This window comes from Sus scrofa, chromosome 7, assembly GCF_000003025.6.
Source record: "Sus scrofa isolate TJ Tabasco breed Duroc chromosome 7, Sscrofa11.1, whole genome shotgun sequence".
Lineage (NCBI taxonomy): Eukaryota > Metazoa > Chordata > Mammalia > Artiodactyla > Suidae > Sus > Sus scrofa.
In genome coordinates, this window is record NC_010449.5 from 34,478,274 (window position 1) to 34,548,691 (window position 70,418).

General features: G+C 52.3%; 2 protein-coding genes and 1 long non-coding RNA gene across 3 annotated transcripts in view; all 3 read left to right on the forward strand.

Annotated features, from left to right (window-relative positions):
* DNAH8 (dynein axonemal heavy chain 8) overlaps nt 1-1,367 on the forward strand; it is a 282,456-nt gene extending 281,089 nt beyond the window's left edge. Inside the window, 1 exon segment of the mRNA XM_021098657.1 lies at nt 932-1,367. Coding sequence (XP_020954316.1) covers nt 932-1,219 — 288 coding nt within the window. The 3' untranslated portion in view covers nt 1,220-1,367.
* Nucleotides 5,216-14,811, forward strand: LOC110261514. The gene is made up of 3 exons (XR_002345701.1): nt 5,216-5,306; nt 11,639-11,710; nt 13,859-14,811. It is a non-coding gene; the product is annotated as an uncharacterized LOC110261514 (long non-coding RNA).
* Nucleotides 19,506-56,083, forward strand: GLP1R (glucagon like peptide 1 receptor). The gene is given in 13 exon segments (NM_001256594.1): nt 19,506-19,601; nt 27,343-27,439; nt 28,105-28,212; nt 36,538-36,656; nt 36,973-37,079; nt 42,133-42,286; nt 42,801-42,960; nt 48,929-48,989; nt 49,533-49,602; nt 49,712-49,800; nt 50,138-50,276; nt 51,109-51,150; nt 55,914-56,083. Coding segments are annotated over 13 exon segments (1,392 nt in total). The 5' UTR covers nt 19,506-19,523; the 3' UTR covers nt 56,082-56,083.

Below are 70,418 nucleotides of genomic sequence, written 5' to 3' on the forward strand. Positions count from 1 at the left end.
GCTTCCCTGCCCACCCTGCCTTTCTTTGCAGCATTACTCCCCCTGGGATACTCACCCTCTCCTCTGCCTTTCCAAACGCAGCCCACCCTTCAAGGCCATCTCTTCTGCAGTGTCCCTGAACGCTCCAGGGACCTTCACCTCGAGTCACTGCATTTAGCCTCAGTCAGTGTGGTTCATCAGGCAGCCCCTCTAACCAGTATGTGCTGGTAGTCAAGCCATCTCTTACATTTTGGGGTGTGTGTGTGTGTGTGTGTGTGTGTGTGTGTGTGTGTGTGTCTGTCTGTCTGTCTTCTGATTTAATGATTTAAATTAGGATCTGGAGCAGGTCCTACTGTGAGAGAGACAGATACAGGACGAGGTCAGCCTCTGTTGGGCCAGTTCTCCCCCTCCCTGCCCATCACCTGCTGTTGCTCTGTCACACCCGGCCTCTGGGGGCACTCGAACCCCTGCTCACCAAACCTGGCTGCACACATCTCACTGGACCCTACAATGGAGATGAAGTTGGAGCCACATGTTGGCTTGGCCAGTGCAGGCTGAGACCCCGCATGGCACCCAGCTCCAAATCCTGTTCCGTGCTCCCCCCTCTTCACTGACTTAGACCACCCCTGTTGCTCTTTTATCTCCCAGCAGAGACAGTTTGGTGCTGCTGGCTAAGGCTGCGGTCCGAGGCAGGCCACCCCCAGGCTCAAATCACCAGTAATAGGAGCAGCTCTGCTGCGCTCAGGGCCTCAAGCTGTGCCTCCGGGGAGCACCGGGCTAGTGTTTGGCTAAAGGAATGTGTCCAGTGGTGTCTTCTTCCTTTGAGATTTTTCAGATTGGTGTGTGTACAGTTTCTTTCCAAACTGACCAACTTCATTACAGTAACAGATGCCCCTCTCACAGCACTAATTTTTTTTGTTTAATCCTGTTACCTTACCGCTGACTCTTCCAGGAAGGCGTGTATATTTACGGGCTGTACATGGACGGAGCAGCCTGGGACCGACGGAACGGGAAGCTCACAGAATCCACCCCCAAGGTGCTCTTCACGCAGCTGCCTGTGCTGCACATCTTTGCCATTAACTCCACGGCGCCCAAGGACCCCAAGCTGTATGTGTGTCCTATTTACAAGAAACCGAGGCGAACTGATTTGACCTTCATCACTGTGGTATATCTGCGAACAGTCTTGTCCCCAGATCACTGGATCCTGAGAGGTGTGGCCCTTTTGTGTGACATCAAGTAAGTTCATTTCCACTTGCTGAGGGCACCAGGAGCCACTTGGGCAGCCAGTGCTATTGAGAGACTCGGTGACATATGTCTTTTCTTCCTGATAATTGCTTGATTACTCTTTCTAAATTAAAAAGTTGATATCTTACAATCACTTTGTGTGTGTGTGTGTGTGCGTGCACACACGTGTGTGTTTTCCATCATATCAGTGTTTAAAAAGATAATTCTAAAATAAAATTTTTTCAGAGTTCCCTTTGTGGTTCAGCAGGTTAAGAACCCAACTAGTACCCATGAGGATGCAGGTTCTATCCCTGGCCTTGCTCAGTGGGTTAAGGATCTAGCGTTGCTGTGAGCTGGAGCGTAGGTCAAAGATGCAGCTCGGATCTGGCATTGCTGTGGCTGTGGTGAGGCTGGCAGTTGCAGCTCTGGTTTGACATCTAGCCTGGGAACTTCCATATGCTGCGGTTGCGGCCCTTAAAAGCAAAACAAACAAACAAAACAAAAAACTAAAAAACTGAAAGCATTAATTTATTGCAACATAAAAGTAGTCTAGTAGATGTCAATTTCTCTCTCAAACAAATCCCACTTTTCCCTTGAATAACTGATCCTTGTCTGTGAGTTTACACTGACGAGTTATCCATTGCTTGTTTGAGTTTGATCTTCTCTGCGTGGTTATGACATGGAGACTGAGGGGTCCCCTCAGGAGTTAGCGCTGTGTGGTGTGAAGTATTTGAGACAGCCAATCCACTGGGATGGCTGCTCTTGCACATTCTTGTCATGTTACTTAATAGTGCTTTATTTTCTTCAGCTTTTTTTGAGACCCAGAGAGCTGTGAGTCTCTAGCTCGCCCCTCCCATCCCCAACTCTGCAGGAGATAATGAAGCACACATTTCTAGGCAGCAAATGGAGAAGGAAAAACAAACTTCATCAAATGAAATTAGGTTACATGCTGAATGCCTTAAAAAGCAAAGTCTTTAAAAAGTGAAGCGATTTCTTATTCTGTAGCTAGTCTGAAACTCAGTATGAACCTTTATTTCCTGCTCAAGGAAATTGTCAATTGAACAAAACAGATGGGGTCTTGTATTGAATGTTCATGCAGCTTCTGGATAGTGAAGTGTCTCTCCTGGTCTTCCCATCTAGAATCCTCTGGCTTGCCCCCAGCTAAATCCACAAGCTTCATTCTCACTGTTGGGAAGGTGGGGAAGCGGGGGATGTTTCAAGGTGCCTTGCTTCCCTCTCATGATAGACCAGGTGAGGTGTCCAGGGAAGAAACCAAGAATTCCGCCTTCGTCTGGTGTGCTTTCCAACAGTAGACGGTATATAATAGGATGCAAATTGTGGCAGTGGCCTCTGGTGCGCTCCTGATACCGATTCAGTGTCAAAGCCGTAGAACTGTCCAGGGCAGTTTACAAAATAGAAGAGCCGAGCCTCTGGCCCATGTGTTTTGGCCCTTCCCTCAGCCTGTAGGCACATTAAAGGAAAAAGCGTCTTCCGGAAAGAATATCCTCCTGACAGAAGCTAGAATCTGGAAGCAACTGTCTGGGTGTGCATCAAGGACACGGACCCCATGGGAGCAGACCAAACGGCAGGTCCCCAAAGAAGACACATGCATTTCGTTCATATTCCCATCCAGCTGCTAAAACTACTGAAGGCAAACTGCATAGCCACAGCCCTGGATGCCATGGTAGGTTTTCAGAGAATAACAGTTAGGTTCAATGTTTTCTTTTTTTCTTTTTTTGTCTTTTTTGCCTTTTCTAGGGCCGCTCCTACGGCATATGAAGGTTCCCAGGCTAGGGGTTGAATTGGAACTGTAGCCACCAGCCAACGCCAGAGCCACAGCAGCGAGATCCAAGCTGAATCTGCGACCCACACCACAGCTCACGGCAATGCCAGATCCTTAACCCACTGAGCAAGGCCAGGGATCGAACCCGCAACCTCATGGTTCCTAGTCGGATTCGTTAACCAGTGCACCACGATGGGAACTCCAAGGTTCAATGGAGTTGAATGTCCCATGGAAAACTGGGGAAAGAGATGGGAAGGATGTGAATCGAGCAAAAACCATGAATCAGACCATTTAAAGCCACTCACATACCATTTCCTGGGAACTCTCCACTCTTGCTGATTGTTTTCTGGTGTTGACACTGAGGGGAGAGAGATGGGTGCTGAGGCTCCCTGGGGGATGGGCACCTGGCAACCAAGCAGTGCCTCAAAAAAATGGTCTTCCTCCTGGTGCACCTCTCAATGCTCCCCGAGTTTTGCAGAGCTGGCTGGAGCCCAATTCTGCCTTTCTCTAGGCTTGCTAAATGGTTTCCTTAGATGTTCTGAGCCACTGAACTTGCATAAGCACAAAACCATTTTCTCAGAAAAAAATTGTTGCTGTTTTACTAATTACATAATTTGCTGCACTTGAGTGAGGGAGACCTGGTGAGCATGAAAGAGCAAAGGATCAGGGACTAGATGGTTAAGCCAACTGAAGCTGGGAGAGAGAACAAGTAATTTTTTTTTCCTCCTTGGAATCAGTCCACATATTCTCATTTTTGGTCTTGGCAAAATGAGCAATGAGATTTATACCTTTGTTGATTTAAAATGTTATTTTAGTTTGGACTTTGCATAAAAATAAGACTGAACGAGAAGTGTCTCAAGCTATATCGTGTGGAAGGGACAGGTCTTGAGGGTGATGTTGCATGAACAAACCCCACTCTCTTCTGTCAAAGAGGCCTCAGGCGAACAGGGACTCACCTGTAATGTGAGTGTGAAGTACAAAGGGAGGGTTAAAACTCAGGGGTGAGGGGCGAACTTGAAGACAAGGTAGCATTTCTGTTGGGTCCTGGTCTTTCCATACATGGTGCCAAGATAGTACTAAGACAGTGGATGGATATGTGCTAAGGAAGGGAACAGTGTGAGGAAGGGAACAGTATAAAGATGGGAAGCTAAATGGAACATCCAGAGACAGAGACCAGACCATGTCAAGTCCTCCTCAAGAGCCTTCTTCAATCAATTTCCATCTCCTGGAATATATACTCCAAACACCAAAGCCCTCCAGGTTTTGGCTTAAAATAAAACTTGTGCCTGTCACCTGCCCCAGCACTCAACTTGCTCAGTTCCTTCTGCCCTTAGGACTCTTTGATGCTCCCTGTACATCACACAGTTTCATCCTCACATTGTTCCCTTCTCCAGGAAAATTCTGCCATATGGAACAACTGGAACTTTCACCTTCTGCTGGAGGCAACGTAAAATGGTACAGCTGTTTTGGAAAACAGCTGGACATTTTCTTAAAATTTGAACATAGATCTACTGTGTGATCCAGGCATTCCACTCCTTGACGATTGCCTAAGAGAAATGAAAGTGCTGTTCCTTCAAAGACTTACCCACGAATGTTCCCAGAATCTTTATTTGGAATAGCCAACAACTGGGAACAACTCCTGTGTCCATACACAGCTGGATGGATAAGCAAACCACGGTATACTCATTCTATAGATGACTGCTCAGCAGTAAAACAGCACAACCATGGATGAATCTCAAAATTGCTATGCAGAGTGAAAAAAGCCAGACAAAAAAAGGGTACATAAAGTATAGTTCCATTTACATACGGAATTCTAGAAAATGCAAACTAGTCTGTCGAGAGAACAGGTCGGTGGCAGCCTGGGATGGGGGAGGGGGCAGGCAGGAGAAAGAGACTGCAGAGGAGCAAGAGGAAGCTTCAGGGGTGAGAGATGCATTCTTTCTCTTGAGGGTGGTGGTGGTTTCACACGTGTCAAACTGTGCCAGGTTCTACCCTCTGAGCATGCATTTTACATTTTACTGTGCTTCAGTTATACCTCAATGAAACTGTAAAGAAAAGTTCTCCCTACAGCATGTGGTCCTTTCTTCGACCTCTGTGAGGACTCCTGTGGCCTCTCACCCCACCCCCAGGTAGGCATTGCTGCTCCTTCTGTATCTTGGTCGAAACTGAATGTAGCGATTTTCATCCTAGGAGTTACTAACAGGTGTCAGTCTCCTCATTCTAGAGCCAGCTCATTGAGAGCAGAGTCCGGCTTTGGGGCACCCCACAAATGTTGGCTGAGCGAAAGCATGAATGAACAGCAACTAACCCAGTTTGACCGGTAAGTATAGGCAGATGCTGGGGAAGGAGGGCGTGTCAGGCGGAAGCCGTGTTGGAAACTCGACGTAAGGACAGTGGGGAGCCCCTGGTGGTTCTGGACGATCTGGAGAGGAAGTGAGCAGGTCAGTGAGGAGGCTGTGCTCTGCACCCAACATGGTGAAGTGAGCATCAGGACGAGAGGGACCATGAGAATGGAAGAAAAGCAAGTCGTGAACGATGCGATGGAGGCAAAATCGGGGGATTCAGAACCTAAGTGGATGAGATGAGCAGTAGCAGGCTTAAAGATTCAGCAGTGAATAGCCTGGAGTGTCTAGTTGGATGTTTCTTCTGTTAGTACAATTTGACGAAAAGAGCTGTCTTCCTAGCCAAGTGTTTCTAAATAACTGACAGGACTCTGAAGGAAGATGAAGATCTGTGTGCTCACTCTTGGTCTCGACGAGGCCTGTGACTTAATAACACGTGTGCCAGGCACTGGTCCGAGCACCTGACATGAATTAACTCAGGTAGCCTCTATACCAACCCATGAGGTCTGATGTTATCATCTCCGTTTCACAGGCGAGGAAGCTGGGGCCCAGAGAAGTTAATAACGTGTTTCCAGGTTCTCCTGGCTGGTTGGGACCAAGCTGGGATTTGAACCCAGGCTGAATGGTTCCAGTCTGGGCTCTGATGAACTCTGCAGGGCAGTATTGTTTTTTCCTTGTCTTTTTTTTTTTTTCTTCTTTTTTTTAAAGCCGGAGTTGGAGTTCCCATTGTGGCTCAGCTCCGCACTAGCATCCATGAGGAGGCAGGTTCGATCCCTCGCTTCACTCAGTGGGCTAAGTATCCGGGTCACAGAGGTAGCTTGGATCTGGTGTTGCTGTGGCTGTGGCATATGCCTGCAGCTACAGCTCTGATTCGACCCTAGCCTGGGAACTTCCACATGCCATGAGTGCAGCCCTAAAATGCAAAAAAAAATACCAGAGTCTAATGGCATTGACCTCTAAAATTCATAATTGTGCATAGAGAATATTACATCTATGTTTCTCTGACTGGTTGATTTGAGCAGCTTTCATTATCTGGATGGAAAGGAAAACGTGCCTAGAAGAGAGACTGTCGGGCAAACATCAGCATTTGTATAGTGTGTAAGCAATTGTATGTGTCAAATTCAGAAATCTTGAAGGGAATTAGCAGGTTCATTTAACATGCTCTTTCTGGGCTTTCGTGCACATTCTAGATCAGCAGGTGCATTGTTAACAGGAAGGAGCAGGAGGAATTAGCTCTAGAATTAGAATTAGTCAAATGAGAGGACCTGAGGTCTGGTCCTGTGACACAGGCCCCGTTTGTAGGCTTCCTTGTCTCCATGCAAAAGAAGAAAGAGAAACTACTTTTAAAGAACACACTTAGCAGAGTTCCCATTATGGCTCAATGATAATGAACCTGACTAGTATCCATGAGGATGAGGGTCCGATCCCTGGCCTCATTCAATGGGTTTAGGATCCTGCATTGCCCTGAACTGTGGTTTAGGTCACAGACACGACTCAGACCCGAGTTGCTGTGGCTGTGGTGTAGGCCAGTGGTTGCAGTTCTGATTCAGCCTCTAGACTGGGAACCTCCATGTGCCACAGGTGTGGCCCTAAAAAGCAAAAATAAAGTAAAAATAAAATAAAGAACGCCCTTAGCAAAGGGCAAAAGAGAGCAGAAGTATGAAAAATAATTCCCTATCCTAAATGAAAAACAACAACAACTAGGGAACTCTGGGGAGATCCTTTCCGTTTTAGCCAAAAAAAGCCACTCACGGTTAAAGGAACTCAGTGACTTAATCCTAGATGTCTAACAGAATCTCCAGTGTTTTTAAAAGTTTTTAAAAATGGCTCTGCATTCCACATCCAAATAAGTCATAGGACAACACAGAGGGGAAAAGTTAGGACCTATAGCTTACATCCAAAAACGTGCCTCATCTTAACAAGGACTCCATCCAGGATTATCCAGGGTTGTGTAGATATTGACTGATGATCCTTTTCTATATTTGATAGAAATTGTCCACCCATTAAAAATACTAAACTTGTTGTGCCCTCTTTGTCTTGTCTTAGGTCAGGTTCTCTGGAAACAGACTCTGAGCTCAAGGTCTGAGTGTGGGGTTCCTGGAAACAGCCTCTGTGGGGGAGGGGAGGAGGCAGGATGGGGCAGAGGGAGAAGCTGGGCCACGATGTGGTCAGAGCAAAGGCCTCAGCCGCCCCTCAGAGGCACGGAGCAGGGATGGCCCTGCAGGCGGCCCCCCGGGAGCCGAGGGGTTGAGGGGGCCAGGCAGATGGAAGCATTTGCAGCCAACGCTGGACTAAGCCTTCTTCCCCTGCACTCCTACTCCTCTCCCCTCATCCTTTTCTCCACCTCCTTTGATCGGAACACAAATCATGAACATGTTTTCTCTTGGCTCCTTTTTATGGTCTCTTCTGAAGATCGCGACAACTTTGGCTAGAGTGTTTCTGACATCTGTAGGCAAGCCCACACCCCAAAGCGGTGGGAAAGAGACCTGAGGGGCAACTCCCGTCCCTTCCGAGTGGCTGCGGAAGCAGGGGTGCCTGCCTGAGGGCGCCCCCCACCCCCGCCACTGGGGCTGAGCGGAGCCTCTGGACAGATACTGAAAAGTCCTCCAAACACTCAAACACCTGAAATCTGAAAGCATCCATTCTTTTTTTATTTTTAATGATTTTTATTTTTTCCATTACAGCTGGTTTACCATGTTCTGTCAGTTTTCTTCTGTATAGCAAAGTGACCCAGTCACGCGTACACATATACATTCTTTTTCTCACATTGTCTTCCACCATGAAAGCATCTGTTCTTCATGGCTCTTTTTCTCACAGCCCTAAATTCCTAAGACTTTTTGAAAGGGACAGCTATATTCGGTCTTAGAAAAAAAAAAAAAAAAAAAAAAAAAGACTTCTGTACCTAAAGCATGTGGAAAAAAAGTTAGCGCACCCCATTGCTTCTCTCTTGCAGCCTCTGGCTTCGACTGCAAAAAGGAACCAGAGTCTTTGAACACTCAAGTCTTGATTCACAGTCTTCTGAGATAAATATAAATACTCTGCTCAAGAAATGAGATTGTTCTTCATCTACCCTGAATCAATACCAGTTCCTCAGAATCCGTAGTTATAGCAAGTTCTCCTAACCGCTTCCATTCTCCCCAAAAGGATCCGGGCTCTGTCCCCGGAGCTGGGCTTGCATAACCGTCCTCCTTGGGAGAGAGGGATGTGGCAAGCTGACAGGGTTCCAGTTGTTTCTTTATAAGCAATTTTAATTGAGCAGGTGTCCTCGGGGAGCAGGGAGGTTCCTCCTCGCCGCTTCGCACATGTGTTGCGCTGGCAGCTCCCTGCCTTTCCCGACAGAAGCCACCTCTCTTGACTCTGATTTCGACTCAGGCCGGGGCTGATTAATTAAAGCTCCTTCTCTCCATTTCCAGGCAAAAACCTCCTGTGACCGGGTGCAGATATTCAATGCTTAAGCTTCTAATTTCCTGGCACCTTCACAGCCTCTTCTAGATGGTGTTTATGAATGTGGGGCTCTTACTGACCAGATTCAGACTGTTTCTGTCCCCAGGAGCCCAGCTTCCCAGACATGGGCTTGGGGACTTCAACCTGTGTCTAAGGGGGAAGGACGCCCATCTGTCCTTTGTGGGTTTCCCGTATTCCTTCCTGGTCATGCAAACCCTTCCCCTTTCTGTTGTCGCTCTGCTACTGTCCCCGCAAAGGACAGCCAGTGTCCATGATGCTAAAAACCTGAATGAGAGGTTGCCAGAGAGATAGGAAATACTCTAGTCCATCTCTCTCTCTCTCTCTCTCTCTCTCTCCCTCCCCCTCCCCCCCACTCCCTCCCTCTCTCTCCTGAGCTAAGAACCAACTGTTTGGCATTTAGCTGGACCACGTCAGAAGCTTCGCCTGTTATGTGTCATCCTCTCTCCTGGGGAAAGCAGTCACTTTTAGTTTTTTTCCATGTGTGTGGAATTTTTTTAGAGCATAGACTCACTCTCTCTGCCTGGTCTGCTTTCTCCAGAAGCCCCAGCCAGTCCTTGGCAGCCTGCAGTCAGCTGTGGTGTTCCCTGGTGGGTCCCTGATCCCACGCTCCCCCCAGGTCCCTCCCTTGCTTGCAGAACCCCTTGGGACGGCTGGCCCCAGAGATGAGCAGATGCATTTCCTCATCTGGCCCTGCCCTTGCCTGTCAGGCTCCTTGGAGGGAGGGCCGGGCCTGGTGCCCGCATGAGGAAGGTCTGCTCACACTTCATTTGCTCACATTACCTGCTGTGGGGGCCATACCAGGGGAACAGCAGGTGGTCCCTTGGGACAGGCAGGCCCCTGCCAGCCCTAGAGGGTACAACTGCCAGCATCGGTCTGCAGTGCTGACAGTTCTTGTTCTGAGGAGGGCATGGGTGCAAAGAGGCCAGGGTGCTGCCAAGCCTTTCTCCTGACATCCTCTAATAGCGCCGGAAAGACTCCGGAGCCAATGGCCAGGTGGCACCAGCCTTCCACGGCGTGTGTCCCCCGACACAAAGGGTGTGAGCATTTCCTCTCTTCCGGGGAACAGGCTGGGTCCTTTTAAAGGTTGTCTTGGTTAGCATCATCTTTGCTTCCGGCATCTTCTTAGAAAACTCCGACTTGACTGACGCACAACATTTGCCACGTGCAGCCACGAGGAGGTCCTGCAGGTCCTCACTTCATTCTTGTCCAGGGTTCCTGGAGTAAGTGTCTCTAGGTCAATTTATATATTAATTTGTCACTTGGTGCATAATATTTAGCACTGCGATAAAAAAACAAATAAGCCTATCCTGTGAGGAATTGATTTTCCCTTCCACATCTGTTCACAGGGACGTAAATCTAAAGTTTTGCTATTTTAAAAGCCTCTCATGCAAACATAATCTAAAATTGCTAGGCTTTGACATTGGGCTTTTCTGTCAGAAGATGTTTATGAACCGGCTCCCCGAGGCCTGGCCACTCATCTTCTGCTTCCAGGCCCCAAAGACATTGATTCCCTCTTGAAGTCCTTTCCAACTCCATGCAAATCAATAGATGGTTTTGAGCACCTTTTGCGCACAAGCTCCACGCTAATCCTCAGGCGAGAGGCCCGAGGGCCCTGCCCTGAGGCGTGGACTCTAGCAGAGAACACAAGAGCCACAGGGCAGGCCAGAGGGTGGTCACCGTTGGAGATGAGGTGGGCATGGGAGTGCAGAGGGGAGAGCGTTGGCTTTCTTTGAGAGGATCAGGCAAGGCCCCGGGAGGAAGTGGAATTTAGGCTGAGCCATCAAAGATGGATGGGATTTGACCATAGGAAGTAGAGGCAACAAGCGCTTCGGAGCGGGGAGGGCACCGCCGGAGCCAAGGCAGGCTGACCACAAGACAACAACCACCATGACAACCAATCCGTTTGGCTGCAGCATGGGACACTCGAGAAGCAGAGCTGGGAGGACCAGGGAGAGTCAAGGCCACTTCGGGAATGACCGTGACGTTCCCTCATGTCTAGGTTTTGCAGTTGCCAAAGCTCTTCCACACACATCCTCTCTTTTGATTTTGACAAGCATCCCTCAGGGAGGCAATAGCAGGCTCCTCATACAGAAGAGGAAACGGACACTCAGAAAGTTGAGACAGTCTGCTTTAGGGGACAAAACAGAACAGCAAAAGCACCAGGGTGAGAGCCCAGGTCTCCCCACAGCTGACCAGGGTCTTTGTCCTGACCAGCTAATAGGAGGGAGCCTGCAAGAGAACTTGCTTTTGCAAAAGTCCCTGCCCGTACTGTCTGTCTGTGGAATTTCTGTTAGTTGGTTTGCTTTCAAGTTTAAACCTCTGATTTTTCTTCTTTATGGCCGTACTGCAGCATAGGGAAGTTCCCAGGCCAGGGATTGAATCCGAGCCACAGCTGCAGCCTATGCTGCAGTTGAGGCAGTGTTAGATCCTTTAACCCATTGTGCTAGGCCAGGGATCAAACCAAATCTCCAAAGCAACCCAAGCTGATGCAGTCAGATTCTTAACCCACTGCACCACAGTGGAAACTCCACGATTTGTCTCTTGTAAAAGCACCATGGGGTGGCCACCCCCATGCTCTGGTGTGGGTCAGTGAGTTTCTAATTAGGAGACATGGGGAACAGTCTCTTTCCAAAGGTCAGAGCTATGGGTCTTGGATGTGATATTGAAGGGGCCTTAGCAAAGCTGGCAGGGCTGGCAAAGACTTGCCATCATCAGCAGTTTCCTGAGCACAGGGGCTGAGACAATGCCTGGGGTGGGGGGTGGAGGGTGGGGGATGGGTAGCGGGGGGGGCGGGGAGGGCAGGAATGAGGCACATTAAGACAGTGACACTGTGTTGCATCACCAGGTCCGGCCTGCTGATCTCATTCCCCAGAAGTCCCACTGCCCGAGGATCACGAAGACCATGGTCTGGATGAAGGTCAGGATGATGGCAGGGGGTACCTCTTGGGCTGCTTGACATCCAGACTGACATGACTTTTTTTTTTTTTTTGTCTTTTGTTGTTGTTGTTGTTGTTGTTGTTGTTGCTATTTCTTGGGCCGCTCCCGCGGCATATGGAGGTTCCCAGGCCAGGGGTTGAATCGGAGCTGTAGCCACCGGCCTACGCCAGAGCCACAGCAACGGGGGATCCGAGCCGCGTCTACAACCTACACCACAGCTCACGGCAACGCCGGATCGTTAACCCACTGAGCAAGGGCAGGGACCAAACCCGCAACCTCATGGTTCCTAGTCAGATGCGTTAACCACTGCGCCACGACGGGAACTCCCAGACTGACATGACTTTTGAAGCCCCCCCTGGTTCCCAGCTTGCCTGAACCTGGTCTGCTGGCCAGCCTAGTCTGCTTTCATATAAACACGGTCTTCAGATCTTTGTCCTTGAGGGGCATCCCCAGAAAAATATCAGTGATCTCAAACTTGCTGATGGACAGAGAGAAGAGACCTGATCTTCACGTCCTGGCTCCAGGCAACCTGGCTTGATGACGGGGACACACTCGTTGTCCTCCATCTGCCTCCACAAGCTCGGGGGCCTCAGCCCTGCTCTGGACCTCAGATGGGACCTCAGTCCAGCCACTGCCAGAGCCTTCACGGCCTCAGGACCCTGGGGGCCTCCAGCCTCTCTCACAGCACCCACTGTCAGCCTTTGCCTCCGAGAAGTGTTTGTGCCTTTTTATGTGGCAGAAGTGCCGTGCTTGGGATTCATTCTGTGAGCCCCTCCCCCGAGGACCTCCCCCTGAGAGCACCTGGGTGGAAGGGGATTGGACGTCGGAGCCATTAGGTGCCAGGGAGGCTCATCAGCTTTGTTTGCCATCCCGTTTGGCAAATGAGCCAGAAACCAGAGCATCACCAAGTGCACAGACGGCGAGTGCTTTCAGAACAGGGAAGGAAGTGACTTCTGGGTGGCCTTGTGGGGGGAAACGAAACACACTGGGTCCTCAGAGAATGTGACCTGCGGGCAAAGCTGCAGGTCCACTTGGGGCCATATCTAGAGGTCAGCCCCAATAACGGAGGGAGATGCTGAGCTCCCTCCAACCCTAGGCCGGTCTCCAACGCCGAAGCATTATCGTGTCACTTGTCAGACCGGGCTGAGAGAAACGACCAGAAACAGAGGCAGAAACCTCTGGGCCTTGACCCTGTGGAGGTGGCAGAAGACATCTGCAGGGTCAGAGGTCGCATAGTCCCACAAGCCTGGATGCTGCGGCCCTGTCTGACGAGTGCAACCTGTGAGGTCTGGAGTGGCCCCCAGGTGCCTGCAGAGTCCAAGGTCAGAGAGCCAAGCATGGTGTGCAGGTTGCTGGGAGGAACTGGCCCAGAAACTTTTGGATTTTCCGTTTTGCATTTGTTTTCTATTATTCAGGAGAAGGGGATGAAGCTGAGAGAGAAGATATTGTCCAGCCTAAGTGTGCAGAGAGCATGTGATCCAAAAGGCTCCGGGCAAGAGTCAGGCCATTGCTCATCCTTCTGGCCTTGGGGGATGCTGACAGGCTTTACAGTGACCTTGACTCAGCCCTGGAGGTCATCCTGGCTCCTGAAAGCCAGTGAGAGCTTCCCCACCCCAGCTCAGAGCCATTCCTTTCAGAGTGAACTTCTGAGACCCACAGGGCCCTCCCCAGAACATTTCCTGCCTCAGCCTGTGAGGCTTATGACTGGTTGGTCTGAAGGATGCAATGGCTGGGGGGGTGGGGAACAGCTGGGGGGAGTTTGCCAGAAAGAGGTTGATGCTGATGGGCCTGTCAACATGTCAGTTTGGGAACACCTCTTATTTTATTTTATATACATATTTTTAGGGGCACACCCGCGGCATTTGAGAATTCCCAGGCAAAGGATAGAATCGGCGCTGCATCTGCCAGCCTGCACCACAGCCATAGCAAACCCAGATCTGAGCTGGATCTGTGAGCTATGTTGCAGCAATAACAGATCCTTAACCCACTGAGCAAGGCCAGGGATCATTCTCGCATCATTATAGAGACTATGTCGGATTCTTAACCCGATGGGATGGAACGGGCGGGAACTCCAACACCTCTGATGTTAGACCTTGGTTGACAGTTTCATTTCTCATTTTGGTCACAGTGGGTTTCTCAGCCACAAGGAAACATTGAAAGATTACAATGGGAAGCTGTGCGCTGCTTCCTTTCCACTTGACTTCCAGATGTGTGAAACTGGGCGAGCTTCCTCTTTTCCTGCAGAGCTTGAATTCTGTGAAGGGGCAGTGTGGGCTCTGTCAGAACCACGCCCTCCACGCCCCCCACCTTCTCTCCAGAGAAAAGGCAAACAAGTGTGAACAGCCAGGAGGTGAAGAGGAGACAGCCAAGAACAAATGCGAGCCACAGCCACACAATCCCCTTTGCGGGCTGCTGTCCACAAAGGGGAGGATGAGACGGACCCCAAATGAGGGGCCTCATTCACCTCCTGCAGCTACAAAGAGGGGACCTTCAGAAGCCCTCTGCCTGGACTAGCTCGCCCCGCCCCCCACCCCCACCCCTGCTCTGTCTGTCCTGGTAGATTAAAGGTGGTGACGGCGATGTGATGGACAGCTCCCAGACCTCAGTGATGTCACATGATACAATCCAGGGCGGGTCACAGGAAACTGCTCCACGCAGGCCTCCAGGGACCCAGGCTCCTTCTGTCTTGTGGTTCCACAGTCCCCGGGGCCGTGGAGTTCTCTGCTGGACCATCTGTGTCCAGCTGAAAATGTAAGAGGAGAGAGGCCGGAGGATTATGTGGAAGGTTTCCTAGGCCAAGGCTGGAGGGGCCTATACCACCTTCCTCCACATGAAGCATCAGGGGGACGGGGAGATGTGGTCTCCAGGCGTTAGAGGCTGAACTGTGTCCCCCTCACCCCAAAAGATATCTTCAAGTCCTAACTCTCAGTATCTTAGAACATGCCTTGTTTGGAAATAGGGTCTTTACAGAGGTGATCAAATTAAAATGAGGTCATCAGAGTGGGTCCTAATCCAACAGGACCAGTGTCCTTATCCAAAAGGAAAATTTGGGAGTTCCCACTGTGGCTCAGCAATAACAAATGAGACAAGTATCCATGAGGATGTGGCTTCAATCCCTGGCCTCGCTCAGTGGGTTAAGGATCTGGTGTTGCCATGAGCTGTAGTGTAAGTGGCAGACACAGCTTGGATCCTGAGCTGCTGTGTCTGTGGCAAAGGCCAGCAGCTGCGACTCCGATTCAACCCTAGCCTGGTATGCTGCAGGTGCTGGCCCTAAAAAGACCGGAAAAAAAAAAAAAAAAAAAGAAAAGAAAAAAGAAAATTTGGACTGGACATAAAGTATCCAAAGACAAGTTGAAGACACAGGGAAAATGCCATCTAGAAGCTAAGGATGCCTAAGGCTGCCAGAAGCTAGGAGAGAGGCCTGGACCCCTCAGAGGGAACCAGCCCTGAGCACACCTGGATTTCAAGCCTCCAGAACTGTGAGACCTTTCTGTTATTGAAGCCACCTTGTTCGTGACAGCTACCCCAGGAAACTAACCTACCGGCTCTGAGGAGCATTCGGCCAGCCCTGCTACACAACCTTCTCGTTAAAGGAAGGGACACCTATCCCCTCACGGGTGCGACCACTCACCACTCTCGCCAGGACGCTGTCCCTCCCTGGGCTTTTCTCTCACCTTCTCCCACTGCTGACACCAACTCTCAGGACCTTAGAACATGACCTTGCTTGGAAATAGGGTCTTTTCAGAGGTGATCAAGTGAGAAGCCCAGGGGAGGCCAAGGGAGCCACAGTCATTTCTGGCCTGAGTCCCCAGGTGGAGAAGAGAAAGGAATTTTGCTCTTTTCACCTCATTTTCCCCCCGTTGTCCTTGTTCCACAGGGGCACAAAGTCTGTGATCTAAAGCAAATCCTCTTACAGGACTCAGTTTCCCCTCCTGTAAAGGGGGAGTGACCCCACTGACTTGTCTCTCAACAGAAGAGTCAGGAAAACGGTCTTTGACACTTTGTGCTGCATCCCCTGCCCAAGAGATGCAGCTCAAGAGGCTATAAATCTTCCCCAGCTGACGGCCCTGGGGCTAAACAGGACCCAGCACCAGGGCATAGGGATGGTTTGACAACACTCTGCTCCAGCCAGCCTCCTCCCTCCCCAAGACCTGGGGGGCTGCCTGTAGCCTCCTGGACAGGGAAGGGACAAGGGGCTAAGCTGAAGCCCCGGGCATTCTCAGCCGTACCTGCTGCCTGGCGAGGCCTGACCCAGCCGGCACTGTGACAGCCAGGAAGACTCATCGGTGAGTCCATTGGCCAAGGACTTATCGGTGCCAGGTTCTGGGCCAGTGCTGCTTCTCCTCATCCAACAGCGCTGTGAGGTGCGCCTGGTTGTGCCGTATGTGCGGGATCTGGGTGGGTCACATCCAGGCTCTCTTGACCCCTCCTGGGCTGGTTACACCACGACTTTGCACTTTGGGGTCCCCGTTTGTAAAATGAGGATTAAAATGATCCCACTGCACAACCCGGGGTTGCTCCCAGAAGGGCAGAGGGCAGAGGGCCGGGGGCAAGGAGAGAAGCAGGAGTGAAGGGTGGAGCCCTTACTTCAGGGGCAACCCCATCGCCCCATGACTAACTCCTTCATGCCTGGGAGCCGCTGGCAGAAGACAGACTCCCGGGCCCTCCTGGGCCTCTGCCTTCTCCTGGCAGCAATCTCCAGACTGCCCTGGTGACGACCAGGCTGAAGGCAGTGGTGAGCATTAAATGGAATGACACCGCTGCCCACCTGCAGGCAGGTGCCCAGTGGTTGTTGGTCTTTATTATTATCCCCATTTTACAGATTGTGAGGCCAAGGCTCAGATGTTCAGTGAGCGATTGAGCTGGATGTGAACCCGGGACTGACATAGCCTAAGATCTGGCTGCAGGGGGGTGTGTGTGTATTTATTCTTGGCTCCTCTTCATCTGCTCTGCCAGAGGGGGATATGGTCTTGAGCTTTGGAAAATAAACAAGCTTCTTAGGAACTTGGAGCTTGGAAAGGAAGCTGAACAATATGGACAAGAGACACCTGTCCTTCTCAAGAGCTCTTTCTGCTCTCCCCACCTCCCCCTGCTTCCCCCTCCCTCCCTGCTCACTCCTCCCAAGTGAAAGACTCTGTTCTGCCCACTGGCCAGGTCTTCCTACTAAGGAGAGAGGGTCCTCCTCCAGGGACAAAGGAGGCAGGGTGGCCCACCCTGGGCGCCAGCTCCACGGGTCCAGAGCCTCGCAGCATCTTCCTCAGGTGCACACACCAGTTGCTTCCCTTCCGTTTCTGAAGATAATCTGAAAACCAAGTTTTCTTAGCGGAGACTGAAGGTACCCCACTTTGGGGTCACGGGAGAAGCTTTGGGCATGGGGGGGTAGGGAGCTGGAGGGGAACCCTGGGCTTTGGAGAAAGGGGTCACAGGGCAGTTGTGATGGGCAGGCTGAGCTGGAGCTGTGCTCTGTCCTGCACCAGCCTCGGGGGCAGGTGGATCTGGGACGAACCCCAGCATGGCCCTATGAGCAGCTCACTTGTCCTCCCTGAGCCTCAGTCTACTCATCCATAAAACAGGCATAATAGAACTCGCTCATCAGACTTGAAGAGATCAAGGCACACAGCATCAGCAGTGCCTGCCCCAGGGTGGGGACTCAGTGCATCGTAGTTATTGATTTTGTTCATGGTTATTGTCTAGTGGGAGTCCACCCCTTTGAATCCCTGTTCTTAGAGAGCTCTGCCCTCTGCTCTGGGGGGCTTGTCTCAGTGCACCTGGGCTGCTATAACTGTGTCATAGACGTGACGGCTTACAAACATCAAACACTTCTTTCTCAGGTTTCTGGAGGCTGGAAGTCCAAGATCATGGCACAGGTGGATTTGGTGTTTGGTGAGAGCCCACTTCCTGGTTCATCGATGACTGTTTTCTCTCTGTGTCCTCACAGGGTGGAATTAGGGAGGGGGGCTCTGGGGTGTCTCTCTCACTTTTTTTTTTTTTTTTTTTGCTTTTTTAGGGCCACAGTTATAGCATATGGAAGCTCCCAGGCTAGGGGTCAAATCGGAGCTACAACTGCCGGCCTACACCACAGCCACAGCAATGCGTTTGCCACCTATACCACAGCTCATGGCAATGCAGGATACTTGACCCACTGAGTGAGGCCAGGGTGAAACCATATCCTCATGGATCCTAGTTGGGTTCTTTTCTACTGAGCCACGGTGGGAACTCGCACTCTCTCTTCTTTAGCCACACCATGGCATATGGAAGTTCCCAGGTCAGGGATTGAATCCCTGATGCAGTTGCAACTTATGCCATAGAGCCCTTGGTCCTGCCACTTTTATTAGGGGTTTTCTGTCACTTGCAGCTGAACAAGCTAATCCTAGCATCACATAAGGTGACTGTCAGACTGACTTCCAGGCAGAGGAGGAAATAGACTCTCAGGTAGTGGAGGTAGAGCTTGCTGGAGAGGAAGTTTTTTGTTTGTTTGGTTTCCATTTTTTTGTTTTTGGATGCCCCATGGCATATGGAGTTTCCAGACCAGGATCAGATTTAAGCTGCATTTGTGACCTAAGCCATAGCTGAGGCAATGCCGGATCCTTAACTCACTGTGCCTGGTTGGGGATTGAACCTGAGTCCCAGTGCTCCCAAGATGCCTCCAATCCTGTGGTGCCACAGTGGGAACTCTAGGAGAATTTCTCTTGCTGAGTGGGATCCCCTGGTCTTCCCCCCCACCTCCTCCCCCCCCCACCTCCTCATCCCTTCGGCTCCCACAGACTCCCTTTCCCTGTGGAATGATCCAGGCATGCCCCATGGTAGGTCTAGGGCTGGGCGCTGCTGCCCTCCTCTTCCCAACAGTGGTATCAAGCTTCTTTTTTTTTGGGGGGGGGGTGCTGCCAGCTTTTGCTGCTGGCACTCCTGCTGGCTTTGGGGAACATGGAAGTCAGCGTTTTCTTGGCACTGCCTCCCACTGCCTGGTTGAAAGTGAATTTGTGCCCCACCTGCCCCCTCCCTGGCCTGCACTGTGTTTGGGGTTGGGGATGTGGGGGGTATAAAGGGAGGTAAAACACAAAGTGCCCACGAAGCCGGGAGACCAAGATGCAGGAGGCACAGAGGGCAGGCTTGGGCACACGGGATCACATGAACACAGGGGTTATAAGAGCTCAGGGATTCAGAGCAGGGGCCATGGGGACTGTGGGAGTGGGGGGAACCTCCAGACCCTCCCCACCGGCAGGGTTCCACTGACCCACTTGTCGTTGTCCCCCCATAACCTTGGCTGTCCCAGGGATGTCTGTGGGACAGAGCCCAGGAACGAGGAGAGGACCTGGGGACGGTGTAACCCCACCGGGTGGCTCTGTCCAGCTGGTCAATCACAGCGCTTAGGGCTATACTTTCCGAAAGGGTCTGACTGGCAGTGTGACCTTGGCCAAGTCCCGAGCGCTCCTCAATCTCCTTTGGGGAACCCTGCTCGGCTGGGGGTGGTTTGGCTTTCCTTAGCGGGGGAGCCTGGAGGAGGTCCGGGGGCGAGGTAGGGGCCGCGCTCGGAGCGGGCGCCGGGCTCCTGCGCTCCCCGAAGCCGAAGCCGGGCGCGCCCGCCAGGAGCGTTGGGCCCCGGACCTCCCGGCCGGGACGGCCTGGCCCAGGGGCCTCCGGCGGCCGGGGCGCGAAGCCAGGACCCGCCCGGCCCCCCCTGCAGGCGGGGCGGCCCCGCGCCGGCTCCTCCCCCGGCGCCCGCGCCGCCCGGGCTCCGTGGCCGCGCGCCGTGCCGCAGGTGGCAGCGATGGCCCAGTCCTGAGCGCCCCGCCATGGCCGGCGCCCCCGGGCCGCTCCGCCTGGCTCTGCTGCTGCTCGGGGCGGTGGGCAGGGCCGGCCCCCGCCCCCAGGTGAGACCCGCGGGCCCCGGGGCCGGGGAGGTGGCGGCTCGGGCTGCGGGCGCGGCGTCCCGGCAGCGGCGGCGGCTACTTGAGCGAAACTCTGCGACCGCGGGCGGCGGGAACCCGAGCCTCGGGGGAGTGGGGCGCCCTCGGCTGGGTGGCCGAGGTGGGGCTTCGGACGGCGAGCGACTCCCCCCGCCCCGGCCGGGCGCCCCTTTCCTGGCCGCCCAGGGTCCCTCAGCCCGGCCACCAGCTGTCCCGCGGCCGCTCTGCGCTGACTTCCGCGCCGCATTTCCCCCGACCACTTCGCCAACTCCGTGTCCCTCAAACCCGTGCCCGCGGCCGGCCATAGCCCGAGCGTCCGAGCTCCTCTCTCCCGTTCTGCCCCGACCCCTCCCCGCCGTGCCGGCGCCCCCAGCCGCCCCTGCTCCCTGTCTAAGACCCTCTGGGAAGGCGGGGAGGCCACGGTGTGGACACCCAGCTCCATTCCCCCCCTCATCAGCCCCCATCACTGCCTTTTTGACTCATAGCCCCAGGGACCCTGCGGTGGCAGCTTGGTGTCCTTCCTCCTGACCTCCCAGATGGAACTTGAGTGCCCCCCCATCCCAGGCCTGGCGGAGGACACGTAGAAGGCTCCCTGTTCCTGTGAGAGCAGGCATGTCCCCCTCACACAGTCGCGGACACCCCCGTTTTGGCCCCCTTTGGTGGTCCACATGCACCAGAGCTCATACTGGGACACGTGGAGACACCTTGGCCTCCCAGATGCCCTTGGAGAGCTGTCGCAGGGGGACCCCTGCAGCCCCTCACTGCATTTCCTGCCTCCAGGCTCCTGGGCCGGGGGTTTGGTCAGCCTGTTTTAGGGGAGGGGAGTTGTCTAAAGATACTGTGAGATGCCTGTCCCTTGCCAGGGTGCTGTCTTTGCCCATGACCTCGACTCATCCCCAGAGCTGAGAGCTGTGGGGAGTGGGCTTGTACAGGCCTTGGCATTGTCCCAGTGCAGGTGGGAGGAGGGATCTTTGGTGGAGAATCCAGATGTGGACAGATGTATCTCCCAGCTAAGGTTCCTGCTCTTCTTCAGCCCCTCTGCTTTTTTTTTTTTTTCAGACTCATTCCCTCCCTCTCCCTGTCCCTCAACCCCTAGACGCAGGACACACCTTGCTCCACTGCACCATCCCCCCACTGTTCAGCCAGGCCTTAGCTTCCCTGGTGTCCATCGGATCTTCTGGGAGCCAGGACTGCAGACCCACCATGCAGTTCTCTCTCCCCTTTACCCCCTCCTCTGACTGGGAGGGCAGGGGGTCAGGGAGCCCCTGCTGCCTGGTCGCAGCTGCTCCAGGCCAACTCTGCCGGCCCAGTTTGGACTGAGGGGAGAGGAGAGATGCTGTCTTCTGTCTTCTCCCCAGAGTTCCTTTGCTCAGAGGAGCCAGGCTCCTTGAACCTACCCTTTCTTCTGACCCCTCATTCCTCAGCTCTGGGCTGAGGCCAGAAGCCCAGCATCTTGGGGCTACAACAGTCCTGGCGTGACGGAGAAGGGCAGGATGAGCCAATCTGTAAGCAGAGAGAGGGAGCCTTAGGGGGCACCCCTCTCTACCGGGGTAGGGGGGTGGCCTGAGCATCCTTGGCCCAGAAGATCTGAGTGACAGGCTTTGGGGTCAGACTGCAGTCATTGCCGCACAACCAACCTCATGCCCGCGGGTAAAACTCTAAACAATGGTGAATGTTGCATTCTAGTTTCTGTTCCTGAGATCAGCAAGACTTGGTCACTCCCTCCATGTCACTGCTGGGGGGCAGGGGGTACAAATATCAGAAAAGGAGGTGTAAGGTGACCCAGCTGTTCAGGAGCAGAGAGGAGAAAGGGGGCCGGGGAGGGGCTGGTGACCTGCCTGCCCAAGTGGGACTGAAGGGGAAACGGAGTGAGCGGGGCTGGCTGGGCTGGAGGGGGTGCAGGCGCAGCGTGGCTGAATGGACCTCTGAAGAAGGGGACCTGGGCCACTCCTTCATTGTTTCTGGGAAGGACCATCCCTCCCCTATTCCTTCCCGCCTCCAAGACCCCTGTGAGGGAGCTGGTCTACCGAGGGCCCGGCCAGGCTTTGACACCCAAATTAGAACCAGCCAGAACTGGGTTCAGATATCCGGTCTGCAGTTAGCCGGTGATCTTGGGTGGAACCCGGACCATCCCGAACCTCAGTTTCCTCATCTGTAAATAGGGATCCCAGCCCTGCTCCTGGGGTTATGGAGAGGATTGAGACTCTGGATCCCTGAAACGGCAGCTTCAGTCACTTGGACGACTGACACCCCTTGTCCTTAGGAATCTGGAAGCGTTCTCGAGGGCAGCAGAAGAGGGTTGGGGTGGGGAGCTGTGGGAGGCCCGGTGCCTCTGCGCCCTAGTGAAGGGTAAATGGGGTCCAGGGTGCGAGGGGGTCAGCGTGGACTTTGGTCCTGAGCTGGGCTCCCTCCTAGACATGGACTCCAGTGGGGCCAGAGCAGGAGCAACCAAGAAACTACATCCTGCCCTTGGATGCTGGCTCTGAGGAAAAACAGGCCTTTCCTCAGCTGCAGCCTGCTCCGCAGGTTCCCGTGTGTGTGTGTGTGTGTGTGTGTGTGTGTGTGTGTGTGAGAGAGAGAGAGAGAGAGAGAGAGAGAGAGAAAGAGCTAGAGAGATGCAGAAATGCAGAGATAGGGGCAGGTAGAGAGAAACACAGAGAGGTGGCCCGTGTGAGCCCCGGTTTCTCTGTATTTGTTCGTGACCCAGTGTGTGACAGTCTGCCTGCGTGTGAGTCTCCGTGTGTGGAACATAGCAGCATGCCACTGTGTGTCCAACAGTGTATGTGTGTTTGTGACCCCAAGTGTGATTCTGCATCTGTGGGAAGGTCTGTGTGTGAGAGAGAGAGGCATCTTAGTGTGTGAATGGGTGTCTGCCAGTGTGTGTCCGTGTGTGGATGAGAGACCGCGTGCTTGTGACAGAATGTGTGGCTGTTTCTCTGTATCTATGCCTGTGACAATGTGACTTGAGCACATGTCAGGGTGTGTGTGTGTATACATGTGTGTACCTGACTGTGTATTCGTGTGTGGGAGAGAGACTCCATGTCCTGTCTTGTGTGTAAGCATGTGTGTGATAATGTGGGTGACAGTGTGCCCACATGAGGGGTCTGTTCTTGTGAGAACGTGTGTGTGTTGTCTTCCTCCCCCTGCCCTTCTGCTTGTGTATCTGGAGTCTTTAATAAAAAAAAAAAACAAAACCGAGGCCAAGTGCCCAGAGTCCGGCAGCCCCATCCTGGCTCTGGAGGTGGAGCGAGGAGGAGGCGGGGGCCCTGGAGGAGCCGCGGGGAGGGTGCAGGGCCGCATCAGTTGGGAGGCCCGAGAGTTGTCACTGGAGCCCGCTTTTTCCTTTGGGGAGGTCTTCTCCCATATTTCCCACTTCCGTGGCTTCCCTTTCCTCCCTCCCCTCAATCAAAAAGGCTCCCAGAGTCAGAAAGAATCTGATGCAGAATCACACCGAGAAATGACACTGTAGAAATGACACTTCTCACTTCCAACACTGCCTGCTTGGACAGGGCTGGGTAATTCCTAAAGGTTTTCACCTGCTTCATCTTGCAGGCTTTATACAGGGACTCTGAGGAGAACGCGATGCCCATTTTACAGATGAGGAAACTGAGGCCCTCGAAGATTCGTGTGTGTGGGCCCTCCAGCCCCACATTAATAGACAGAGCTGGTGTTTAAACGGACCCCTTGAGGCTCTCTGCCCAGTGCTGTCTCCCACACACCTCTCCCTCCTGGCGTCCTCTTTCTCACCTCCTGCTTCTTCCCCAAACTCCAGAATCTGGGAGAGTCCCTCTCCTTACTGTAACCTCTACCCCAGGCATTGTCCCCATTCGCCTGCCTTCACCCGCCTCAGGGAGATCCCATGAGGCCTGGCAGGTCCTGATTCTACAAACTGCCCTCTGCCCTCACCCTGGTCCCTTAGACCCCCATGCTGTCCCGGCCACCTCTGCTGCCTGTGAAGGGCAGGGGCTTCTACTGCGTCCTCCCTACCACCCAGCACCCCCAGCCCCTCCTCACCAGGCGTGGAGCGGGGATTCACATCACGGGAGGAGGGAAGGGGGGGAGCTGGTGTGCAGGCCCTTCCTCCTCCTGGTCCCTGCCCTTCGGGCGCCGTGGCCCGAGCATCCTCACTGAGCTTTGCTACTGGCTCGTCTGCTGCTCGAAGATGTCACAGATTAAGCAGAATGATCAGTCCTTGGCCTCGTTTCCTCCTGCTGGGAGTTCGTTGATCCTAGAAATGGGGGGGGGGTGGCACCCTGACTCCCCAGGACTCCTGGCTGTCCCGTCCACTCTGCCCTCTCCCATAAAAAGCAGAATTCGAGGACAGGGTTGTTGACTTTGAGGTTTCCATGTGCCAGGGGCCGTTCATTAACTCACTTAATCCTCACAGCAATCCAGGGGAGGAAGGCATGGTTGTTATTCCCAATTTGTACGGGTCTAAGCTGAGGCTGGGGGTTAAAATTCTTGCACAAGATCACAAACTTCAATTACAGGAGAGCCAGGGTCAGGGCTCTTCACGCTTCTCCATGTACCTGTGTTCACTTGAGCTCCTGGGCCCTGTCACACTGGGTGACCCCAGCCTTGTTCCGGACCAGAGTCTCACATCTGCCCCAGGCCCTGCGCACTGCTCTCTCCCTGGCCCAGAAAATCCCCCTGAACCTCAGTCCAAGGCTTTCTTCTGCTTGCTCACTGGAGCACAGCATTCCCCACCTCTCTCCCTTTGTTCCTGCTCGGCCCTCCTGCTGAAACGCCACCCTCTGCCTTTGCTAGTGCCAGTCTCTCCCCTCCACACCGCTGCTTAACCCCCAGCTCCTGGCCCCCAGAGTCCCCCCAGGGGCCCTGCCCTGGCCACTCCCTGAGCACTTTCACTGCTGCCTTCACTGTTGGGTCCTAAAGAGCATTTGAACCCCCCTCCCCCGCCCCCACTCCCCAAATAGCCAGACAGCTCTCTCAGGCAGGGCTCTGTCATTCATCCTGTGCTCTTCATGTCCCCCCACCATGTCCCCACCTCACAGAGGCTGGCACAGCATGACCTCCGTAAATGCCAGGCAGGGAGAGGCCAGAGTTCCAGGTAATTTGTGTGTTTGGGGCGAGGGGGATGCAGTGAGCAGTATTTGGAGAATTTCAGCTTCTGCAGGAAGAAGACAGAGGACCTGTATTGTCAGGAAGCTCTTTATCTAAGGGGGAGATACACCCCTGCCTCAGGGAGCCCCCATCTGAGGGGGAGACAGAGCCCTGCCCTCAGAGAACCCCGGTCTGAAAATAGTTTCATGTCTGAAGCTCTGCTCAGAGCAGGTGACAGGGCTGCCTCTACCTTTTTTTTTTTTTTTTTTTTAATTAAAAAAAATTTTTTAATGATTTTTATTTTTTGCATTACAGTTGGTTTACAGTGTTCTGTCAGTTTTCGACTGTACAGCAAAGTGACCCTCTGTCTTGAAGCTCCTAGGGCTGTCCTTCTGGTGCTGTCTTCAGCCTTTAACTACCCACCATCCCTCCCCCCGCCCCGCCCCCCAAGACTTCTGGTTTCCCTGGGCTTCCTCATCCACACTTTCTGCCCAGACACACCTTCTGCCCCAGTTCCCAGCAGTGACCTTGCTTCCTGCCTGTTTTCCTCCTAGAAAGAGATCACGGGCCGTTTCTCCCAGGTCTCCCTGCTTCAACCAGCAGCTGCATTCAGGGCAGGAGGAGAAGGAAGGGGGATAGGAGTCGAGGGACTGATCCCCCAGGACTGGCTCTAGCGGAAACGGTGCCAGACCCTCAGTTGTAGCTAAAATCATGACACTGCCTTCACTGTTGTATTTGATCCCTTGTGTGTTTATTTATTAAACAAATACACTTGACCTTTGCCCTCAGAAGAGCACTGTCTTTCAAGTAGCTCTACCTGTGGCCTCAGCACACTTACTCTAAGAATGTGGCTGGAGCTGGTCTCCTCCTTGGGTCTTCCTCGGCGGCCAGGGAAGAGCACAAGACTGCCTTTGTCTTTATGGGAAGTGTCTTTTAAACCAGGATTCACTTTACACCTTGGCAGGATTACCTAGAAACCAGATCCACTGTGCCTAGGGCACCACCAATCAAGGGCGCAAGCTTCTAAAAAGAAGCTTTTTTTTTTTAAGAAGCTATTTTATTTTTTTGTCTTTTCTGGGGCCGCACCCATGGCACATGGAGGTTCCCAGGCTAGGGGTCTAATCGGAGCTGTAGCTGCCAGCCTACGCCAGAGCCACAGCAACGCGGGATCCGAGCCGCATCTGCGACCTACACCAGAGCTCACGGCAACGCCAGATCCTTACTTAACCCCCTGAGCAAGGCCAGGGATCAAACCCGTAACTTCATTGTTCCTAGTCGGATTCGTTAACCACTGAGCCATGATGGAACTCCTAAAGAAGCTATTTTAATTTCAGCACACATATATACTTTTGTGATTTCAAGAAGTGAAACTTTGTTTTAAATTATGTATAGGTCCTAAATTTTATACTAGGGGCTCCCTGGTCATTTTAGTGTCTACAGCCTCTAAATGGGGAATATTTATAATCTTAAGCCGGTTCAGGAAAAAATACAACTAAAAAAGAAACATAGTCCCAAGACACATCTGAAGGAAGTTCACTAAAATGTTTGGAAAGGAACAATTCTTGCTCAGCTGAGTTTGCATGGGTCTCTACTAAAAAGCCAGTTCTGTTCTGAAAATTGAGGTACATATCCCTTGACTGACAGATAGGGGGGACCCCTCCCATTGCAGGGCCCATCCCCCTGTTCTGGAACTTTTCTGATCCCTTCGCCCATGTCCCCAGGACTTCTTCTCCAGTTGATAGAAGCTGGGCTGAATACTTGATCTGGGTTGTTATGCTGGTAGGAACTGGTGGGGGATCATGCTGGCCTCCCAGGTAGCAGACTTGCCTCTGGCAGGAGGGATGCTGGGGGAAGCTCTGCAGCACTGAAGGCCACACAGCCCATGCTCTCCCGTACTCCGTCACAGCCACTGAGCTGGGTGACTCCAGGTCCCAGCCTTAGCTCTGCTCCTTGGGGTGCTGCCCCTCTCCCCGCCTTGCCTTCATGTCCCCTTCTAGAATGGTGGATGAAAGTGTGAGAACCTCGCAGGCCGGCTGACTGGGTGCTGGAAAGGAGCCTGTGCAACCACAAAGCCCAGGGCCCTCGGGAACTCCCTCTCCTGGGCGAGGTCAGCAGGGACGAGACACACTGTCCCCTCCCCCCTCACGCACATTCCCCCCCCCCCAGCCCCCAGCGTCCTTTCAGTAGCCACTGGCTGGACACTACGCACAGGGAGGATAAAGATGAAAACATGGGTCTGGTCGTCACCCCCTTGTCTTTGTTTGTTTGTTTTTTTAGGGCTGCACCCATGGCATATGGAGGTTCCCAGGCTAGGGGTCTAATCGAGGGCCACAGCCATAGCCACAGCCACAGCCACAGCAATGCCAGGGCCGTGTCTGCGACCTACACCACATCTCATAGCAACTCCGGATCCTTAACCCACTGAGCGAGGCCCGGGGTCAAACCTGCATCCTGTTGGATGCTAGTTGGGTTCGTTAACTGCTGAGCCATGATAAGACCTCCCTGTCACCCCTTTTCAGAGATAGCCAGAGCCTGTGGCATTTAGGATCCTAAGGTGGATGTTCAAGAAACCGAATGTTCGAGGTAAAAGAGGGTAAAAGAGAGGCTGGCTGGACTCAAGGGGCCCCCTTTTCTTTCTTGCCAGGGCACCACGGTGTCCCTCTCAGAAACAGTGCAGAAATGGCGAGAATACCGACGCCAGTGCCAGCGCTTCCTGACTGAGGCTCCACCCCCTGCCACAGGTGAGTCCAGGTAGGGCCCTGACCTAACCTGGCTGGGCCTCGTTTGCCTCTCCAGGGCGCCCCATATGCCCTGTGCCCGGGGGTGGGGGGTATCCTTTTGCTGCCATATTCCCTGTGCCTCCTCGGGAGCAGGGACCTGGCCTTTCCTCCTCAGCACTGCCTGGCCTGTGCAGGGGCAGGAGGCCCAACCCACTACTTATAGGAGTAAATGTTTGGGGGGACTCTGGGGGGGCATCATTTAAAGAGCAGAGGGTTGGAGCCAGATAGGCCTGGGTTCTAGTCCCAACCTGCAGCCATGACCCAGGGACAGAGGAAGGTCATCTCAGCCTTGAGAGCTACCATCCCCCTCCTTGGGGGGGAACTTAAGAATAGGCCCACATGGATCATTTATTGAGCACTTGCTATGCTTGGATATCTGTACTGCACACAGTGTTGGTCCCCACAAAGCCCTGTGGCCCAGGGATCAACCCCACTTTACAGATGAGAAAACAGAGACCCTAAGTACTTGGCTCAAAGTCTTACTGCTGATAAGGGGCACCTGCCAAGTGGGAAAGTGCTGGAGGGGCAGGACACCTCAGGGGAGGTTAGCCAGCCTCCTGGGTGGGGGGTGGGGAGGGGAAGGGCCCCGCCCAGGCGGGGACTGAGACACTGTCCCCCTGCACCAGGCTTGTTCTGCAACCGGACCTTTGACGACTACGCCTGCTGGCCAGATGGCCCGCCGGGTTCCTTTGTGAATGTCAGCTGTCCCTGGTACCTGCCCTGGGCCAGCAGCGGTGAGTCCCCTCTCTCGCACATGCGTGGACCCCCCTTTCAGTGTCCAGGAGCCCCTGGTGGGGGTGGAGTTGGGGTCGGGGATATGCTGCTTCCTTTCTGCTGAGACACAGCCCTCCCCACTCCAGAAAGCCTCCTAACAACAGTCTGCCTATCCTTCCTTGGGGGCAGGGAGCAGGGGTGGGGGTGGGGTGAGGGGGATGTCAGGTGTAACCTGGGCCTGAGGCCTATGCTGGCAGGTGGGGTCTGACTTAAGACCCTCCCAACCCCCTGCATCTAGTAGCCAGGAAACTGAGTCAGATAGGAGCAGAGCCTGGGGGTGTGGTGTGGGGGCGGGGTGACCCAGCGGTGTCATTGCTGGGAGGGGGGGCAGGGTGTGTGTGATGTTTGTGTTTGTAGGTGCCCCCTGCCTGGTAGTGGCCTACAGCCTCCTCCTAACTCCAGTGGTTGGCTGCTCAGATGAACCCATGGTATGGTTGTCTGCCAGGCCCTCCTTGGCTCACCTCTGTCTGCAGGGGACACCCTGTGCTGGGACAGGTGTGACTGGGTAGGTGAGAGGGTCTTTGGAGTAGGGACCTACAGAGGCTGCAGGGGGAGCTCTGTGGGGAGGGGCAGTTAATGTGCCCCCACCCTTACCATCCATCCCAGGCTCCAGGGAGGCCGGCAGGAGACGAGCACCTCTGCCTCAAAGGGCTCAGTCTCAATAAGGGAGAAAAGACACTACCCAATGCTAATAGTAACAGCGTTAATTGAGTCCCTGCTATGTGCCCAGCCCTGCCCCCAAAGCAGAGTATTCATTTTGTCTTTACAACTACCCCGTGGTTATGCTTCTTGTACAGATGAGGAAACCAAGGCTCCAGAAAGTTTAAGCCACTTGCTCCAGATGACGTGGTACGGCAGGGCCAGGACTTGAAGCCAGCCTGTGCTCTTAGGTACAGGCCTTGATGGGGCCTGAGACCAAGCAGAAACTGGCCCAGAAGCAAGCGTGAGGATGAGGGCATACTATGGAAGCCAGTGGGCTTCCTGGAGGAGACGGCCCCTGAGTGGAACATCAGGGCACCCGGCAGGGTGAGCTTCACCTCAGAACCCAGGACTGAGGTCAGATGAAGCCCAGGTGGGAGTCCTAAGAGGCTTGCTCTTGCTCTCCCCTCCCTGCACATCCACCTGTCCCCAAGGCGCACAGGGAGCGCCTGGGCCTGGAAAGAGGCCAGCACCTGCGTAGGACATGGGGGCCATCAGTGCCCCTCACATTCACTGCTGTAGCTGCTGCAGGCGCATCACGTACCTATGCCCGTTTCCTCCTGGGAGGCACATACTCTGATGATCCGTTTTATAGAGAAGGAAATTGAGGCACCGAGATGCTGAGGGACTTGTCCAAGCTCACATGGGGAGTGAGGAGCAGACCCGGGAATCAGGCCAGGAGTCTGGTTTAATGTAAGTGTGTGTGGGAGTTCCTATCGTGGCTCAGCAGAAACGTATCTGACGAGCATCCATGAGGACACAGGTTCGATCCCTGGCCTCGCTCAGTGGGTTAAGGATCCAGCATTGCTGTGAGCTGTGGTGTAGGTCACAGAGGTGGCTCGAATCCTGTATTGCTGTGGTTGTGGTGTAGGCCGGTAGCTATGGCTCCGATTCCACCCCTAGCCTGGGAACCTCCATATGGTGGCCATAAAAAAAAAGAGAGACCAAAAAAAAAAAAAAAAAGAGTATGTGCCTTTGCTGCACCAGACTTCCTCCAGTGCGGGTGCAAGTACATGTGCCTATGTGTGTGTGTGTTCCTGTGTGTGTGGCTCTGGGCAAGGAGACAGGTGAGTGGCCTGGGCCTCTGCTGGCCAGGCACATCCTGAGGGAGGACAGCGAGCTGCCCGCCCCCTCCCTCTAGCTGAAAAAGTTGAGTCCTGCAATCTTATGGTTCGGCCTGATGCTGTTCTGAGTGTCTGTGTGAGCTCGGGCGAATTTCTAGACCTCTCTGGGCCGCAGCTCGCCATGTGGGAGATGAAATAAAGCCAGGTGTTGGGAGGATGCAGGTTCTTAAAAAATGGACCCTGTTCATTTTTTCCACCCTCCCGACGTACTCTCCTCCACTTCCTACCACACACACACTTTCCCTGCCCCCCAAAGGTTTGGGACTGGCGGCCTGGCCAGCCTGGGCTGGGCCTCTAGACCCCCGGGAGCCAGGCCCAGGACAGTGCCCATCACTCAGCACCAAGCCACCCCCAGCTCTGCCTGCCGCTCGCAGCTCCATCCATCACCTTTAATTTTATTTGAGCAGGAAATAGGTCCTGGTGGTGCCCGTTTATGAGCGAACACGGTTTTATTGCTTTCTCCATGAAGATAACGGCCACCGCGCAGGCCCCCTGCCAGCCTCCCTCCCCTCCCCTCCCCTCCCCTTCTCACCGAACTAATTCACTCTGAGTGCGACACGCGGATCACAGACGCTGCCTCTCCCTCCCCTCTCCCTGAGTCAGGGACTTGTAGGGACACCCACCCTGAGCTTCTGCAGCATAATTGCTGTCTCTGACCTGTCCTGGCTGCCCCCTTGGCACTGGAGCCTTCCCTCACCCCCTCCCAGGACATGGGGGAGCAGGAAGGGGATAATTCTGGAACTTCCTTGGGCTGTCCAGGGAGTAGCCTGTGGAAGAACTTCACAGTGGGAGTTAGGGGTGGGCAGGTCTCAGGCAGGGTCCTGGCAGAAAACACACTCAGCTGGGAATTTGAAAAGACTTTAATGGAGGGGCCACTTACAGAGGCTGAGCCGGGTTAAGGGCCAATAAAATATATAAAGCACCAAGGGCCTCACAGTGGGAAGCTTTAGCATCCCTGGCCCTGAGTGGCTATGGGGCAGGAACGGGGCTATGGGGCCCTCGTGGCAGCTGGAGGTCACGGTGGTGGAGAGGCCACTAGCAGGGCAGGACCGTGGTCACAGACGGACAGAGCCATTGCCAGAAGCTCAGAATCAAGGCAAGAGGGAGCACGGGAGAAATACCCCAGGCTTTCTCTCCTTCTGCCCTTCTGCCTTCTACTGGTCCTCTCATGGGCCAAACCCAGCAGGGAGCCTAAGCAGTGCTGTCCACAGGGGGCAGCCTTCTGGGATGCAGAGCAGGCAGAAGGATGAGTGCCTAGAGAAAGAATTAAATTCAAAACAGGAACCCAGGGGAGTTCCCATTGTGGCTCAGTGGCATCTCTGGCCTCATTCAGTGGGTTAAGGATCTGGCATTGCTGTGGCTATGGGGTAGGTGGCAGCTGCTGCTCAGATTCAACCCCTAGCCTGGGAACTTCCATATGCTGCGGGAGCGGTCCTAAAAAGCAGGAAAAAAACCCGAAACAAAAAACAAACAAACATACAGAAAAATCCAGGTACCTGGGGAGTTCCTGTTGTGGCTCAGTGGGTTAAGAACCTGTCCAGCATCCATGAGGATGCGGGTTTGATCCCTGGCCTCTCTCGGTGGGTTAAGGCTCCAGTGTTGCCGCAAGATGTGGTATAGGTCACAGATGCGGCTTGGATCCAGTGTTGCCATGGCTGTGGTATAGGCCAGCAGCTACAGCTCCGATTCGACCCCTGGCCTGGAAACTTCCATGTGTTGCAGGTGTGGCCTTGAAAAGAAATCCCCAAAACAACAAAAAACCCCAACAGTTATCCGGGCCAGGTCTCTCTCAGGAGCTAGGGATGTCATGGTGAGACTGTAGTGGGGTGTGAGTGTGTGGGTGTTGGGGAGAAGGGGAGACCTCCCTCGTGGAGCTGAAGAAGTCAGCTCAGGGGCCCAGGAGGGGTGTGGAGGGAGCTCAGAGCCATCTCTTCTGCCTGGGGTGTGGCATCAAGAAGGCTTCCAGAGAGAAGTGACATGGGGGCCAGTGTGAAAGAACAGGCGGATGGAGAGGGAAAGGGGGAAGGGGGAAGGTGGCCCCTCCAGGGAGGGAGCTCATCCAGGCGCCACCTCAGAAGTGGGGCCAGGCCTCAGGCCTCAGAGCTGTTCAGCATCCCCAGAGCCGGCCCTTGAATTCTGACCCCTCCAGTTCAGAATTGGGGGTTGCAGTGAGAGAGCGGGGGCAGGTGAGCCAAGGAAGGCAGGCATTCAAAGGAGATGCCTCTTGTCCACAAGATTTCTTCTGTAAACTGGAAGAGGCTGACGTGGCTCCTGAGAGCCTGTTGCCGCCTGGGGGAACCTCCAGCCGCCTCGTTTACCCACAAACAGCTGATCTGCTCATTATGAATCATTCCAGGCTCATTAGCTGCACCCCCTCCTGATCCCTACCTGTTTGTTAGCTTGGGTCTAATTATAGGAAAGTCATAAAATGCTTTAAAAAAAAAGGGTTATAACTGACAATTTTTCGAGATTCTGGCACGTGCCCCCCTTGAGTAATGTTGAGCCCAGAAGTTTTCACAGCAGGCCCGGGGCACCACAGGGAAACTCGGGCTCCAGCTTGGTCCTGGAGGAGTTCTGGTGTGGTAGTCTCCTCAGCTCCAGCCCAGCCCCGGTGGGCAGAGCGGGCGGGGTGGGGGTGAGGGGTTGGAAGAATTGGAAGGTGGCAGCAGCAGGGCTTCCAGCTTCCACTGTGACTGTGCTTTGAAGGCCTGCTGGACACCAAGCACTTCCTGTGCTTTATCTCCGAATCCTCACACCACAGACCTGGGAAGTTATTATAGTTCCCATTTTACAGATAAGGAAACAGACCCAGGGGTGTCTGTCCCAAATCCCACAGCTAGTTGAGGGCAGAACCAGGAGTCGAACTTGAGTCTGTGGTTCAGAACCTCGGCTCCTCCCCCGAGGCTGTGATGGGATGCACCCCCCACCCCCACCCCTAGCTGATGCCCTGGGTTCAAGTCCCGCCTTTGACCCTCATTCCAGCACTCTACGGAGGGCAGAGTGTGACTGCCCCCTTCGAGTCTCAGCTTCCCGGCCTGGGAGATGAGGGCCCAGGAGTCCTTGCTGGCTGCTGCCGTTGCCGGGGTGCAGGAGCTAATGGATTCATGAGCGGCTCTCCACAGCCCTGAGTGCCCGCGTCCACGTGGAAGGGCGGCTGTTAGCTTGATTACAGACGCCGCTGCAGCTTCCGGGAGGGGAAGTGTTTAATTGGGGGTTTTATTTCCAGCACCAGAGTCTGACTTAATGAAATATTCCTGGGCCTCCTGGCATGCGGCCGGCTGCCTCCTGGTGTTGACAAGACTGGAGCCAAGCCTCTGGCTGTGATTTACCAGCAGTTCCTGGGCCAGATAAAGCTGGGCTGATAAGCCAGGCTGTGCCCAGACCCACCCCATCTCCAGCCAAGATGGGCGTCTGGGGACCATGGCCCGGCCAGGAACCCGTCCTGCCTTTTAATATTTGCTGCTAATGAAGGACAATGGACAGACGTGCTTATATAGGCTCACCGAGCTTCTCAGGGACGCAGCGATCCCCTGACACTGTGCCAGTAACACATACATCTGTGCACACACCGCCTCCCCATCCTCCCAGATGGCCCTGAGCAGGGGGCCCGGGAGTGGCGTGGGGTGTCAGGGGCCCACGCTAGCATGAGGACCTGCTGGGAGGACACTGCATGCAGGCAAATCTGAGGTAGGAGGACAAGCAGAGAAAAGGCACATGGCCATTGTTGACTGTTAATAGCGAGTCTGGCTGCTAACTTTTGGCCTCTTGGGGCGAAGAGCTGGGGGCTTGAATCCTGATTCTGCTGCTTCCTGGCTGGATGATCTTAGGCAGATCGCTTGGCCTCTCAGAGGCTCAGTTTCTTCGTCTGTAAAAATGGGATTAGCTGTGCCTGCCTTGTAAAGTGGTTGTGATGTTCAAACTGTCAGGCCTACCGCAGGTGTTCAAAAACCAAGAGAGGGTTCAAAGGGGGCCTGTAGGCAGAGAACCAGCAGACAGAGTGCCTCTTGTGTGCCAGGCCCTGCGCCAGCTGTGGCAAGTGGGTGTCATTTGGGTCACATTGCTGCAGGCTGTCCTGGGGAAATGGCGCTTTGAGGCTTTGGGCTCCCTTGCCATGTCCTCTCCCTTCCCCGGCCCCTCTGCCTCCTCTTTTCTTCCCACTTCCTCCCAACAGAATGGGCTGCCAGATAAGGTTCTGACATCAGTCTCTCTCCCCGTGGAGCCGGCCCAGATCCCTATCACTGCTCTGGGCTCATCTACCACTGAAGACTGGTTGGGGCCTCCTATCAGAAGACTCAACCCCTGGTGAAGAATTCCAGACATCCACGCAGCAGATAAGAGAGGCATTTGGGGGCCCTTCCAGTTGCTAAAATCAGACCCAGTGCCTCCCCTTCTCTGCTTTTGTCTTTGCCTGATTTTGTTCATAAATGCATCAGGGGATTCTTGGGACCCTGCTCCTCCCACTGCCAGAAGTACCACCATTAGATTTTTCAGGGTTTGGTTTCTCTTCTTGGGGAAGTCTCTTAAAACACAGGTCCTTCGAAGAATTCCCGCTGTGGCACAGTGGAAACAAACCCAGCTGGTGTGTATGAGGCTGCGGGTTCCATCCCTGGCCTCACTCAGTGGGTTGAGGATCCGGCGTTGCTGTGAGCTGTGGTGTATGTTGCAGACATGCTCAGATCCTGCGCTGCTGTGGCTGTAGGGAAGGCTGGCAGCTGCAGCTGCAATTCGACCCCTAGCCTGGGAACCTCCATATGCCGTGGTGTGGCCCTCCAAAGCCAAAAATATATATATATTTTTTTGGAGTTCCCCCCTGGTGGCTGAGTTGGTTAAGGCTCTGCTATGGCACCAGTTTAATCCCTGGCCTGGGAACTTACGCCTGCTGTGGGCATGGCCCAAAAATTAGAATTTTAAAATCTCGAGCTCCAGCTCCCCTCATAGAAACCCCTGTGCTAAGCCTCTCCCTGCTTTTGTCCCTGGTTTCCTGGCCCTGGGCCAGACTTCTATTTCCTCTGACATAAGTAAGCCCCTGGCCCCTCTTGTGACCTCACAGTAAACTTGGAGCCACAAGCCACCCACCTCCCCGGGCAGTGGACGTGAAGCACAGCAGGGCGATTGCGTCAGTTCCAGATGCCCAGACGCAGTGTGAATGGGTACAGGCAGATGTCACAGCCCCATCTCTGCCGGACCTCTGCGTGATCTCATTTGCCCTTAGGCTGTTTCTTTCTGAGTCCCTTTGTTTTTTTTTGTTCAATGAGCGTCTTGATTCCCTGAAGCCAGGGACTGTACTTCCTTCTTTCACCCTGGGAGTTCCCCGAGGACAGGATCTCTCCCCACCCTCAGACTGGGACAAAGACAGTCTCCATCTCCAACTACTTGAAAGGAGGAACTGATTCCCCTTTCTGAATGGAGAGTCCCTAAGGGCTGTGTCTTTATGGTTGACTATGTATTCCTTTTAATCAGGTGATCTTTGAGAGTAGGACTGGACTTCCTCCATCAGATTAGAACCTCGTAAGGGCAGGTCTGTGTCCCCCCCTCAGACTGGGGTCCCTGAGGCAGGGCTGTGTCTCCCCCCTCAGACTGGGCTCCCTGAGGACAGGGCTGAGTCTCCCCTCAGACTGGGCTCCCTGAGGCAGGGCTGTGTCTCCCCTCAGACTGGGCTCCCTGAGGCAGGGCTGTGTCTCCCCTCAGACGGGGGCTCCCTGAGGCAGGGCTGTGTCTCCCCTCAGACTGGGCTCCCTGAGCTATGTCTTATTCTTTCTCTCAGGAGCTCTGTGCCCACTTGCTCCTGAGGTCTGCTCTGCCTGAGGAGGTGGGCACTGAGTTCTGAGAATCAGAAATCACAAGGGGAGTTCTCATTGTGGCTCAGCAGATTAAGAACCCAACGAGTATCCATGAGGATTCGGGTTCGAGCCCTGGCCTCGCTCAGTGGGTTAAGGATCCAACATTGCTATGATCTGCGGTGTAGGTTGCAGAGGTGGCTTGAATCAGGTGTTGCTGTGGCTCTGGTGCAGGCCAGCAGCTGCAGCTCTGATTAGACCCGTAGCCTGGGAATTTCCATATGTGGCCATAAAATTAAAAAAAGAAAAAAAAAAGAAAGAAAGAAAAAAGAAATTACCCGGGGTGGCTGTGGGTCTGTCAGGGCCACTGCTAGTCAGCACCAAACCTTGTCTGCAATGTGATTTGAGGCAGGAATGTGGAAATGGGCTAGAGTGGACTCATCTCAAAAGTGTGAATTTATCAAAATGCATTCTAAATTGGCCAAGAGAAAACACCGAGGGGGGGTGCTGGTCAGGTCACCTGGGTGACCCTCTGTCCCTGGACCACACAGGCATATGCAGGAGAGGAAGGCTGACTCCGAGCAGTCATTTCTGGGGCTGCAGGGGTGACCCTCGGGGTGGGGAGGAAGGAGGGCCTGGTGGCCTCTGGCCAGGACTCAGGTCCCTCCTGCGTCTCTCCCCCCAGTGCTGCAGGGTCACGTGTACCGGTTCTGCACGGCTGACGGCCTGTGGCTGCACAAGGACAACTCCAGCCTGCCCTGGAGGGACCTGTCCGAGTGTGAGGAATCCAAGCACGGGGACCGAGTGAGTTGAGCTAGCGAGCAATGGAGTGTCAGGGTGCCCGCTTCATGGCAGCAGGGACCTGGGCAGCTGGAAAGTCGGTCTGTGGCTGTCCGCTCAACCCCTGCCTCTGGGGCTGTGCCCACCATGCTTTCTGGACAGAGGTGGTGTCTGCTCATCTCTGGCCTGGGAACAGGGCCCTAGAAATCTGAGGCCCATGGCCATCGGTTATTCTCCTAGTTCTGAACCCGCCGCCTCATCCCACTTCCGTGGGAAAGAAGGACGTGGGAGAGGAGAGTTGCGGGCCACGCCTGACACTGTCTCCCCCGTGTGCACACAGAGCTCCCCAGAGGAGCAGCTCCTGTCCCTCTACGTCATCTACACGGTGGGCTACGCCCTCTCCTTCTCCGCGCTGGTCATCGCCTCGGCCATCCTCCTGGGCTTCAGGTAAGGGGTCGCCTTCGGCCCAAGCCACCACCCTGTCCTCAAACAGAGGAGGGCTCACCAAGCCGAAGCAAGCGCAGGGGGTCCGCTCCGAAGAGATAGTCCGAGAGCTTATACATAAAATATGAGGCTGGAGTTCCCGTCGTGGCTCAGTGGGTTAAGAAACCGACTAGTGTCCATGAGGATGCGGGTTTGATCACCGCCCTCACTCAGTGCGTTAAGGATTCCGCATTGCTGTGGCTGTGGTGTAGGCCAGCAGCTGCAGCTCCAATTTAACCCCTAGCCTGGGAACTTCCATATGCCACAGGAGCAGCCCTAAAAAGAAATAAATTAAAAAAAAAAAAAAAAAAGAATATGAGGCTGAAAACACAGGCCACGATATGGTGGCCTTAGTCTAATCTCTACTCACTCGTCTCTCCCCTGTGAATATGTGCGTACAATACTGCAAAAAAGGAAAAACTCACACACACACCACATGCCCCACACCTAGCAGCGGACGATAGGAGTAGGGGAGGTCCTCTCTGGTGAACACGTGTAGCCTAAATGATCGGGAATTGAGTACAATTTTAGACAAGACCTCCGGGGTTTAGATATTCTGCTCCCTTTGGAGCTTGTCAGCTCCTGTGGGAAAGTTTCCCTGAGTCTAACCTAGATCGGCCATTCCTTGCAAAGTACTAGGCTCTTCCCCCTCCCTCTGCACTGATGATGGTGGGCTAGGAGGGCTGGGTTCAAGGCCAGAAGGGTTCCCAGGACAGGGAGCTCAGGAGACCGGCCAGCAGGAACAGGAGAGGTGACATTCCTCCTGTGGTCCCCAAGGCTCCTGGCAGCGTGGGGGCTGGGCACACAGTCAGTGCTCCTTAAATGCACTCACTCGGTGAATTTTCTCCCCTTTTATAGTGATGCGTTCAGAGATGCGAAAGTGCAGTGTCTGATACTCCAGTCACCTGTGCCCACACACCATCCAGCCCGAGACCTTCCCTCCCGCTCCCCACCAGAGGGAACCCCTGAGGGGGCCGCTTCTAATTCCCACGCATCTCTCTATACTTTTATCACATTTCTAAGTTATCTATAAAAATGTATAGCGTGGGTTTTACATATTTTTAATGGCATGTTGGACATATCCTTTCTTGTCAGTGCTGTTTGGGGCCCGATATGATGTGTTTGTGCGGTTCATTCACGTTGACACAGGCAGTTCTGTTTCATTCGGTCACTCTGCTGCGTGGTATATTACAGGTTATTTATTTGTCATCCTTTCCATGGGCATTTGACATGTTTCTCTTTCTCTTCTTCCCTGATGTGTAAACCATGCGATGATGAACATTCAAACCCATGACCCCTTTGCATTTCCCCAGGAGAATTGCCTTCCAGGAGAATTGCCTGGCCGGGCTACCACGTGCTGTCGTGGCACATTTATTCCGTGTTGTGAAGTCGCTCTCGAAGTGGTCATACCAGTTTTTCCCTCCTCCCAGTAATACCTGAGAGTTCCCTCAGCATCTTCACCAATAATACCTATTTGCAGGCCTAATTGCTGCTCATCTGAAGTGTGTGAAATATCTCACGATGATGATTTTAATTTGCGGATCCCTGATTCCTAGAGAGATCTAGCATTCTTTTTATGTTCATTCTGGGATTTGCTTGTTCATATTCTTTGCTTGCTTTTTTACTGGCTTATTTAGCTTGTACTTTTTAAATTTTTTTAAAAATTTTAAATTAAAGCATAGTTGATTTACAATGTTGTGTCAATTTCTGCTACACAGAAAAGTGACCCAGTTATATGTGTATATATATATATGGGCAAGATATATGTGTGTATATATATATATACACATTTTTTTCTTATTATCTTCCATCACATCAGCTTTTTTTGTTTGTTTTAATTTTAGAGGTTCCTTATATATTCTGGACAGTAATCCAGGCTATATCCTCTCAGTTTGTGGTTTATTTTTTTCACTCACTTATGGTTCCTTTTATATACAGAAATCCTGAATTTTAATGGCAAGAATTTTTTTTTTTTTTTTTTGTCTTTTTGCCATTTCTTGGGCTGCTCCCGTGGCATATGGAGGTTCCCAGGCTAGGGGTCTAAACGGAGCTGTAGCTGCCAGCCTACGCCAGAGCCACAGCAACGCGGGATCCTAGCCGCATCTGTGACCTACACCACAGCTCATGGCAATGCCGGATCCTTAACCCACTGAGTGAGGTCAGGGACCGAACCCGCAACTCATGGTTCCTAGTTGGATTCGTTAACTACTGCGCCACGACGGGAACTCCAACGGCAAGAAATTTTAATGCCAGTGTATCTGATTTTATTGATAAACAAAATTTATCAATAAATGTTATCAATTGATAAAAATTCTTTTTTTCCAATTGATAAAACAACTTTCAATTTTTTTTTCCAAAGACCAAATTTCTTTCCGGTCCAGTTTAAGAAACTTTCCTTACCTAGGGTTGTAATTTTGCACCTCCCTTCTGGCTCCTTGGTTAACCTGGACGTTATTTTTGTCTACAAGAGATTTAATTTCTTTTTTTATTAATTGCATCAGGACCATTTATTGGTAGCCCCCGACTCCCTGTCTGGTTTGCCATGCCTCCTCTGCATGCAGCAAGCATCATCTGTGCCTGGGTGGGTCTCTGTCATCTGGATATTTTTCCCATTGGTCTAGTTATCTGTCTTTTTTCCAATACCATGGGGCCTCAACTACTATAGACTAATTTAAAATCTTATTTCTCTTATAGCAAGGGCCCCTATCTTGTGGTTCTTTTTTTTTTTTTTTTTTTTTTTTTTTGTCTTTTTGCCATATCTTGGGCCGCTCCTGCGGCATATGGAGATTCCCATGCTAGGGGTCCAATCGGAGCTGTAGCCGCCGGCCTACGCCAGAGCCATAGCAACGCTGGATCCGAGCCGCGTCTGTGACCTACACCACAGCTCACAGCAACACCAGATCGTTAACCCACTGAGCAAGGGCAGGGATCGAACCCGCAACCTCATGGTTCCTAGTCGGATTCGCCAACCACTGCATCATGACGGGAACTCCTATCTTGTGGTTCTTTAGAAATGTCTGGACTATTAGCCTTTGGCCCGTCTTTATAATTTTGTTGTCTTTTTAGGGCCACAACTTCGGCACATGGAGATTGCCAGGCTAGGGGTTGAACTGGAGCTGCAGCCCATGGCCTACCTCACAGCCACAGAAACATGGGATCTGAGCCTCATCTGAGACCTACACCATAGCTTACGGCAACACCGGATCCTTAACCCACTGAGCGGGACCAGGGATCAAACTTGCATCCTCATGGTTACTAGTCAGGCTCATTACTGCTGAGCCACTATGGGAACTCCATCTTCTTTATAAATTTTTTAAAGTTCCATCAAAAAAAAAAAAACCAACACTGTTGGAATTTTTGTTATAGCCCTATTGAATGTATCCATTAATGCCAGGATAATTGACACTTTCAAGACAGTGAGTCTTTCTTTGCATGAATCTGATGAATCTTCCATTAATTTGAGTCTTCTTTAATAATTTTAAGCCAGCTTTACTGTATTCTCCATAGAAATCTTGCCCATCTTTTGTTAGATTTATTTCTAGGTATCCAGTAAAATCTTGTACAAATGAATTTTTAAAATTTCCTTTACATTTACTTCTAAATTGTGCTTTTGCTGTTATACATAAAGACACATATCAGCAACCTTGCTGAATAAACTGTGATTAGTTCTAATGAATTGTGTGTCAGTTGTCTTGGATTTCCTACGAAGATCCTCTATAATTTACAGACAATGACAATTTTGTGTCTTTGTTTGCAATTCTTATGCGTTGTTCCCCTTGTCTTCTTATAGTGGCCTGAGTCTGCAGTACAATGTTCAAGAGGTTGATGAAAGTCTCTTACGGCTAGATAATCCTTATTTTGTTCCTGATTTTAGCCACTTTTTTTCTTTTTGGCCGCACCTGTGACATGAGGAAGTTCCCAGAGCCAGGGATCAAACCCATGTCCCAGCAGTGACCCGAGCTACTGCAGTGACAATACCAGATCCTTAACCCTCTGCATAACAAGAGAACTCCTATTCTGATTTCAAAGGGAATATTTGTAAAATTTCTCAGTCAAGGAGTTCCCATCATGGCTCAGTGGTTAACGAATCTGACTAGGAACCATGGTTCGATCCCGGCCCTTGCTCAATGGGTTAAGGGCCCGGGGAACTCCATATGCTTCGGGGCGGACAAAACTAGCAAACAGACAAAGAAAGATGTCTCCTCCTCGTTTAGGCAGTTAGCTCTGAACGGGTTAAGAAATGCCCTTTTGTTTCCAGTGTGCTATGCATCTTTACATGAAAGGATATTGAAGTTGTATCCACACGTTTTGAATTCTTGGTTCTGTAAGGCAGCCCGGAGGCATGTTAGATGTGAGCCTGTCATCAAGAAACCCAGCAGGTCCCCAGTAGGGAAAGTGGTCCTCACACAAACCTCTTGGGTTACACATGACTTTGTAGAAAAGCAGATGCAGCAGAGAGAAGGACAGAATGTGGATGAGGGTGGGAATGGCGGAACCACACGACTGAAGGCTTCATAGACAGTCAAGACTGGAGTGGGACCCAAAGGATCTTCAAGATTATGGGGAAGAGGGAGTTCCCGTCGTGGTGCAGTGGTTAACGAATCCGACTAGGAACCATGAGGTCGCGGGTTCGGTCCCTGCCCTTGCTCAGTGGGTTAACGATCCAGCGTTGCCGTGAGCTGTGGTGTAGGTTGCAGACGCCGCTCGGATCCCGCGTTGCTGTGGCTCTGGCGTAGGCCTGTGGCTACAGCTCCGATTCAACCCCTAGCCTGGGAACCTCCATATGCCGTGGGAGCGGCCCAAGAAATAGCAACAACAACAACAACAACAAAAGACAAAAAAAAAAAAAAAAAAAAAAAAAGATTATGGGGAAGAAGGGCATACTCAGAGGAAGAAAGACGGGGGCAGGTTCCCAGAGCGGGACACATGCCTGCGGTGTGTGTGAGCCTGAGAACCAGAGGGTGTGGAGCCGAATTGTTGGCCAGCATGCCAGGAAAAGCCCTGCGTTCTCCCACAGACACCTGCACTGTACCCGGAACTATATCCACCTGAACCTCTTTGCATCCTTCATCCTTCGAGCACTGTCCGTCTTCATTAAGGATGCAGCCCTCAAGTGGATGTACAGCACGGCCGCCCAGCAGCACCAGTGGGATGGCCTTCTCTCCTACCAGGTGTGTGGCGGGTCCAGGGAGGGATGGGTGGTCGGTGAAGGTCAGTCTCCACAAGCCCACTCAGGCCTGGCACAAAGAAAGGCAAGAGCTTCCCAAGCCTGGTCCTCAGGGCGCCCCCAGTGTGAGGGGAAAGGCAGTTCACCATGGGGAGCCCCCAGTCTAAGGAGGGAGCTACTGTCCTGCCTTAGAGAGTTCTAGTTTGACTCAGGGTAGTGGTTTTTAGAGACAGACTGGGTTGAATTTCCAGGTCTGCTTAATGACGTTTTAAGCAAGTGATTTATCTTCTTTGAGCTTCAGTTTCTCACCTGTCTTGGGATAACGTTCGTTTTGTCCACCCAGGCGGACCCAATGAGCTAAAGCAGGTCAAGTTCTTGAAAAAGGTGGAAGGTGTCAGCTCTCTCATCCTGCCTTCACCTCGGCAGGAGAGCAGCCGGGGCGGGACCGGGGGCAGGGAGGGGGCAGGAGAGGCGGGGGCCGAGCTGTCATCCCCCGCGGACTCTTCCTCTGCCCCCAGGACTCTCTGGGCTGCCGCCTGGTGTTCCTGCTCATGCAGTACTGCGTGGCAGCCAACTACTTCTGGCTGCTGGTGGAGGGGGTGTACCTGTACACGCTGCTGGCCCTGTCCGTCTTCTCGGAGCAGCGCATCTTCAGGCTCTACCTGAGCATAGGCTGGGGTAAGGCCCACCATTGTGGCCCAGGGGGTGGGAGACCCTGACCCCTCTTGGAACGGCTGCCTTCAGGCTACCCCAGGAAGGCAACTCGGTCCTCAGAACACAGGGCCGGGCCAAGGTGGGGAGAACCCCCTCCTGGGCCCAGGGCGCGCTGCCCATGGGGCTCTCAAGTCACCATTCACCCCTACCTTGCCTGACTCTCCTTCCTTAATGGAAGTGGAGCCCTTCACCCTGTGGCCTGATACACGACAGACACCATTGGCCATCGAGGCACCACCTCAAAGGCACCTGCTCCTAAGACCCTTTGAAGATGGAGCCCCCATCCAGTCCTGGACACCCCAGCCCCTGAGGGAAATGGAGAGTTCTGGGCCTCAGGGTGGGGGACCCCGGGGTGGGACTGAGGGGCTGTGGCGCTGTCACATGATGATGAAGAGGAGGGCTCAGAGGAGAGCCGAGGAAGGCTGGAGGGTGGGCCGGAAGCCAGCTAAGGAAAGGGTGGACCCTGGATGTACCTGGAGCCCAGCTGGAAATGTTCTAGCCAAAAAAGTTTGCCAAGAACCATTGTGTCTTTTTTTTTTGCTGGAACATTTCTGGTTGTGCTTTGGCCTCTCACCATAGGGGATTCCGATGAAAATAGGGGTGGGTGAGGGCTGGGACTGAGACACCCACCCTAGCAGCCCCCCACTTCTACCCGGCTACCCCAGAAACAGCTGCAACAACGCTGCCTCTGGAGGGGCCCACGGCAGTGGAGCCGGGGGCAGGCCCTGTCTCCCGGTGTCTTGCGCTGCCTCCTGCCACTCTTTCACTCCCTCTGCACCTTCCTCCACTCACCTGCCTCAGGCCGCCCCCGACCTCCAGGGACCTCCACGCTCCTTCCTGGACTGGCTGCGGCCCCGAGCTTTTGCAAGGCCCCGCCTGGTCCGGCGCGCCCCTTGGGAAGCTGCTGCAGGTTGCCAGCCCCTGGCTCTGTTTAGCCCTCTCAGCCCTACTGCCCCCATCCTCACACGTCACCCCTGGTTGCCCATGCTCTTCGGCTGCTTGGTTCTGAACCGGCTCATTGCGGAAGCACGCCTCAAGGGGCTTGAATGTGATCAGTGTCTGGAGCGCAGGGCCTTACAGAGAGCAGGCATCGGCACCAGGCCTCCTGACTCCCAGGCCCTGGGCCACCCTGCCTGCCATGCAATGTTCTCTGGCCTGCACTGCATCTCTTTCGTCTCCTAAGGCCTGCCGAGTAAGCTCCAGCCTCCGCACTTGTGGGCAGCTGGGCCTGGCCTCTGCACCTAGCTCCCTGCTCCTACCCTTCCTCCCTCCTCGACCAGGGCCTGGCCCTTCCCTCCAAGGCCTCTTCATCCTGCGAAGGCCAAGGGCCGCTAAGCAGGCAGTAGGCAACTGGGAAGCCCTGCAGCCTATCTGGGGGTGGGGGCAGAGTTAGGCCATGGAGGGGAGCTGTCCTCAGGGTGGGGGACCGTCTCTGTCCATTCTGGGAAATAGCGTCAGCGCTGTAGTGCTTTCACCATGGTGATGGGAGCACAGGAACAATCAAAGAGATGCTGTGCTGAGTGCGGAGGAGAGTGGGTGGCTGGTGGAGGGCAGGGGCTGGGGGGCACACAGTGTCCTGCAGGTCTCTGAGTGGGAAATGGGGGAGAGGTGCCAGTCACTTCCCACCACCTCATGCCCCACCTTGGGGCTCAGAGTCTGAGGGAGCAGGAGGGCAGGACCACCGCCACCCCCCCACTTCCCAATCAGAACATCCTTTTCTTGAGGAATTGCAATGAGGAGATGCAGGGAGAGACAGAGGGTCAGAGACCAAAGATCAGAGAAAGAGGTTCACGGTGAGCTCAGAACACTCTTGTGAGGCCAGGAGGCTTGGCCCAAGTTGGGATGCTTGGGAAACAACTTTTAGCTTCATAGGTAAACATAAGAATTAAAATTAGGGAGTTCCCGTCATGGCGCAGTGGTTAACGAATCCGACTAGGAACCATGAGGTTGCGGGTTCGGTCCCTGCCCTTGCTCAGTGGGTTGACGATCCGGCGTTGCCATGAGCTGTGGTGTAGGTTGCAGACGCGGCTAGGATCCCGCGTTGCTTTGGCTCTGGCCTGGGCCGATGGCTACGCCTCCGATTAGACCCCTAGCCTGGGAACCTCCATATGCCGCAGGAGCGGCCCAAAGAAATAGCAAAAAGACGAAAAAAAAAATAATAAAATAAAATAAAATAATTAAAATTAGGACTCAGACCCATGGGGGGAGTCCCCCAAAGGTCGGTCAGCTTCTGCTGCTGTCCACGAGCGGCCAGGTGCCCCTGTAGCCCACCGCAAGGAGGATGGGTGCAAGCGATGCACGAGGGCATCAGTATCTCTTGGAGCCAGCTCTCTGTGTCTTAATTCAAGCTTTTTTTCTCCAGCCTGTTTGGTTGATTTTCTAAATGGGAAAAAGATGAAGCCAGCAGGGAGTGTGGAATGTTTGCATGCTGCAGAGCTGTGCCTGCCTTTGTAAAGACTTTGTTAAGGAGACGCTGATCAATGAATGAAGCTCACCAGGTCTGGCTGATAACATGAATGAGCTCGCCAGTCCTGGAGTGGGGTTTCAAAGGACAGCAAGCAGCTGGGGAGGACAAGACAGAGGTGTCCGTGCATGTTGGTGGCTCCGGGCACTGGCACGTGTTTGCCTGGATCACTGTCCTTCTGTCACTGATACATTAACTTATTCATTCATCCATTCATCCATTCACTCCATTCTCACTGGACATCTTCTCTTTGTTTCCATTTTTAAAGTTTTATTGAAGTGTAGGTAATTTATAAGGTTGTGATCATTGCTGCTGTACAACAAAGTGATTCAGTTATACCCGTGCACACATCCATTCTCTTTCAGATTCTTTTCCCACGTAGATTATCACAGAACATTTGGGAGAGTCCCCTGTGCTAGACAGCAGGTCCCCACTGGCCAGCCACTCCATATACCACAGTGTGCATATGCCAGTCCCCCCCACCCCCACTGGGTGTCCTGTATGTCGCAAGCTCTGTACCATGAGCTGGGCTTTCTAGAGGCCATTGCCCCTTGTCCAGTCTCATGAAGATCTGTTACTAGGAGTTCCCATTGTGGCACAGCAGAAATGAATCCAACTAGGAACCATGAGGTTGTGGATTCGATCCCTGGCCTCGCTCAGGGGGTTAAGGATACAGCATTGCCGTGAGCTGTGGTGTAGGTGGCAGATGCGGCTCAGATCTGGCATTGCTGCGGCTCTGGCGCAGGCTGGCAGCAACAGCTCCAATTAGACCCCTAGCCTGGGAACCTCCATATGCCACAGGTGCGGCCCTAAAAAAGATCAAAAAAAAAAAAAAAAAAAGATCTATTACTAAAGCATCACAGAATAAAAATAAATGGCCAAGGAGGATTCTCTAGTGGCCTAGCGGTTAAGGATCCAGTATTGTTACTGCTGTGGCAAGGGTTCAGTCCCTGGCCTGGGGACTTCCACATGCCACAGGCACAGCCAAAAAACTGGCCAGGGAGAGAGAGAGAGCCGATGAAGAATGCTGGCCGGCTGTGAGCTGCACTGCCTGCCTCCTCCATCTCTGTCTGTACCATCAGGCACAGTAGCCCCAGGCATATGATCCACCCGGGAGCTACAAGTGAGCGACATCAGCTCGCGCTGAGGGTGTGGATAATGGTGACAGGAATGGTGATGAAGTGGGCTCTGCCCTGGAAATGTGCTTCTGGGGGAGACCCCCCACCCCAGAAGCCACCCATACATACATATGGCCCCCCACACACACACACACTGTGTGTCCACACACCTTACTCTGCCCACTTTTCCCCCTCAAGATACCCACCCCTCCATCCCTGAGAGGGGCACCGATAGAGACAGCATGGAGAGAGTTGGTGCAGAAAGCCCTTGAGGGTGGCAGGCATGGGTATAGATTATGGTCATATATCCTTGTCCCACTTGTGTCCTTCTGAGCTGCTGATCCATCTCCTCAGCTGTCGCATGAGCACAGACAATCCCATTTTTTTTTTCTGGCTGCACCTGCGGCATAGGAAGTTCCCAAGCCAGGGACTGACTCCAAGCCACAGCTGTGACCTACACGGGAGATTGAACCCACACCTCTGCAGTGAGCGGAGCTGCTGCAGTTGGATTCTTACGTTGCTGTTTTTTTTTTTTTTTTTTTTTTTTTCTAGCCACACTTGCAGCATATGGAAGTTCCCAGGCTAGGGGTTGAATTGGAGATGCAGCTGCTGGCCTACATCACAGCCACAGCAACACCGCATCCGAGCTGCATCTGCAATGTATGCCACAGCTTGCAGCAACACCGGATCCTTAACCCACTGAATGAGGCCAGGGATCGAACCTGCATCCTCATGGAAACTATGTCCGGTTCTTAACCCAGTGAGTCACACTGGGAACTCCTGCAGTCAGATTCTTAATCCACTGCACCACAGTGGGAACTCATGAACAATCCAATTTTAAGTCAATAAGCACATATTGAGGAGTTCACATCATGGCTCAGCAGCAACGAACTCGCCTAGTATCCATGCAGATGTGAGTTTGATCCTTGGCCTTGCTCAGTGGGTTGTTGCCATGAGCTGTGATGTAAGTTGCAAATGTGGTTCTGATCCCACGTTGCTGTGGCTGTGGCACATAGACCAGCAGCTACAGCTCTGATTCCACCCCTAGCCTGGGAACTCTCATATGCTATGGGTGTGGCCCTAAAAAGACAAAAATAAAAATGAAATAAAATTATAAAACACATACTTAGCTCCCAGGGTGAGATAGGCACTGAGGCTCTGCAGGTGAGTGAGGCTCTATCCTCAAGGAACAGGAAGCCGGTGTATTTGTTACCTGTTGCTGTATAACAAACGGTGCCACACTTAGCTGCCTAAAGCAACAATTATATCTTGCAGTTGCTATGGTCAGAATTCTAGGTTTACTGTGCTGCACTTCTCAAGCTCAGGACCTCTGAGACAAGTGCAGTCAAGCTGTCAGCCAGGGTTGCTCTCATCTCAAGGCTTCACCGACTGGAGAATCCACTTCCGAACTCACTCTCAAGGTTGCTGGTGGGAAGCTCAGGCCAGGCCTCCATTCCTCACCACAGGGCCTTCTCCCCAGGCGTTGAGTGCCCTCCTGACACCACACCTGGTGTCCCCCCAGGGCAAGTGATCAGATTAAGAGAGAGAGAGCCCAGGACAAGCCTCTCATAACCTTTTAAGACAGTCTTTTACAGCCTCATCTCAGAAGCGACATGCTGTCACCTCAGCATGTATTATTGGTCACACAGATACCAATACAATGGATATAATGTGGGTCTCACCAGGGTGTGAATACCAGGGTTGGGGACGGTAGGTAGGCAGGCGGCCACCCCAGGGGCTGTGACCACACCATCAGGCCTCAGCCAGGTGGGAAGCGTTGTTGTTGTCACTGCTGTTACTCTGGCCACCATGCAGGGTTAGCTGGGCTGTCATCACCAAGGATGGGGCTCCTGTCTCTGCTCCAGGCCTCCGCCCAGCCAGGCGCAAGTCCACAAAGGGGTAGAAAAGGTGCCTGGAGGGGCTTCTGGTGCCGGAGGTGTCGACTGAGACTGCACGTGGGCGAGGCGGGGGCAGGTGGCATCAGAGAGTTGGCCTGTTCCCCTCTCATCCAGCATGTCCTCCCTACAACATGACCACTGGGGTGTCTTTGTCCTTGTGATTCAGCCAGGACGGTGGGGACCAGCCCTGACAGTGTGCCTGGCCGCCCGCCCCAGTGCCGTGGGAGCCTCTCTCTCAGGATGAGGCCGGGGCTCTGGGGTGGGTGGCCCCTGCCTCCTTGTTCTCCCCAGCGCTCAGACCAGCCTAGTTCCATACGTGCCTGCAAGTGCGGTTTGGGGGCCACGCAGGGAGAGGGGCTGGGGGCTGGTGGGGCCTCCCAGTGTGCCAGCAGCGGCTCAGGGCTCAGGCCTGCCAGCCCCTCTCCCCTCTCTTGTTCCCTCTCTCTTTGTAGGTGTCCCCCTGCTGTTTGTCATCCCCTGGGGCATCGTCAAGTACCTCTTTGAGGACGAGGGGTGAGTGTCCTGCTCAAGGGCTGAGGGCCTCCCCAAGTCCCCATCCTCAAACCGCATGGGATTCCTTGGCCTCTGGGCGGAGCGGCTGCCACCTGGTTGGAAAGATAAGCTGAGGGACTGGGAGCGTAATGTATGGATTTAGTTCCCTAACCTCCCCCCTCCCCCTTCCCAGATGGTATGATGGCAGGTGCTGGGTCTAGGGGTCCGTGGTGCCCCCCCCCACCACAGGTTTATCTGGAACAGCTGTAAATGAAATGTTTCTAATATTTTGTGTATGATGCTCAGTTCACACATGGCTGTGATTGTAAGTTCGTGAAGGGGCTGTGTGTATCTCTGCGTGTGGTTTGTGTATTTAGGACTGCGGGGGGGAAGAGACAAAGGGAGGGAGAATCTTGGGGCTGGTTGTAGGGTGGCTCTTGGTGGCCGAGGTTTGTGGTTCTTGTGTCACTTTGCACACCCCCATGCATCCGTGCACCCCCATGCTGCCCCTGCAAGCTGGGGGCTCTGTGTGTGCAACCAGGTGCCTGTGTCTCCCCTTTCCAGCTGCTGGACCAGGAACTCAAACATGAACTACTGGCTCATCATCCGGCTGCCCATTCTTTTTGCCATCGGGGTGAGTGAGGCTGTGGGGGCTGGTGGGCCTGGGGTGGTGCTAGGTCGGGGGGACGGGGGAGCGTGGGCGTCTTGAGGGGGCCTCAGCCACGCACCCCTCTGCCCCACAGGTGAACTTCCTCATCTTTGTCCGGGTCATCTGCATTGTGGTGTCCAAACTGAAGGCCAATCTCATGTGCAAGACGGACACCAAGTGCAGGTGATGTAGCTGAGCTGCCTTTGCTGGGCCCCCAGCCCTGCCTTCCAGCAGAGGTAGATCCTGGGGTGCTGAGCTTGGACCCCTACATGACTTTCTTCTTCCATCCAGGCCTGGCCTGGGACCCCTGGCCTTGCCCTCACCCCTGCACCTGGGCCACCCCTGGGCTTCTGGGGGCTCCACCTCTACCTGCTGCCCTCCAGGCGGCCTGTCCCAGGTTATTTTGTGGGAGAGGGTGTCTTGTGACCCAGATGCCAGGCCTCGGCGGGGTGGGGGGCACAGAAAGGGGAGAAGAGTCCACGGGAGAGGTCCAGCATGACGCCCCCCACCCCGCCCCCAGGCTTGCCAAGTCCACACTGACACTCATCCCGCTGCTGGGGACCCACGAGGTCATCTTTGCCTTCGTGATGGACGAGCACGCCCGGGGGATGCTGCGCTTCATCAAGCTGTTCACAGAGCTCTCCTTCACCTCCTTCCAGGTGACCTTGCAGCTGGACGGTCCAGGGCGGGGGTGGGGCGGTGGAGACCAGCCACCACATGCAGATGGGCAGCCTGAAGGCCTGGTGGGAGGGGGGGCACAGTGGCCCTTCCCCGGGTTACATGTTTGGAGCAGACCCAGAGCCGGAGTCCAGGCCAGCCATCTTTATACGCACCTTGGACCACAAGCCTTCCCAGATGTTGCCTTGGGCACCCAGCCTGGAAGGCAACTGTCATCCATTCAGCTGCTACCCTGGGGGTGGCGGTGGACACCCTGCCATGTGCTTTACACACACTATGCAGTTAATCCTCACAGTGTCCCAGGAGCTGTGCAGGGTTATCCCATTTTACAGAGGAGGAAAATGAGGCTCAGAGATGTTAAAATGGGATCTGCCAGGTCGTGTCGTTTCCAAAGCGAGGGACTGAGCCACTGCACTAGCGCTCGAGGACTCTGGGGGCTGCGCGTGTCAGTGGGGGCCTAGAAACGGAAGGAACAGGCTCCGGCTACTCGGGGAGCTTCTGGGATGGCCACGAGCAGGTGGGCCCGTACGTGTGCACTTACACGCATGTGCACACTCACCAATGGATCACAAGTGTGGAGCCCTGGGCAGGGCAAGTTCCCGGGCTCAGAGCTGGTGGACTTTCCCAGGTCAGGCCTCCTCAAGGAGAGGGGGGTTGAGGAGCTTCTGCAGTTTCTGAGCCCCCATTTCTGGGTCTGCCTGGGCTGCCCCATTGAAGGAGGGGGAGGTTGGGGCTGGAGCTCAGGAGCTTCAGACCAGGCCTGCCTGGCTGCCCCCCTCCCCTTCCTCGGGCTGACCTGACTCTCGTTTCCAGGGGCTGATGGTGGCGATCTTGTACTGCTTCGTCAACAACGAGGTAAGGCCTCAGGCGGGGCGTGGGGCCTGGCGGGCTGGCCGTCCTGGCCTTGCGCCCTGCGACTCCGGTCAGCCTTTTCCTCTGAAACCCTGCTCACCCACTGAGGCACCAGATCCAAGGCATCTTGTCCATGTATTGTTTCCTGCGCGTGGGTCTCTCTCTCCCTCTTCCTCCCTCTTCCTCCCTCTGTCTCTCTCTGTCTCTCTCTCTGTCTCTCTCTCACACACACACAGGCACACACACACACACACACACACACACACACACACACACACACACACACACAGAGGCATGCCCTAACCATAAATGAGCTTGGGAAGGCGCAGCCTCAGGTTGAGCGGGTCTGGCATGAGCAGGTGGTGGTGACTGTTACAAGTCACAGCCTTGGGGCTTTAACAATCCCCGTCTCATTTAACTGACCCTGCCTCTCCCTCCCAAGTTTCCCTGCTAAAATTCTCTTCTTTTTGATACTCTTTTTTTTACATGTCAGAAGCATGCCCTAAGTGTGGCCAGGAAATAGAGCAAAGTCAGGACTGAAATGAATTCTGACTGAAAGGAGAAAGGACCCTTCTGTGTGTGTGCACCCTCATGTGTGCAAGAGCCCCACCCACCGCAGAGAAAGATGTGTCCTCCTGTGGGGTCCTGGTGGCTGGGGTGGGAGGAGAGGGTTCTCGCTGAGCCCCACACCTTCTCCTGCAGCCCCTGCAGGACAGAAACTACCCCCCAAGATGGTCAGCTCCTGGGAGGAGGGGCTTCTGGGAAGAGGGGCTCCTGAGAGGAGGGTCTGTGTCTGTGGGTGCCTGGGAAAGGTCCCTTGCTCCGGGGTCCCCTGCTTTGTGCTGGAGCAGAAGCAGCCCCAAGCCTTCACACTGGATATCACAAGTGCCACAGCACCTCTCCCCAACTCCCTCCAGAAGGGAAAGCAAGTGAGGGTCTCAGGGGCAGCCCCAGGACACTTGGGCAAGAGGATTCACCCCAACTGGGAAGAAAGTGGAGGCAAACCTCCCCCCACCCGACAGTCTGAGGGGAAACTGAGGACTTTGTTAATGCCCTTCAGGCCCAGGGCAGGGCTTGCCTTAGTAGGGCTGCGGGACATGGCTCCTCAAAGGCCCCGCGCTCTTCGTGTGGCTTCTGTGTCACTGAGTCTGGGATCCCAGAGCTTGGAGATCTTGAGTCCGTGAATTAACACGAACTTTACTTTTGCTTTGAGTGTGGGGAACACAGTGGGAGCTGTGGGAGGGCCTCGGTGTGTCAGGGAGCTGTGAGATGGCTGCAAGAAGCAGTGTGATGTCGCAGGAAAGAAGCAACGGTGCGGGCTTGGATTTCAGCTCCTCTCTGATCCAGGCCCCATCGCTTAACGAGCTATGTGACTTTGGGCAGGTCACATGCCCACTCAGAACCTCAGTTTCCTCATTTACAAAATGGAAGTAATAATGCTTGGAGCATGTAGACTTCAGATCTCTAAAAGAGGGGAAAACAGGAGTTCCCATTGTGGCTCGGTGGTTAGCGAGCCAGACTAGTGTCCATGAGGAGGCGGATTTGATCCCTGGCCTTGCTTAGTGGGTTGAGAATCCAGCATTGCTGTGGCTGTGGTGTAGGCTGGTGGCTTCAGCTCCAATTGGACCCCTGGCCTGGGAACCTCCATATGCTGCGGGTATGGCCCTAGAAAGACATAAGACAAAGCAATAAAAAATAAAAGGGAGGAAAACAACGTTGCCTGAGTGCTGGCTGAGTGCCCACGGGCTCAAGTGTTTAATTATATATCCAATCCTGTGGAGCAGATGTTAAGCCCCATTTTACAGATGAGACAGTTTAAGCTCAGCGATCTTAGAGTCAGCACATTCAAAATACAGTCAGATTTGTATTTCGCCCCATCACTTAATGAGCTGTGTGTGTGATGCTGGACAGGTCGAAAACCCACTCTGAATCTCAGTTTCTCTGTCTACGAAGTGTGGGTAACAATGCCTACCTCCGCGGTTCTTGAGGGTTAAGTGAGGTGGAGCCTGGAAGAGGTGGGCAGGGAGAGCCGAGCACAGCCGTCCTTCGAGGCAGGCGCTGAGGCTCACCCAGCCCCGCTCAGTGCTGCCTGGCATGAAGAAACGTGCCCCCACCACCTCTCAGACGCTCCAGAAGCAGAAGCGGTTATGTAGCCATCATCCCAGTATTCAGCCACTCCCAGAGCCTGGACACTGCACAGGACGCTGCAGAGACAAAAGGGGGCCTGGTGACAGGGAGGCGGAGTGCGCCCCTGTCTGTCCCTGAGGCTCCCCAGCCCCCTGAACTGGCCTCCTATGGAAGGATCAGCTTGGAGCCTGTGGCCTTCCGATCTCTGAAAGGGAGAGGAAGTGACCTTTCCCAGGTGCTGCCGGTGTATAATGTGCCCAAGTGTCTTATTGCCTCCAATCCTGGTGGCAGGATTATCTCCATTCTACAGATGAGAAAACTAAGGCTCAGCAAAGTGACATGAACAGTCCCAGTTCCACAGCTAGAAGGCAGTGGAGCTGCTAGGCCAGGGGAGGGGGCCTCACTAATGCCTCAGGCCCGCTGGGCAGGGATGAGAGGGCAGCACCGATTAAAGGGTGACTTATAAGTGGGTCTGGCTGTTCCCACGGGTGGGTCTCAGGGGCTCCCCAGGCTCAGCGTTGGGTGGGGCCAGGAAGGAGGGTAGGTGAGTGTAGAGGACACTCGGGCCTCATCCTGTGCTCTCTGGACCAGCAGAGGCAGCGGGATGTGTGGCCCTGATTCTCCCCAGCGTCTGAGTCCTCATGAAAAACCTCCCGGGCAGATGTTGAAGTATGAGAATCACCAGATCCCCAGCTGGCCTCCCGCCGAGGGCTCTCCTAGGCTTGTGCCATGGGGTCCAGGAGACCCCGCTCAGAAGTCCTTGTTTAGACGCACTGCCCTGGCTCCTCCAGGCACATGTCACCATCACTGGGCCACAAAAACAGTGTGGCTCCTGGGCCTGAGATCTCTGTCCATGGGCGCCATTCTCCAGACCCAGGGTTGCCATGGTGATGCCAGGTACTTTTGACCCTAGCATTGGTCCTGCGTGGCCGCCAAGATCTGCACCAGCTGCCAGTGGGAGGGGAGGGGGCGCAGGGTGGGGAAGGCCTGGGGGTGGCTTTGCCGTGGCCCTTGAGACTCAGGAGCCTGAGTGCTGGTTCCAGTTCCGCTTCTACCTGGCTGTGTGACCGGGGTGATCACCGCTTCTCTGCCCAAGTGTCAGTGCAGGTGAATGAGCTTTACCAGCTCCCCCCAAATCCCAGAGCCTGGCCTGGTGCCCGGCCAGAGGACCTTGGAGGCAGGTCCCCGTCCTGTCTGATTTCCTGCTGCATCCAGGAGACCTCCATGGCCCTGAGGTAGCTTCCCACGGACGTGCCTCAGCTGACCGTCTCCCTCCCCACCTCCCCAGTTAAGGGCTGGCCTTCCTGCTGCTGCACAAGCAGAGGCCACCACTGCCTCAGGCGTCTGTCCTCAGCCCAGCTGTCAGCACACACACACCACATGGGCTCCCTGGGGTTGTAAGCTGGCACAGAGCAGGGAGCCAGGGCTGCTGTCTGCTTGGCCTCCCTCCCGTATCCAAGCCTGATCCCCATGATTCTGTCCGGGATACTGGGGCCATCCCATAGGCAGGCTCTGGGCCGTCTCAGCTTCACTGAGAAGCTGAAAAAGTTCTTTTAAGGCATGGCATGCAGCCACGCCAGGCATCTCACTGGGCTTGGCTAGATGGATGGCAGTCCTGCAGGGGGAGGAGAGGGATGTTTGCACAGGGACTGACGGGGCATTGGCAGTGAGCCGCCTACCCACAGCTGCTGGGGGCTGGGGCCTGAGAGGGGGAGCTCAGGCCCAGGCGTCCTGGCATGGGGAGGCCTGGGACAAGGGTGAGAGGCGTCAAAGAAGCTCTGAAAAGCAAATGTATGGAAAGATGCCCTGGGCTGGCTGTGCAGATGCCAGCAGCCCGTCTGGGGAACCAGAGTCATGGGCTGTCACAAGGAGCCCTGGCACTGCCATGAGCTCTCCAGTGACTGGGGCTCTGCGGTCACTTGTCTTTCTGCCCCAGCAACCTGGTCTCCGAGCATCAGCCCTCTCCAGAAGGCTTTTCCTGGAGGGACGGGCTGAGCCCAGCACAGCAGGGATTCTTGGCTGAATTCACCTGGGCCGCATCCTCTGTGAGTGGGGACCAGGTCCTGGATGGACTTAAGTCTAATCCAGGCAGAAAAGCCCTTGTCCACAGCCCCTTCCTCACTGGTGCTACTAGTCCCAGCCCTTTTGCTTCCTCACGCAAGAGGCACCGGGGCCGGGGTAAAAGCCCCTGGGGAGTTCAGAAAGGTCTCGTTGGCGCACCATGAGGAGTTGGGGTGTGCTCGGTCCACAGGGAAGCAGGGAGAGGGCTCTGAAGTCAGATTCTCTCCTCATTTCTTCTCTCTCCCGTCTCCCCGTATCTCTCTGTCACTCATTCTCTTCCATTAAATAATAATACTGTGATGGATCGTAAAAGGTACTTAGCTGAGTCACAGAATATAGAGATGGAAGAGACCAATTAGATCATCAAGCCCATCTCTCTCCCGAGAAGAGGCAGAAGATAGGAGACAACAAGAAACAATTTTATTGGGATATTAATTTAGGCGCCTGAAGGCCTTGACTTGTGTCTCTGAATATAAGGCAGCGGATTTTTCCCCTGCCCTCCTAATGTAATAACGGGGCCGTTCTGTAGGCAGTTGGTTTGCATGACGGCTCTTGCTTCCCTCCTTTTCCCACGGAAGGTCCAGATGGAGTTTCGGAAGAGCTGGGAGCGCTGGCGGCTGGAGCACCTGCACATCCAGAGGGACAGCAGCATGAAGCCCTTCAAGTGTCCCACCAGCAGCCTGAGCTGCGGGGCCACGGTGGGCAGCAGTGTGTACTCAGCATCCTGCCAGGCCTCCTGCAGCTAAGACTCTGGCACCTGCCCTCCTCGTGGTCTCGCTGCTGGCTGGGCAGCCACCGCAGGTGGGAGAGACCCTCCCGGGGATGGGGGCAGTGGGGTGGGGTGGGGAGTGACACAGGCGCACACGCAAACTTCCCCACTTCACTGCTTTCCCCTCCCACACCCATCAGACGGGCAAATGGGCAGTGCCTCCTGGGAACCGTGGACACATTTTCTCCGAGGAGAAGCAGCCTGTTAATTTAATCACTGTGGCGGGAAGAGAGGGAAAAAAAATTGCTGCTAAAATGAGGAGGATTTCTTCCTGTTAAGCCACAAGGCCCCTGGGGTTCCCCCAGACAGAGCAGCAAATCAGCCCTAGACTCAAACTCAAGGTCAATGGCTTATTAGCGGGCTGGGTGCTTGCAAGCGGATGTGGTTCTGAAAGGGGCAGACTTCACCTCAGCCAAACCTGGAGCTTGGGCAGTGAGCCAACAGCGCCTGCCCCCGGTCGGGGTCACCACCTGTTGGCCTCCTCAGGAAGGGACGCTGGACACACGTCCAGGTCGCATGTTTCCCCCATCTGGTCCCCGCATCCCACCACCCAGCTTGTCTTTGAGGGGCGGGGCTTTCTAGAAATGGCTGGGGGTGGTGTTGAAAATGAACATTGAGAAGGTGCCTGAAGGTTTTCTTTTCTGGAACCCACTTCCCTGGTATTGGGGTTGCTTTGGGGCCTGCTCCCACCACGCCCAGGGAACCAGGGCAGGCCCACTTCCACGGAGCCCAGCCTGGGGAATGAGCTCTGATTTCTATCCTAGAGGAGCTTGAGAGTCTTCTAGGGCTCACCTAGGGGACTCTAGGAATGTCTACATTGGGCGTGTAGATTACATAATACTGTTGGCAACCCAAAGGGTCAGGAGAGATGGCCCCCACCTCTCAATGGAAAGGCTTTTCATTCGTGATCAGACAATGCGTCTTGCGGGAGTTTGGGTGCGCCCTCTAGCTTTAGGGCCTGTGACCAAGAAGAGCCTCTTCCAGGAATCCCCGCTCCCACTGTCACCATGGAGTCGGTTTCCCCAGCCCTTGGTTTTTTTCCCTTGCCAATCCCCCTACTTGAGAGCTTGTATATACTTTATTCATCGGTCTTTACTGTGGCAAATGCTCTGTATGTGCAAATGTGCGATTCCGCTCTCTCCCATCCAATGGAAGTAAGCACCAAATCATGGTGGTGGCCAGGATGCTGTTGGAGGGAGTGGGGTAGTTATTGATTTGACTCATCCATACTTTGAGCTATTTAATGTACGACCTGCCTCCAGTCTCGGCCCATAACTAATGAGCATCTGAGAAGCTAGACAGGGAAAACCCATCAATCCTGCCACAGTCACGGTGGAAAGGCAGACACACAGCCCCCCTGCAGAGACCCAGACAAAGGGGGAAGAGCTGGAGGCTCACAGTTGAGTTCCTGGATGTAGAGGAAGTTTCCAGAGCAGGAGAGAACTCTTTGGAGGGCAGAGCAGGAGTCTTTGGGTGAATCCCCTTATGAATGGATCTTGTCTTCCCTTCTGGTTTTTGAGTAGTGGGGGGACCCTCCCTCAAAGCCTTGTGCCAGACACATTCTCCTCTGCCCCTCAGAGAGGCATGTGATGTGCAGGCAAAATCATAATGGGATATAAAACACATCAAGCAGAAAATTTCTTTTACTTCAGCTTCAGTGAAGTGTTGTGTCTCTGTTAATAGGGAAGTTGAACCTCAGGCTAAAGAAGGGGATTGTGCAGACGGCCTCCTTGACTGAGGAAGTGCAGAGAGGTGGGGAGGGGAAACACTCCTGCCTCCTCAAAATAAGGCATCCCAATAGGCATCATGCATTTGTTTTTCTCTTTGGAGTGGGTGGGGGGGAGGGGGGAGAGAAGAATGCCAATGGGGTGGTTGGGGGGATACAGCTCTGGTGCAAGTGTTTCCATCTTGGATAAACAGGGAGATTTTTGAGAATCATTAATACACTATACAGCAGCAAAGAAAGAGAGTGACCAATATTATCTGCAAGAAATAAATCATTGAGAGGAAGAACTGTGGGGAGGAAGGGTTTAGGTAGGCACTTGGGAAGCTCAGACAATTTGGTTTATACTCTTAAGTTCTTTCCCCAGCTGGCACAGATTCCTGATTTCAGAATGCTCATCACACCACCATGCCCCAAGCCTTTTTTAACCCTGAGGAACTTTCTCCTTCTCTGACACATACCAGATGCTGAATTGAAGAAATATTTTCTTTGCTCCAAGATTTGCACTATTAATATTCGTTTGAGTGGCAGTGCATTCCCTCCAAAGCTATTCTCAAACTTTCCTAAACTAAATATAGCTCTAACAGACCTGGGAACTATCGAATGCAATGTACTCCAAAATTCCACTAGCTGTTTACAGGCCTGATGCCGTAAGTCTGGCGCTTTCAGAGAAGGCTCTTGCTCGCCTCTGTCCTGGGGGTACTGTCGCGGACCTGCAGGGTTAGGTGCTGTGTGTGAGAGCTGTGCAGCGGAGTCTGATGACTGTTATGAATAGAGGCTGAGTTCAGCACGCTGGCCAGCTCCCCCTGAACTGGGGCAGGGCTTAAATCACGTCGACTCATCTTTTCATTTGAATCTCCGGAGCAGCTAAATCACAGAACTGAAAGAAACCATGTACACTGCGAAGTTGCCTTCCCTTTAAAACAGCTTTGTAGATTGCAGGCGTGGTTAGCGAGGACCCCAGTGCAATTTATGCGGAAGACTTTGGAGACGCAGTGCAAGGAGAGACCTTGGCGATCTCTTTGCCTGATCTAGAGAATTGAGGGGGGAAGCTTGCAGAGATGAATGCCCCAAGGTCACAGTGCTCCATGGTGGCTGAGCTAGTCTAGGACCCAGGCCAACTCCCGCCTCCCAGTCCAGTGAAGCCTCTGGAAAGGATGGGTGAAAAATATAAATGGCCATTCAGGATACTCTAAGCAAAAGTTGGCAGTGTTATCTGGAGTTTCTGTTAAAGAGAAAACACAGCAGCAAAAACAGACGTGTCAGATGGTGCGGGTGCCATCTCCTTGGTGATTTATACGCCGAGAGGAGGGGAGGGTGTATTTTACTGTCTCTGCTGTGGTATCTCATTCATCCTGGTCTTAAAGTTAAGAAATGAAATGCCTCAGAGCACACATGCACGTAGAAACAGCAAGGGAACCATTTCGGATAGCAAAGCCAGTGGCTGTTTTAGTGGGTGGGCTTAATGCTTTTCTGAGGCGTCTGTGCTTGTTTGAGAAGCTGTGCTGATAACCACACAGAGTGGACGAAGGGAACTTGAACCTTGAAACCTGACCCTTCCCTTTGCTCTCTAGTACTCCCTGAAGTTGGAGAAGCCTAGCCACCCGGGCAGCTGCCTCGCAGAGATACCACAGCTGCCACTGAGGGCAAACAGAGTCGGTTCACGTCCACACCCCAGAAGGCTAGGTCGCCTCATTGGTGTGGGCTTTGTTTCAACAGCTCCTGTCCCCAATTTCCTCCTTTTTCTTCCACTGAGAAAGAACACCCTGTGCGCGTGTGTGTTTGTGTGTGTGTTTGTCCTGTGCGTGGCAGCATGAAGTGAGGAGATGATAAATATGGAATCATCTCACCCACTGTGAAGGTCAGGGGGCCACGCAGCCCAGGGCGAGGACGAGTGGGAGCCCGAGCCACAGATGCTTCCTCTCCATGCGCAGACAGGGCTCCCATTATTGCTAATGCCTGCGACGTGCTCAGGGAAGGCAAAATATACTCCAAAGGTTTATCTTCCCTCCACTGAATTGATTCTAATCTACAGTTCTGACCCTGCCTTGGGCTCCGACAAGGAGCCAAACTCTATAAAAACCCGCAAATATAAAATAAAAGATGTCTGCTTACTCGGCCTGAGACAGCTATGTGAATGACATGCTACATATTCAACAGAAACCAAAGTAGCACTAACTCCCCCCCCCCTTTTCATGGCTTCAGCAAGTTTCCTTGGGGGCTAAAAAAAGAGCCATCATGAGAAACTTCTGCAAACAACATCACCAGGCCCGATAGAGTGACCGGCTGGCTCAGACCAGCTCTCTGGCCCCACGCCGAGGGCCATAGCAGGAAGTTAAGCAGTATAATTTCAAAGCTTAACACCACAGTGTGTCCTGGTCTCTATAATTACTTCTGCTCTGTCTGTGGATCCAGATTGGCAGGAAGCTGATAAGCCTAATTGTTTTCCAAGTAACTCCGCAGAGTCTTTTGGACTTGGCCTTTATCTGAATCTGCTGGAGAAGAGTTTTCCCTCTTCCCCTTCTGTGAGGTCAGCCAGGTTTTCAGGATCTCATCCAGTTGAGGTGCCCTTTCCCCCGATGTATCCAACCTTCTCACACCTCCCACGGCTGCAAAGACTTTCCCCACACGCCTCCCTCCTCACTGCCTCCATAAGAGGTGACCCTGCTAGCTGTGCTGGAAATGCAGTTCTCTCAGCCGTGACCAATTTAGGGGTGCAGCTGAGAGTGAGGCGCTGCCAGGCTGGAGGAGATGCAGCGCATCCCACACTCTGGTGCAGTGAGGAGCGTGGCGGCCAGCGGCTTGGATCCTGACCTACATCGGGGTTCTGCAACCCTTCTGAGGGGGCCTGTCAAAACCGTCAGTGATCAGTCCACCCGGACAATCTAGGAGGACTAATGAGCTCTGTGTCAAAGCAATCCAGGAGAGGAAAAACGGGTATCAATGGGACTGTCTGGAGGTGGCGAATGTTTCGGAGCTCCCAGCAAAGTTTGGGACAAGTTAGGGGCTAGGCTTCTCTACAGGGGAGCCAGCTGGGGGTGGTCAGGAAGGGGCATGACTCGCAGCAGACAGACAGACAGACAGTGACTGCATCTGGCCAAACCATTTATGCTTTACTTCCAAATCTGTAGTTCTTCTGAGCACCCCCCCCCCAAAAAAATCACCTCCTCGGAGCAGATAAACCTCAACATTCGTTTTGGAGGGGGGTTGATGCAGGGTTTCGATGCACCAAGAGAGAGGTGAGCCAAGCTCTCAGGAGGCACAAAGCTGGGCTTCTCTCCTCCGTGCTGTCGGGGGATGTTTGTGCTTCATGAATGTTTAAACAAGATCCTCTTCATGCACTTTCTTAATGTATAAATCCCTGTAAAATAGGACCTGCGTCTATAGGTGCCAATGTGTCTGGCGTATAATTCCCTTGTACAGATGTGAATAGATTCAGGCTCTTTCCTAATTTGCCTTGTAAGTCAAATAAAAGCCTGTCGTTGCTGTGTCTCCCGCTCTTCCTTGAGGGGGAGGAGGTTTTCTGCAGCGTCGACCCAGGTGACTCTTGGTGCAGTGGGAAAACACAAAAGATGCCATTTCCAGCCCAAGGGGGGGCAAAATCCTTGTTCATTACTCATATCGTGATTTCCATCTTCAAAGCGCTTACCGAGCACTCATTTATGCACTGCAGCCTTTGTGCAGGGGCTGCAATGTCATTTAATTAGAGAAGTTGGGTGGTCGAAGTGGCTCTACACAATGACTGGCAGCCAAATGGATGTGTATTCTAATTCCACTCATTCATTTGATCTCCTGTCTAAATGAACTCAGTCCATTAAATCTATTTTTTTAAAAATGCCATAAAAGCACAAGCCTTGTTTGCAAAGCAGCCACATAATTTGAATGGGGTTGCTGTTTAGAGATTCGTCCTCAGAAAAAAAATGAACTTTTCTCCAATTTAGTTTAATCTGCTCACTCTCTGGATTTGCAGCTGCCTCCCATCGAAGAGCAGAGAGTTGTGGATTCTCCCTAATCCCGCCACCATTTCAGTTTGAAGATCAGCGCGTTTGTCTGGATGGCTCTTTAGACACACCTCTTTTTTAGACAAGTTGTGGCAATTGTCCCTTTCCGACGTAATAACCATAATTCTTACTCTGAGAGCAAACTACAAACACTGCCAGTTCCTGACATGTACAGACAGTACATCTGCATCTCGGTTTGTTGGTACCAATCCCGCCTTTGACTTCATTCACCCCCCTGTCGATCGCCTCACCTTCCTCCATCCTCACCCTGTCCCCCAGCAGGAGCAGGATGGAGCCAGGAGGGTTCTTTTCCCCTCTTCCCCACCCCCAGGAAAACACCTGCCCAAACCAACAATAACCGCTGTGTTTGGCGACACAGGGGGCATAGAGATGCAGCCTCAGGAGCACGGGTGCCGGGTGGTTTAGCAGGGCTGAGCTCCAGCCCGAAGAAAGGGGAGCTGCCTGCTCTGCTGAGGGCCAGGCATGGAGGCAGTCATGAGAATTCCTGGCCTCCAGGTTCACCCACGTTCACATGCAACATAAAGCCACGTTCCAGTGACTGATGCCCCACCGGTGGGACAGCTGGGCTCCATGTGGAATTCACGAGGCTCTCACTCATCTGCCATGTGTGTCAACATTCCCAAGGGATGGGACTCTCTCCCCAGCCCCAAATCATCTGGCACTGTTCTCTCCAAAGCCGGTGCCACGAACACGTGTGGTTCAGTATCTTTCCATCTCTCTCCACCCTCCTTTCTCCCCCCCACTTCTCTCTTTCTCTTACACACACACACACACACACACACACACGAAATACTGAAAACAGGTCTCCCTTACCGGAAAGAGTGGGGGAAAAAATCCCAGCAGTACAAACTGGAATAGATAACAAATAAAGCCCAAATTTTCGAAAAGATGGGAAAAGAGATTCCATGTCGGGACAAGGAAGGAGTAGAAATTGAGTGTCCCCAAAAATGGGAAGGAGAGGTGGGAAAGAGAAGACGAAGAGGCCACAATGTGTGAAAAGTAAATAAGGAAAAGCAGCAGGCTGCTGTACTGTGGAAAACAGCTGTAGTAAAAGGAAGGAGGAAACTGCGGAGGGAGAAAAAAGGATGAGAATTACAAGCGAGCCAAGTTGGGAGCCCGTCTCTCTCGTCAGTGTTATTAATCTGAGCTCCTCCCCCCGGGGAGTTCTCTAATCCCAAACTGTGATAGATTATTTTCTTTGGTACCCAGGCTCATTTTAACTAACATAATGATTTCAAAACGAGACAAAGACCCACAGCCTGGAGCAAACCCAATAAAAAAATTTTTTTTTCCCTACTGATACAGGGCAAGGGTGTTAGAATGAATTATTGTGGCTCTTCCTTATGTGGGACCAATAGACCTCAGAATTTATCAGTGTTACAACCTCCACAAATAAAATCAATAGCAGAGAATTATAAACACCAAGCAGTCCCCATGCCAAGAGACAGGAAGCTCCTTGTGGCTGAAGCAGGCTGGTAACACCTGGAGGGGATTGGCCAGCCTTTTTTTTTTTTTTTTTTTTTTTGTCTTTTGTCTTTTTAGGGTCACACCTGAGGCATATGGAGGTTCCCAGGCCAGGGGTCTAATCAGAGCTGCAGCCGCCGGCCTACACCAGAGCCACAGCAACGCCAGATCCAAGCAGTGTCTGCGACCTACACCACAGCTCATGGCAACACTGGATCCTCAACCCACTGAGCCAGGCCGGGGATCAAACCCACAACCTCGTGGTTCCTAGTCGGATTCGTTTCCGCTGCGCCACAACAGGCACTCCCAGCCGTTGTTTTTTTTGTTTTGTTTTGTTTTGTTTTTAACTTGCCGTATCTCTACAGTGAAAGAACAAGGACTTGAAATAATAAAGGTTTACAGAAACCTTTCAGTTCCAGTGACCCAAGGGGCAATTAGAAACACAGTTCAGGACTTGGGAACATAACCACTCAAATTTAATAGCTACAACAGAAAGGTCATGGTTACTTTGCCTTTTAGGTCCCATCTTCAACAATCTATAACCATTTATCTACATTTCTGGATTAAAGAGACAGGTGTTTTACTACCATCTATTTTGCCCTCCAGAAAGTTTCAGAACTTTCAAAATTCCTAGGAAAAATTGAATTTACATTTTCATTGAACCCAACAATTAGATGGTATCCATCAATTAGATGGATCCAACTATTAGATGACATTTTACAGTAAAACTACCCTCAAGGTCTTTCATCGTTCTTTCTTCTGTTTTTTCCACCACCCCCACCCCCACCCCGCCCCCCATCTTCCAAATCCTGCTATGGGAAGCAGAGAGTAGAGAACCAAAGGTAGGAGACACACACCCAAATAAAGACATCTCACTCTTGTTACGCTAAATCAGTGTCCTCCCAACAGCATCCTTTGGAAAAATACACTTTAGAGATGAAAAGACTTCTTATAAGCAGTCGTATAAAAAAAATCATTTACATTAAGAACAGAGCATAATTTTTCAGTATGTTAGAAATCAATAAAAACACCCAATTACTTTGACATAAACCAATATTTTAGAGTATGTGACAAGACACAGTGAGAATCGGCTATGGAGTACATTTTCTAGCACTTTTTTTCATTCAAGCAAAATTCCACAGATACAAACTGTATTCAGAGACCTCGCTACTCCAAGTGTGGTCTGAGGACCACAGCCTCAGCATCCTCTGGAAGCTTGTTGGAAATGCAGAAGCTCAGGCTCTGGCCCAGACCTACAAACTCCAAATGCATTCAATCAGATTTAATCAGATCCCCGGGAGACTTGAAGGGTCACTAAAGCCTGAGACCCCTGTCCTGATAGGCAGTGGCTTCTAATGACTCTTTTCTGAGAGCTAGAAACACAGAGTTTTAAATTTCAGAGAGGTGAGCCTGGTTTATACTAGCCATCCTAGTAAAAAATGAACACAACGTAAGCGTTCGACACTAGGGCACTGGCTAAACGAATGCTGGTACACTTACCCATACAGAAATACTACGCCACTGTCAAAACCAATGCTGTAGAAGAACAACATGAGAATATATTCAGAGTTTATCATTAAGAGAAAAAAGTTAACTATAGGTAGGACGAAGACAAAAGGAAATGCAGAAACTGATGAAAGAAAAGAAAAGGTTTAGGAAGGTTAGGCGGTGTAGGTGTGATCATTTCCTCATCTTTCCTAACCACAGGTAAAAAGGCATCATTTCAGGCTAGCAAACGAAGTAATAGGTTATCATTACATTTAAGGATATAAAATCAATTCCTTAACCAACAGGTCAATAGAATTGAGTATTGAGGGATGAAAAGGAGAGGGAAGAAGTGGAAATATAAACATATTACATTCAACTTTTACAGGATATTAATACATGCTACCTGAATATATGAAGGACTAAGTATTTAACTTTGGAACAGAAATTTAACCTCAAATTTTCAAAAGAAACACACACATAAAAGGGAACAAAACAAAATAGAGAAATCATATGGTAAAAGAAGCAATATAAACAGCACAACATAACATGTGAGGAGATAAATAAGATTTCCATAAATAGGAGTTCCCGTTGTGACGCAGTGGAAACGAATCCAACTAGGAACCATGAGGTTGTGGGTTTGATCCCTGGCCTCTATCAGTGGGTTAAGGATCCGGCGTTGCCGTGAGCTGTGGGGTAGGTCGCAGACGTGGCTCAGATCCCACGTTGCTGTGCTCTGTAGGCCAGCAGCTGGTGGCTACAGCTCCGATTGGACCCCTAGCCTTGGAACCTCCATATGCCACGGGAGCAGCCCTAGAAAAGGCAAAAAGACAAAATAAATAAATAAATAAATATTCTCATAATAGATGATAAAGCAAAACCCAATTATTCTCTACATGCAAAAAACACATCTATTAAAAATTAAAACCCCATTGTGGCTCAGCAGGTTAAGAACCTGACATACTGTCTATAAGGATGTGGGTTCAATCCCTGGACTTGCTCAGTGGGCTAAGGGTCTGGTGTTGCTACAAGCTGTGGCGTAGGTTTCTGATACAGCTCAGATCCAGCATTGCTGTGGGTGTGGTGTAGGCCAGCAGCTGCAGCCCCAATTCAACCTGTCACCCAGGACCTTCCATATGTCCCTGGTGCTGCTGTAAACAAACAAACAAAATCTTGGGCTGAAAGTCAAAGTATGGACAGAAGCACATGTGGCAAATGCAAACAAAGAAGCAGGTGACCCCATCTTAATAGGAATGGATGATACAGAGGTGCTCCTCTCCACATGACCGTTCGGTGACTTTTTAATGGAAATTGGGAGTTCCCTCTGTGGCTCAGTGGGTTAAGGGCCCCACATAATCTCTCTGAGGATGCGGGATGGAGCCCTGGCCTCACTCAGTGGGTTAAGGATCCAGCACTGCTGCAAGCAGTGGTGTAAGCCAGCAGCTACAGATCCTATTCAACCCCTAGCCTGAACTTCCATATGCTGCAGGTGCGGACATGAGGGGAAAAAAAAGAACTTGGACCATGTCATTTTTTTACATAAAAACTTCAACAAATAAAAGTAAACAAAACCCAATCTCCTAAAAAGGAAAGCAAAGGGCAGAATCATATGCTACCATGCGTGGGCTTAAGAAAGAAAAAAACTTGACAGTGGGAGGGAGAGCTTCTCACTGTATATCCAACTGACCTCTTGAATTCTGGAATACATGCATATTGATACAAACATAAAGCAGTATTTAAAATATTATTTCCAAATTTTCAAAATGAACATGGGCTTCTTTGCTTCTTTTTGTAGTTGTTCTTAAAACTTCAAAAATAAAGCATCTTTCATTATTATAGTCTTTGGAGTTAAGCCCTCATCCTTTAAAAGCCACATATGTGTTTCTTTTTCTCTAGCTTTGGTTTCCAATGAACAGCGTGAAAAATGGCATCCTTGCTGCTCCCTTTCAAAATACACACCCCTCTGTCTTTGCTTGGTTCTAATAATCGCTGTTTTCTTCTTCTTTTAACATTTATGATTTATATCATTGGCTCTTGATCTTGAGGGAGCCGAAGATTACTGCAGGGGGGCTGTTAAGATGTAAATTCCCAGGGTCCTACCCAGAGTCATTTTGAGTCACAGGTCTGGGTGGGGTCCTCGAACCTGCATTTTAACGTTACCACAGGAGATTCCCAAGCAGGCAGTCCATAGACCACTTTTTCCAAAGAGTTTTTTCATATAAAACTGACAGTCCTACATAGCATGGAAGTCAGATTGGAAAGTGATCTATCCTTCTGAGGACTATTCCCCAGTACAGACGTGGACACACACACATACTGCTTGTATCTTCATAAACTTGTGTCTTGTTATTCGCCTTAGAATGTGGCTCTCTGTGCACTCACTTTTCTTCTCTCTAGCATTTTGAGAGTGACTTCCATGTCTTTCCCCGATGCTGGGAAATAAAAGTATGTATGACAGAAACCAGAGTATACAGTTCAAATTTTACTTCCTTTGGCTTAGGGATCAAGTTTCTCTGCCATCTGTATAAGTCCCTCGTCTTTTTTCCTCCTACAAAACTCATATATGGACAAGCGCAGTGCTGACTGCCTCAACCGTAGTGCTGCCTGCTAAGTCCAGAGAGGGGTTGTTTTATTTAAAAATATGTGTATAAATCATTCTGGTAGCTTTCTGTGCCTTTCCCAGGACCTCTGATGAGCCCTTTCCTCTATATCCTAATGTAAAAAGAACGCCTGAAAAAGTAGCACAAGTAGTTCAGATAAACATCCCAGTGGGTTTTCTATGCTACATAAATTATTAAGTGTGATGCAAAGAGACCCACGACTTAGAGTGGCAGCTCTATGCTACCCCCTGGTGGCAAGATGTTCCACGGCACCCCCCAGCCCCACCCTGAATCCTGGCTCTGAAGGTGGCGGGCACTACCTCATTTCTGTGTTCCAGCAGCGCCAGGCTCAGGTCGCTTCCAAATATTTTCTGGCAAATAGGTTAATACTGTGAGTGGTAGGAAACAAAAACACCTAGTTAGGATTTCACTTTCTTTTTTTTCTGTTTTCTTTTCTTTTCTTTCTTTCTTTATTTATTTATTTTTTGCTTTTTAAGGCCACCCCCAAGGCTATGGAAATTCCTAGGCTAGGGGTCAAATTGGAGCCACAGCTGCTGGCCTATTTCACAGCCACAGCAATGCCAGATTCCTGACCCACTGGGCAAGGCCAGGAATCGAACAGCATTCTCATGGATACCAATTGGATTCATTTTCACTGAGCCACAGCAGGAACTCCAGGATTTTACTTTGCCCAACTGAGGATGAGTGGTTCTGCCAATTGTGCAACTTCCTAATTTTTTTTTTTTTTTAGCACAGAGGTTGTGAGCCACAGATCAGTCAAAAGGCAAATGTCAAAGCCTTGTAGACTCAAAGCACAATTCTAACAGCATAGAATACATACGCCTACATCATCATTGGCCAAACACCAGAGCATTTGAGAAATGTCCCTGGGCCTTTCACCCTCACCCACACCTGGAACCCACAGAACTGGTTGATGCTGGCTTGAAAGTGATTGGTCCAGAGCTATAACTTGCTAAGGACTGCCTGAATCTCGTACCTGGATTCTTCTTTAGGGATCACGAGGGGAAGAAAATTTTTAGGCAGGAGTAGGTGTGGCCCTGCCCAAGGTGGGGAGGGAGGGATGCATTTGATGGCACTTTGGGGTCTCTTCCATCCCTACAAACAGAGGCTCATTTGACAGTCCCTGTGAATAGGCAAGATGGGATAATGTGAATAAAAGCAAAAGCCAATTTACTTGTAAGTTTCAGACAGAGACGACCTCATCTGTGCACACAGCTATCAAAGGACGGAACGCAGCCCTGGGATTTCAAGTTCCCTGATGACTGAAGCAGTGTTTAATGGAAGCTGCTTGCTGGGCTAATGGTCAGGCCCTGAATGGAAATTCTGAGATCAATGGGCCTTTCTAAATTCAGAAATCAAGGCTGCACCTAAAGTTTAATGGGCTGATAAGAACAGCAAATACATACTGTCCTTTCTTCTCTTCCCTGCCGGGCATTTAATTGGTGCACAGCCCACTTTTCCTAGAAGTTAATGCTGCCATTTCATGAAAACCTTGGGAAGAGGTGTGCAAGGACAGGTGACGAATCACTCACAAAAATCCCATGGGAACTGGGCCTAAGAAGTCCCGGTTCCACCGGGTTATAAACGGCCACATTCTCAAAGAATGCTAGTGAGGTCCGCTCATAAACAGAGCCTCTTCTTTGCTTAAGAGGAGTCTCTGCTTTGCTGGGATTACTAATGGGAGCAAATGTTCCAAATTCGGAGTTACAGGCATTTTGTTTTAGGTAAAATTTCAATTATCCATTTTTTAAAACACAAATGAATTCACTCCTAGAACACTGCTTATTGCCCTGGGCTTTACAGTGACTCTTTGATTATGGAGGGATAATTCTTTTCTGTCTTTGGCTTTTATGAAATGGAAAAGCCCAAGTAAAATATCAAGGAGACGGAGAAAGCCTTAAGAAAATAAATCAGGAAACAAAACCACCCATGTGTCTGAAATACAGTTGAAATGTGCGTGTTTACTAGCTACTCATCTGTTTCCTATACTTTCTAAGGTCCAGTGCAGACAAGAGTCACGGAAGAAAAGACTTCTTTGGGAGCTAAAGGGACCTTCTGCTCAGTGGATGATCCTGAGGAACAAACTACCAATCAGCAAGGAGCTAGAGGGAGAAGCAATGCACATCGGATGAATCTTCCAGAAGGGCTGAAACCCACAAGGTTAACTGTCTGCCAAGTGTGATGCATGGAACTCCTGCACTCCTTCTGCAACTAAAACTTACCCTGCGCTATGATTGGCCTTGCTTGATTTATTGTGTCCACCGCCCTGTTCCCAGTTAGACTCTATGCTCCGAGAACTGGGAAAATGCCTGCTTTTTGTTTCATTATTTTACCTGAAGAAAATATTTTTGCCTTGTAGGAAGTTGATGTTCAATGAATAAAAATTAAGTTTAAATTAAGATTTTGCTATAAGCAAATTGGGCAAGAATGAAAAAAGACCTCCGTTATTTGTAACATCTCATAAACATTCAAGTTACTTTTACAATAGGAATTATCTGAATCCTGAAATAGAAAACCTACTGAGGAGTCATTAATTTCTTAAAATCTGAAGTTTTGGAAGAAAAAAAAACCTACTGCTTTAGGGGAGTTCCCCAGTGGTCTAGTGGTTAGGATTCGGTGCTTTCCCTACTGTGGTCCCAGTTTAACCCCTGGTCTGAGAACTAAGATCTCACATCAAGCCGCCACACATAGCAGCCAAAAACAAACAAACAAGCAAATAAAACAACTACTGCTTTAAAACTAGAGTTCTCTTACTAATCAGTGTAATTTATTTTTTTAAAATGTATTTAATGGTTTGGAGTTCCCGTCGTGGTGCAGTGGTTAACGAATCTGACCAGGAACCATGAGGTTTCAGGTTCGATCCCTGGCCTTGCTCAGTGGGTTAAGGATCCAGCGTTGCCGTGAGCTGTGGTGTAGGTAGCAGATGTAGCTCGGATCCCGAGTTGCTGTGGCTGTGGGGTGGGCCAGCGGCTACAGCTCTGATTAGACCCCTAGCCTGG